Raw genomic sequence first — 52,029 nt, 5'->3', positions numbered from 1 at the left:
GCCATGTCATCCCCAAACACCTCCCAGACCCTGCTGGGCCATGTCATCCCCAGACACATCCCCAGACCGTGCTGGGCCATGTCATCCCCAAAAGCCTCCCCAATCCATGCTGGGCCATGTCATCTCCAAAAAAGTCCACAGACACAGACCCTGCTGGGCCATGTCATCTCCAGAGCCTCCCCAGACCTCGCTGGGCCATGTCATCTCCAGAAACCTCCCCAGACCCAGACCCTGCTGGGCCATGTCATCCATAAAAGCATCCCTAGACCCTGCTGGGCCATGTCAATCCCAGACACCTCCCCAGACCCTGCTGGGCAATGTCATCCCCAGAAGCCTCCCCAGACCATGCTGGGCCATGTCATCTCCAGAAGCCTCCCCAGCCCCTGATGGGCAATGTCATCCCCAGAAGCCTCCCCAGACCCTGCTGGGCCATGTCACCCCCAGAAGCCTCCCCAGTCCGGATGGGCCATGTAATCACCAGAAGCCTCCACACACCCAGACCCTGCTGGGCCATGTCATCTCCAGAAGCCTCCCCAGCACGTGCTGGACCATGTCATCTCGAGAAGCTACCCCAGACCCTGCTGGACCATGTCGATCCAGAAGCCTCCCCAGCCCCTGCTGGACCATGTCATCTCCAGAAGCCTCCCCAGCCCCTGCTGGACCATGTCATCTCCAGAAGCCTCCCCAGTCCCTGCAAGACCATGTCATCTCCAGAAGCCTCCCCAGACCCTACTGGGCCATGTCATCTCCAGAAGCCTCGCGAGACCCTGCTGGGCCATGTAATCTCCAGAAGCCTCCACAGACCCTGCTGGGTCATGTCATCCCCAGAAGCCTCCCCAAACCTGCTGGGCCATGTCTTCCCCAGAAGCCTCCCCAAACCTGCTGGGCCATGTCATTCCCAGAAGCCTCCCCATACCCAGACCCTGCAGGGCAATATCATCGCCAGAAGCCTTCCTAGACCCTGCTAGGGCATGTCATCTCCAGAAGCCTCCCCAGCCCCTGATGGGCCATGTAATCACCAGAAGCCTCCACAGACCCAGACCCTGCTGGGCCATGTCATCTCCAGAATCCTCCCCAGACACAGACCCTGCTGGGCCATGTCATCTCCAGAAGCCTCCCCAGACCCTGCTGGACCATGTCATCTCCACAAGCCTCCCCAGACCCTGCTGGGCCATGTCATCTCCAGAATCCTCCCCAGTCACTGCTGGACCATGTCTTCTCCAGAGCCTCACCACCCTGCTGGGCCATGTCATCTCCAGAAGCCTCCCCACTCCCTGCTGGACCATGTCATCTCCAGAAGCTTCCCCAGACTCTGCTAAACCATGTCATCCCCAGAATCCTCCCCATACCCTGCTGGGCCATGTCATCTCCAGAAGCCTCCCCATTCCCTGCTGGACCATGTCATCTCCAGAAGCCTCCCCAGACCCAGCTGGGCCATGTCATCCCCAGAAACCTCACCAGCCCCTGCTGGGCCATGTCATCTCCAGAAGCCTCCCCAGACCCTGCTGGACCATGTCATCTCCATAAGCCTCCCCAGACCTCGCTGTGCCATGTCACCCTCAGCAGCCTCCCCAGCCCCTGCTGGGCCATATCATATCCAGAAGCTTCCCCAGACCCTGCTGGGCCATGTCATCCCCAAAAGCCACCCCAGACCATGCTGGACCATGTCATCTCCAGAAGCATCCCCACTCGATGCTGGGCCATGTCATCCCCATAAGCCTACCCAAACCCAGACCCTGCTGGACCATGTCATCCCCATAAGCCTACCCAGACCCAGACCCTGCTGGACCATGTCATCTCCAGAAGCCGCCACAGAATCTGCTGGGCCATGTGATCCCCAGAAGCCTCACCAGACCCTGCTGAGCCATGTCATCTCCACAGCCTCCCTAGACCCATACACTGCTTGGACATGTCATCTCCAGAAGCATCCCCAGATCCAGACCCTGCTGGGCCATGTCACCTCCAGAAGCCTCCCCCAGACCCTGCTGGACCATCTCATCTCCACAAGCTTCCCCAAACATTGCTGGACCATGTCATCCCCAGAAGCCTCCCCAGACCCTGCTGGGCCATGTCATCTCCAGAATCTCCCCAGACCATGCTGGACCATGTCATCTCCAAAGACTCCCCAGACACTGCTGGGCCATGTCATCTCCAGAAGCCTCCCCAGCCCATGCTGGACCATGTCATCCTCAGAAGCCTCCCCGTCCCCTGCTGGGCCATGTCATCCCCAGAAGCCTCCCCATTCCATCCTGGGCCATGTCATCTCCAGAAGCCTCCACAGACCCAGACCCTGCTGGGACATGTCATCTCCAGAAGCCTCCGCAGTCCCTACAGGGCCATGTCATCCCCAGCAGCCTCCCTAGCCCTGCTGGGCCTGTCATCTCCAGAAGCCTCCCCAGACCCAGACCCTGCTGGGCCATGTCATCTCCAGAATCCTCCCAAGTCCTTGCTGGAGCATGTCATCTCCAGAGCCTCCAACACCCAGACCCTGCTGGGCCATGTCATCTCAAGAAGCCTCCAACACCCATACCCTGCTGGGCCATGTCATATTCAGAAGCCTCCCATAACTCTGCTGGGACATGTCATCTCCAGAAACCTCCCCAGTCCCTGCTGGGCCATGTAATCTCCAGAAGCCTCCACAGATCCTGCTGGACGATGTCATCTCCAGAAGCATCCCCACTCGCTGCTGGACCTTGTCATCTCCAGAAGCCTACCCAGACCCTGCTGTGCCATGTCATCCCCATAAGCCTCAGCAGACCCAGACCCTGCTGGACCATGTCATCTCCAGAAGCCTCCCCAGACCCTGACCCTGCTGGGACATGTCATCTCCAGAAACCTACCCAGTCCCTACTGGACCATGTCATCTCCAGAAGCCTCCCCAAACCCTGCTGAGCCGTGTCATCTCCAGAAGCCTCCCCAGACCCTGCTGGGCCATGTCATCCCCAGAAGCCTCCCCAGTCACTGATGGACCATGTCATCTCCAGAAGCCTCCCCAGACCATGCTGGGCCATGTCATCTCCAGAAGCCTCCCCAGACCCTGGTGGGCCGTGTCATCCCCAGAAGCCTCGCCAGACCCTGCAGGGTCATGTCATCCCCAGAAGCCTCCCTAGTCCCTGCTGGGCCATGTCACTCCAGGAGCCTCCCCAGACCCTGCTGGGCCATGTCATCTCCAGAAGCCTCCCACACCCAGAACCTGCTGGGCCATGTCATATTCAGAAGCCTCCCCAGACCCTGTGGGCCATGTCATCTCCAAAGACTCCCCAGACCCTGCTGGGCCATGTCATCCCCAGAAGCCTCCCCAGTCACTGCTGGACCATGTCATCTCCAGAAGCCTCACCAGACCCTGCTGGGCCATGTGATCCCCAGAAGCCTCCCCAGACCCTGCTGGGCCATGTCATCTCCTGAAGCCTCCACAGACCCTGCTGGGCCATGTGATCCCCAACAGCCTCCGCAGACCCTGCTGGGCCATGTCATCTCCAGAAGCCTCCCCTGACCCAGCTGGACCATGTCATCTCCAGAAGCCTCCCCAGACTCTGCTGTGCCATGTCATCTCCAGAAGCCTCCCCAGACCCAGACCCTGCTGGGCCATGTCATCTCCAGAAGCCTCCCCAGACCATGCTGGACCATGTCATCTCCAAAGACTCCCCAGACCATGCTGGGCCATGTCATCTCCAGAAGCCTCACCAGTCACTGCTGGACCATGTCGTCTCCAGAAGCCTCCCCAGTCCTCGCTGGAGCATGTCATCTCCAGAAGCCTCCCCAGACCCTTCTGGGCCATGTCATCCACAGAAGCCTTCCCAGACCCTGCTGGGCCATGTCATCTCCAGAATCTCCCCAGACCATGCTGGACCATGTCATCTCCAAAGACTCCCCAGACACTGCTGGGCCATGTCATCTCCAGAAGCCTCCCCAGCCCATGCTGGACCATGTCATCCTCAGAAGCCTCCCCGTCCCCTGCTGGGCCATGTCATCCCCAGAAGCCTCCCCATTCCCTCCTGGGCCATGTCATCTCCAGAAGCCTCCACAGACCCAGACCCTGCTGGGACATGTCATCTCCAGAAGCCTCCGCAGTCCCTACAGGGCCATGTCATCCCCAGCAGCCTCCCTAGCCCTGCTGGGCCTGTCATCTCCAGAAGCCTCCCCAGACCCAGACCCTGCTGGGCCATGTCATCTCCAGAATCCTCCCAAGTCCTTGCTGGAGCATGTCATCTCCAGAGCCTCCAACACCCAGACCCTGCTGGGCCATGTCATCTCAAGAAGCCTCCAACACCCATACCCTGCTGGGCCATGTCATATTCAGAAGCCTCCCATAACTCTGCTGGGACATGTCATCTCCAGAAACCTCCCCAGTCCCTGCTGGGCCATGTAATCTCCAGAAGCCTCCACAGATCCTGCTGGACGATGTCATCTCCAGAAGCATCCCCACTCGCTGCTGGACCTTGTCATCTCCAGAAGCCTACCCAGACCCTGCTGTGCCATGTCATCCCCATAAGCCTCAGCAGACCCAGACCCTGCTGGACCATGTCATCTCCAGAAGCCTCCCCAGACCCTGACCCTGCTGGGACATGTCATCTCCAGAAACCTACCCAGTCCCTACTGGACCATGTCATCTCCAGAAGCCTCCCCAAACCCTGCTGAGCCGTGTCATCTCCAGAAGCCTCCCCAGACCCTGCTGGGCCATTTCATCTCCAAAAGCCTCCACAGACCCTGCTGGGCCATGTTATCCACAGAAGCCTCCCCAGACCCTGCTGGGCCATGTCATCTCAGAAGCCTCACCAGACCAAGACCCTGCTGGGCCATGTCATCTCCAGAAGATTCCCCAGACCCTGCTGGGCCATGTCATCTCAAGAAGCCTCCCCAGACCCTGCTGGGCCATGTCATCTCCAGAAGCCCCCCCAGTCCCCGCTGGACCATGTCATCTCAGAAGCCTCCCCAGCCCCTGCTGGGCCATTTCATCTCCAAAAGCCTCCACAGACCCTGCTGGGCCATGTTATCCACAGAAGCCTCCCCAGACCCTGCTGGGCCATGTCATCTCCAGAAGCCTCCCCAGACCAAGACCCTGCTGGGCCATGTCATCTCCAGAAGATTCCCCAGACCCTGCTGGGCCATGTCATCTCAAGAAGCCTCCCCAGACCCTGCTGGGCCATGTCATCTCCAGAAGCCCCCCCAGTCCCCGCTGGACCATGTCATCTCAGAAGCCTCCCCAGCCCCTGCTGGGCCATGTCATCCCCAGAAGCCTCCCCAGACCCTGATTGGCCATGTCATCTCCAGAAGCCTCCCCAGACCCTGCTGGACCATGTCATCTCCAGGAGCCTCCCCAGACCCTGCTGGGCCATGTCATCTCCAGAAGCCTCCCCACACCCAGACCCTGCTGAGCCATGTCATATTCAGAAGCCTACCCAGACCCTGCTGGGCCATGTCATCTCCAGAAGCCTCGTGAGATCCTGCTGGGCCATGTCATCTCCATAAGCCTCGCCAGTCCCTGTAGGGCCATGTCATCCCCAGAACTCTCCCCAGACCCTGCAGGGCCATGTCATCTCCAGAAGCCTCCCCAGACCCGGACCCTCCTGGCCTATGTCATCTCCAGATATCTCCCCAGACCCTGATGGGCCATGTCATCTCCAGAAGCCTCCCAGACCATGCTGGACCATGTCGTCTCCAGAAGCCTCCCCAGACCCTGCTGGGCCATGTCATCTCCAGAAGCCTCCCCAGACCCGGACCCTCCTGGCCCATGTCATCTCCAGATATCTCCGCAGACCCTGCTGGGCCATGTCATCTCCAGAAGCCTCCCAGACCATGCTGGACCATGTCGTCTCCAGAAGCCTCCCCAGACCCTGCTGGGCCATGTCATCTCCAGAAGCCTCCCCAGACCATGCTGGACCATGTCATCTCCAGAACCCTCCGCAGATCCTGCTGGGCCATGTCATCTCCAGAAGCCTCCCCAGACCCTGCTGGGCCGTGTCATCCCCAGAAGCCTCCCCAGACCCTGCAGGGTCATGTCATCCCCAGAATCCTCCCCAGTCCTTGATGGACCATGTCATCTCCAGAGCCGCCCCAGACCCTACTGGGCCATGTCATCTCCAGAAGCCTCCCCAGACCCAGACCCTGCTGGACCATGTCATCCCCAGAATCCTCCCCAGAACCTGCTGGGCCATGTCATCTCCAGAAGCCTCCCCAGCCCCATACCCTGTTGGGCCATGCATCTCCAGAATCCTCCTCAGTTCCTGCTGGACCATGTCATCTCCAGAGCCTCCCCAGACCCTGATGGGCCATGTCATCTCCAGAAGCCTCCCCAGACCCTGCTGGGCCATCTCATCTCCAGAAGCCTCACCAGACCCAGACCTTGCTGGGCCATGTCATCACGAGAAGCCTCCCCAGACCCTGCTGGACCATGTCATCTCCAGAAGCATCCCCATACGCTGCTGGACCTTGTCATCCCCAGAAGCCTCACCAGACCCTGCTGTGCCATGTCATCCCCATAAGCCTCCCCAGACCCAGATCCTGCTGGGACATGTCATCTACAGAAGCCTACCCAGTCCCTGCTGGGACATGTCATCTCCAGAAGCCTCCCCAAACCCTGCTGGGCTGTGTCATCTCAGGAAGCCTCCCCAGACCCTTCTGGGCCATGTCATCTCCAGAAGCCTCCACAGACCCTGCTGGGCCATGTCATCTCCAAAGACTCCCCAGACCCTGCTGGGCCATGTCATCCCCAGAAGCCTCCCCAGTCACTGCTGGACCATGTCATCTCCAGAAGCCTCCCCAGACCATGCTGGGTCGTGTCATCTCCAGAAGCCTCCCCAGAACCTGGTGGGCCGTGTCATCCCCAGAAGCCTCCCAAGATCCTGCTGGGCCATGTCATCTCCAGAAGCCTCCCCAGACTCTGCTGGGCCATGTCATCTCCAGAAGCCTCCCACACCCAGAACCTGCTGGGCCATGTCATATTCAGAATCCTCCCCAGATCCTGCTGGGCCATGTCATCTCCAAAGACTCCCCAGACCCTGCTGGGCCATGTCATCCCCAGAAGCCTCCCCAGTCACTGCTGGACCATGTCATCTACAGAAGCCTCCCCAGACCCTGCTGGGCCATGTGATCCCCAGAAGCCTCCCCAGACCCTGCTGGGCCATGTCATCTCCAGAAGCCTCCACAGACCCTGCTGGGCCATGTCATCTCCAGAAGCCTCCCCAGACCTTGCTGGACCATGTCATCTCCAGAAGCCTCCCCAGGCCCTGCTGGGCCGTGTCATCTCCAGAAGCCTCCCCAGACCCTGCTGGGCCATGTCATCTCCAAAGACTCCCCAGACCCTGCTGGGCCATGTCATCCCCAGAATCCTCCCCAGTCACTGCTGGACCATGTCATCTCCAGAAGCCTCCCCAGACCATGCTGGGTCATGTCATCTCCAGAAGCCTCCCCAGACCCTGCTGGGCCATGTCATCTCCAGGAGCCTCCCCAGACTCTGCTGGGCCATGTCATCTCCAGAAGCCTCCCACACCCAGAACCTGCTGGGCCATGTCATATTCAGAATCCTCCCCAGACCCTGCTGGGCCATGTCATCTCCAAAGACTCCCCAGATCCTGCTGGGCCATGTCATCCCCAGAAGCCTCCCCAGTCACTGCTGGACCATGTCATCTCCAGAAGCCTCCCCAGGCCCTGCTGGGCCGTGTCATCTCCAGAAGCTTCCCCAGACCCTGCTGGGCCATGTCATCTCCAGAAGCCTCCCCAGGCCCTGCTGGGCCATGTCATCTCCAGAAGCTTCCCCAGACCCTGCTGTGCCATGTCATCTCCAGAAGCCTCCCCAGACCCTGGTGGGCCATGTCATCCCCAGAAGCCTCCCCAACCCTGCTGGGCCATGTCATCTCCAGAAACCTCCCCAGACCCTGCTGGACCATGTCATCTCCAGGAGCCTCCCCAGACCCTGCTGGGCCATGTCATCTCCAGAAGCCTCCCCAGACCCTGCTGGGCCATGTCATCTCCAGAAGCCTCCCCACACCCAGACCCTGCTGGGCCATGTCATATTCAGAAGCCTCCCCAGACCCTGCTGGGCCATGTCATCTCCAGAAGCCTCCCCAGTCCCTGCAGGGCCATGTCATCCCCAGAACTCTCCCCAGTCCCTGCTGGGCCATGTCATCTCCAGAAGCCTCCACAGAACTTGCTGGGCCATGTCATCTCCAGAAGCCTCCCCAGACCCTGCTAGACCATGTCATCTCCAGAAGCCTCCCCAGTCCCTGCTAGGCCATATCATCCCCAGAAGCCTCCCCGTATCCTTTGGGCCATGTCATCTCCAGAAGCCTCCCCAAACCCTGTTGGGCCATGTCATCTCCAGAAGCCTCCCCAGACCCTGCTGGAACATGTCTTCCCCAGAAGCCTCCCCAAACCCTGTTGGGCCATGTCATCTCCAGAAGCCTCCACAGACCCTGCTGGAACATGTCTTCCCCAGAAGCCTCCCCAGACCCTGCTGGGCCATGTCATCTCCAGAAACCTCCCCAGTCCCTGCTTGGCCATGTAATCTCCAGAAGCCTCCACAGCCCCTGCTGGACCATGCCATCCCCAGAAGCCTCCCCAGTCCCTGCTGGGCCATGTCATCTCCAGAAGCCTCCCCGGTTCCTGCTGGGCCATGTCATCTCCTGAAGCCTCCCCAGACCCAGACCCTGCTGGTCCATGTCATCTCAAAAGCCTCCCCAGACCCAGACCCTGCTGGGCCATGTCATTTCCAGAAGCCTCCTCTGACCCTGCTGAGCCATGTCATCTCCAGAAGCCTCCCCACTCCCAGACCCTTCTGGGCCATGTGATCCCCAGAAGCCTCCCCAGACCCTGCTGGGCCATGTCATCTCCAGAAGCCTCCACAGACCCTGCTGGGCCATGTGATCCCCAGAAGCCTCACCAGACCCTACTGGGCCATGTCATCTCCAGAAGCCTCCCCAGACCCTGCTGGGCCATGTCATCCCCAGAAGCCTCCCCAGACCCTGCTGGGCCATGTCATCTCCAGAAGCCTCCACAGACCCTTCTGGGCCATGTGATCCCCAGAAGCCTCCCCAGACCCTGCTGGGCCATGTCATCTCCAGAAGCCTCCCCAAACCCTGCTGGGCCGTGTCATCTCCAGAAGGCTCCCCAGACCCTGCTGGGCCATGTCATCTCCAGAATCCTCCCCAGACCCAGACCCTGCTGGGCCATGTCATCTCCAGAAATCTCCCCAGACAATGCTGGACCATGTCATCTCCAAAGACTCCCCAGACCATGCTGGGCCATGTCATCTCCAGAAGCCTCCCTAGTCACTGCTGGACCATGTCGTCTAACGCCTCCCCAGTCCTCGCTGGAGCATGTCATCTCCAGAAGCCTCCCCAGACCCTGCTGGGCCACGTCATCCCCAGAAGCCACCCCAGTCACTGCTGGACCATGTCATCTCCAGAAGCCTCCACAGACCCTGCTGGGCCATGTCATCTCCAGAAGCCTCTCCAGACCATGATGGGCCATGTCATCTTCAGAAGCCTCACCAGACCCTGGTGGGCCGTGTCATCTCCAGAAGCCTCCCCTGACCCAGACCCTGCTGGGCCATGTCAGAAGCCTCCCATACCCAGAACCTGTTGGGCCATGTCAAATTCAGAAGCCTACCCAGACCCTGCAGGGCCATGTCATCTCCTGAAGCCTCCCCAGACCCAGACCCTGCTGGGCCATGTCATCTCCAGAACCCTCCCCTGTCCCTGCTGGGCCATGTCATCTCCAGAAGCCTCCCCAGACCCTGCTGGACCATGTCATCTCCACAAGCTTCCCCAGACCCTTCTGGAACATGTCATCCCCAGAAGCCTCCACAGACCCTGCTGGGCCATGTCATCTCCAGAAGCCTCCCCAGCCCATGCTGGACCATGTCATCCCCAGAAGCCGCCCCGTCCCCTGCTGGGCCATGTCATCCCCAGAAGCCTCCCCATTCCCTCCTGGGCCATGCCATCTCCAGAAGCCTCCACAGACCCAGACCCTGCTGGGACATGTCATCTCCAGAAGCCTCCGCAGTCCCTACAGGGCCATGTCATCCCCAGCAGCCTCCCTAGCCCTGCTGGGCCTGTCATCTCCAGAAGCCTCCCCAGACCCAGACCCTGCTGGTTCATGTCATCTCCAGAATCCTCCAACACCCAGACCCTGCTGGGCCATGTCATCTCAAGAAGCCTCCAACACCCAGACCCTGCTGGGCCATGTCATATTCAGAAGCCTCCCATAACCCTGCTGGGACATGTCATCTCTAGAAACCTCCCCAGTCCCTGCTGGGCCATGTAATCTCCAGAAGCCTCCCCAGATCCTGTTGGACCATGTCATCTCCAGAAGCATCCCCACTCGCTGCTGGACCTTGTCATCTCCAGAAGCCTACCCAGACCCTGCTGTGCCATGTCATCCCCATAAGCCTTCGCAGACCCAGACCCTGCTGGACCATGTCATCTCCAGAAGCCTCCCCAGACCCTGACCCTGCTGGGACATGTCATCTCCAGAATCCTACCCAGTCCCTACTGGACCATGTCATCTCCAGAAGCCTCCCCAAACCCTGCTGAGCCGTGTCATCTCCAGAAGCCTCCCCAGACCCTGCTGGGCCATTTCATCTCCAAAAGCCTCCCCAGACCCTGCTGGGCCATGTCATCCACAGAAGCCTCCCCAGACCCTGCTGGGCCATGTCATCTCCAGAAGCCTCCCCAGACCAAGACCCTGCTGGGCCATGTCATCTCCAGAAGATTCCCCAGACCCTGCTGGGCCTTGTCATCCCCAGAAGTCTCCACAGACCCTGCTGGGCCATGTCATCTCCAGAAGCCTCCCCAGTCCCCGATGGACCATGTCATCTCAGAAGCCTCCCCAGCCCCTGCTGGGCCATGTCATCCCCAGAAGCCTCCCCAGACCCTGATTGGCCATGTCATCTCCAGAAGCCTCCCCATCCCCTGCTGGGCCATGTAATCTCCAGAAGCCTCCACAGAATCAGATCCTTCTGGGCCATGTCATCTCCTGAAGTCTCCCCAGTCCCTACAGGGCCATTTCATCCCCAGCAGCCTCCCCAGACCCTGCTGGACCATGTCATCTCCAGAAGACTCCCCAGTCCCTACATGGCCATGTCATCCCCAGACCCTGCTGGGACATGTCATCTCCAGAAGCCTCTCCAGACCCAGACCCTGCTGGGCCATGTCCTCTCCAAGCCTACCTAGTCCCCACTGGACCATGGCATCTTCAGAAGCCTCCCCAGACCCTACTGGGACATGTCATCTCCAGAAGCCTCCCCAGACTCTGCTGGGCCATGTCATCTCAAGAAGCCTCCCCAGACCCAGACCCTGCTGGGCCATGTCATCTCCAAAAGCCTCCCCAGACACAGACCCTGCTGGGCTATGTCATCTCCAGAAGCCTACCCAGACCAAGACCCTGCTGGGCCATGTCATCTCCAGAAGCCTCCTCAGACCCTGCTGGGCCATGTCATCTCCAGAAGCCTCCCCAGGCCCTGCTGGGCCATGTCATCTCCAGAATCCTCCCCAGGCCCTGCTGGGCCATGTCATCTCCAGAAGCTTCCCCAGACCCTGCTGGGCCATGTCATCCCCAGAAGCCTCCCCATACCCTGCTGGTCCATGTCATCTCCAGAAGCCTCCCCACTCCCTGCTGCACCTTGTCATATCCAGAAGCCTCCCCAGACCCTGCTGTGCCATGTCATCTCCAGAAGCCTCCCCAGATCCTGGTGGGCCATGTCATCCCCAGAAGCCTCCCCAGACCCTGCTGGGCCATGTCATCTCCAGAAACCTCCCCAGACCCTGCTGGACCATGTCATCTCCAGGAGCCTCCCCAGACCCTGCTGGGCCATGTCATCTCCAGAAGCCTCCCCAGACCCTGCTGGGCCATGTCATCTCCAGAAGCCTCCCCACACCCAGACCCTGCTGGGCCATGTCATATTCAGAAGCCTCCCCAGACCCTGCTGGGCCATGTCATCTCCAGAAGCCTCCCCAGTCCCTGCAGGGCCATGTCATCCCCAGAACTCTCCCCAGTCCCTGCTGGGCCATGTCATCTCCAGAAGCCTCCACAGAACTTGCTGGGCCATGTCATCTCCAGAAGCCTCCCCAGACCCTGCTAGACCATGTCATCTCCAGAAGCCTCCCCAGTCCCTGCTAGGCCATATCATCCCCAGAAGCCTCCCCGTATCCTTTGGGCCATGTCATCTCCAGAAGCCTCCCCAAACCCTGTTGGGCCATGTCATCTCCAGAAGCCTCCCCAGACCCTGCTGGAACATGTCTTCCCCAGAAGCCTCCCCAAACCCTATTGGGCCATGTCATCTCCAGAAGCCTCCCCAGACCCTGCTGGAACATGTCTTCCCCAGAAGCCTCCCCAGACCCTGCTGGGCCATGTCATCTCCAGAAACCTCCCCAGTCCCTGCTTGGCCATGTAATCTCCAGAAGCCTCCCCAGCCCCTGCTGGACCATGCCATCCCCAGAAGCCTCCCCAGTCCCTGCTGGGCCATGTCATCTCCAGAAGCCTCCCCGGTTCCTGCTGGGCCATGTCATCTCCTGAAGCCTCCCCAGACCCAGACCCTGCTGGTCCATGTCATCTCAAAAGCCTCCCCAGACCCAGACCCTGCTGGGCCATGTCATTTCCAGAAGCCTCCTCAGACCCTGCTGAGCCATGTCATCTCCAGAAGCCTCCCCACTCCCAGACCCTGCTGGGCCACGTCATCTCTAGAAGCCTCCCCAGACCCTGCTGGGCCACATCATCTCTAGAAGCCTCCCCAGACCCTTTTGGACCATGTCATTTCCAGAAGCCTCCCCAGTCCCTGCTGGGCCATGTCACCCCCAGAAGCCTCCCCAGCCCCTGCTGGGCCATGTCATCTCCAGAAGCTTCCCCAGGCCCTGCTGGGCCATGTCATCCCCAGAAGCCTCCCCTGACCCTGCTGGACCATGTCATCTCCAGAAGCCTCCCTAGCCCCTCCTGGGCCATGTCATCTCCAGAAGCTTCCCCAGCCCCTGCTGGACCATGTCATCTCCAAAAGCCTCCCCAGCCCTTGCTGGGCCATTTCATCTCTAGAAGCCTACCCAGACTCTCATGGGCGCAGCTGTCTTCTCGCCACTCCCCACATCTCTGCCCCATCTCTCACACCCACGCCCCCTTTGTGTTTGGCCGTGCTCAGGGGCCGCTCAGTCCTGTAGGCACAGCCTCGGGACCTGAGCCAAGCCTGGCTGGATGGGCAGCCGCCAGCCATGGAGGGGGTCCGGGTCCCAGCTTCCCAGCACAGGGGTCTCCGTGGCCTCTCTCCCAGCCTAGGGTTGTCTCACGCTGACAGCACACTGACCACTGCTTCCTCCCACCCCCCACGGTGGGCTGGCGGTTGAGGGCAGGAGAGCACCCCTGTGGGCAGGCTCCAGTTGTCCCCACTCCCAAGAAGCGCTGGTGAGGTGGCGGCTGGGGGAGCCCAGTCTGAGGCCACAGGGGGAAGAGCCATCCCACTCATGCCACATTTGGAGTGGTCATTGTCCTCTTCACCACTGTGACTCCCCCATTTCTCTTTTTAAATGTCTTTATTCTTCACTTACTGAGTAGACAGCCAGAAATCGAGAAGAAAGGGAGACACAGAGATACCCACAGCCCTGCTTCACCACTCACAAAGTTTTGCCCCTGCTTGTGAGGACCAGGGGCTCGAACCCAGGTGCTTATGCACAGTGAAGTGTGTTTGGCCAGGTGTGTCCCGGCTGGCACCAGTGACTCTCTCCAGGGCCATCTGGTCTGGCCAGGAGTGGAGGCATAGCGGCAATGGGTGCTGTCCCCTGGACGTCCATGACATGGCAGGTGGCCTCAGCCAGGAGCTGATCAGCTGTCCCGAGATGTCAAAAAGTGGGGGCCAGGGATGACGCATTCCAGAGGCAGGGTCAGCTGGGCTGGGCTGAGCCTATAGCGGGACTCAGCAGTGCAGGGTGGGCACTTCTGACACCAACCCCCCAGTTCAGGGTGATGGGTGCAGGCCCTGTGTGTGTACAGCACTGGTGCCCCTGCCTAGGTTCTCCTGCCTTTGACTTGTGGGGGGCTCCTGGGAACTGCTGAGGCCACATCCAAGTCCCAGCACCGGTGGGGCACAGGGTCCCACGCGGCATCAGAAACCAGGCCTGCTCATGCCCCAGAGAGGACAAGACAGGTGAGTCGCCCACAGGCACGCCACCCTGCCAGCCTCCAGCTGCCATGCTGGGGGCCGTGGGCATGGGACACCCAGCCCTGCCAGCCCACCACCTGCTGAGCCACCCGCTGGCTCCCAGCAGCCTCAGCTTCCCCAGTTCTGACAGGGAGCCAATCCTTCCAGAAGCTCCATAAACAGGAACATGGACCGGCCCCTCCACAGCCTCTGAGCCCAGCTCTACCCTCGGGTGGGGGTGCCCTGCAGAAGGGGGCTGGTCTCACCCCGCAAGGCAGTGGGGACAGTCCTGAGACCAGGGAATTGCTCATTCCTGGACAAACAGGACTGTCAGAGGGCCAGGCAGTGGGTGGCACTCCTGGTTAAGTATACGTAGCAGGAAGTGCAAGGATCCCAGGTTCGAGCCCCCGGCTCCCACCTGCAGGGGGGTCGCTTCACAGGCGGTGAAGCAGGACTGCGGGTGTCTCTCTCTCTCTCCCCCTCTCCATTTCTCTCTGTCCTGTCCAATCACATGGAAAGAATGGCCGCCAGGAGCAGAGGATTTGTAGAGCTGGCACTGAGCCTCACAGAGAACCCTGGAAGCACAGACAGACAAGACTGTGCATCACCTCCAGGGCTCTGCTGGGGGTTGCCAGGGCAACTGGACCCCAGCTCCCCACCCCTACCCCTGCACCTGGTGGCCACCATTCTGCCCTTCTGGAGAGAGGAGGGACCTTGTGGTGGTCTGTGGGTGGTCTGTGGCTCCTGGTGGGTGGTGGCAGGGCTCCCAGCATGTGACAGGCTGAACCCCCACCCCGGGGGTACTCTGTGCAGGGAGGCAGGGGGCTGGGGCTCAGCCTTGGGCAGCCATGCAGAGAGAGAGAGCCCACCTCTGGGGCCCTCCAGGAAGGGCACGGGCAAAGGGTGGCAGAGGCCCTCACAGCTGTGCCCCACATTCAGGTAGGTGGCCCAGCACCACCTCAAGGTCCCCAGGGCTCAAGCTCCAGGAACAGAGGCTGGGCGTCACCATTGCAACACAGGATCCCTGCACCCGGGCACCTGGTGGGTGCACCCAACGCAGGCTCAGGGCAGCTCTGGGGAGCACGGCAAGGGGGGCAGAGCAAGTGCCTGGCTACTTGGGCCGGGGGAGCCCTGCCCGGGGGCCCCAGGCGTCCCAAGGCCCCACCAGCCTCCCGAGCCCACAGAAGACGCACGTCATCTGCAATCTTAAATAGATTTATGGAAATGGTCTCCAGTCACAGCCTTTAAAAATAAAAATAATCTACACACACACCTCCCCTCCCTCTGCCCGCCCGCCAGCCCGCCGGGCCTCCGGGAAGCGGGACTCTCCAAAAATAAAGCTGCATGTGAAGCCTGAGATTTAAGCCTGAGGAGGCGTCCGTGCCGACCGTGGGTGCCCCAGGCCAGGGTGCGGGGGGGGGGGGGGGGGCAGCGCACATGCCCAGAGCCCAGAACCCAGGCACTGCGCCCAAGGGTGGAGGCAGGGGCAGGGCCCCCGGGACAGGTGCGCGCCGTGGGCTGGGGTCCAGGGGAGGCGCTGCCTGGTGGCCGGAGGACACTGACCCCCAGCGGGGAGGGCCCCCAGGTTGCGGCTGTCCCGGTGCTGAGAGGCCGGTGCTGGGGCATGAGGAGCGTGGGGCTGTGGCCCACCTGACGGAGGGTGAAGCTCAGCTCCTCTGGTCCCCAAAGGGCGGGGGAAGGGTGGGGTCCCCTCAGCAGGCGGCACGGTAGGCGCCTGAGAGGTGGGGTGCGCCCCCCGCCCTCAGAGGCCGGCGGACGGCTCAGATGGCAGACCTGTCGCTGCAGAAGGGCGTGACGTGGAGCATGTAGCAGTGCGTGCACACGCGGACCGGCTTCACCTGCCCATAGCGGGGCAGCGGCGCCGAGTGTGGGGAGCAGCGGGAGCAGAAGATCTGGGGATGTGGGGGGATGGGCTTGTGATGGGGGTGGGGGGACGGGACGTGGGGGGACGGACTTGTGATGGGGGGCAGGGGGGTGGGGATGTGGGGTGATGGGACATGAGGGAACGGGCTTGTGATGGGGGTGAGGGGGCGGGGTCGTGGGGTGACAGGGACGTGGGGTGATGGGGACGTGGGGTGACAGGGACGTGGGGTGACGGGCACATGATGGACGTGGGGTGATGGGTATGTGGGGTGATGGGCGCATGATGGAGGATGTGTGGTGATGGGTATGTGGGGTGACGGGGACGTGGGGTGAAGGGGATGTGGGGTGACGGGCGCATGATGGGGGACATGGGGTGATGGGGACATGGGGTGATGGGTATGTGGGGTGATGGGTGCATGATGGGGGACGTGGGGTGATGGGGACGTGGGGTGACAGGCACATGATGGGGGACGTGGGGTGACAGGACGTGGGGTGACGGGCGCATGATGGGGACGGGGATGGGGTTATGGGTGCGTGATGGGGAACGGGGACAGGGACGTGGGGTGATGGGGATGTGATGGGGGCACCATGGGGTGACGGGATGTAGGGAGATGGTGGGGGATGGGGTGTGGGGGTGATGGGAGACGTGGAGACGATGGGGGGATGGGGAGGTGACGGGTGATGGGGAGGTGACGGGGAACATGGGGAGGTGACAGGGAACACGGGAAGGCGGGAGGATGGAGATGATGGGGAACACGGGGACACGGGGAGGTGATGGGGGGATGGGGTGTGGGGAGGTGATGGGTGGGTGGGGATGATGGAGGTGCTGGGGGATATGGGAGAGACAGGGGACATGGGGGGATGGGGGATGAGGGAATGGGGAGACCATGGGGGTTGGGGGGGTTGGGGGTGGGGATGACGCAGAGGTGACGGGAGGCATGGGGATGGGGTGGGCAGTGACAGGAAGGGCTGCCCAGGCAACTCCCGGCCCCCACCCAGCAGGCCATATCAGAACCCCCTCCCCAGCCTCCTACTGGACCAGGCAGTGGGGCTCAGGGGACCCCTCCATGGGGCCAGACCACAGAGGTGGCAGGAAGCTGGTCCCCCAGCCAGGCTGCCCAGCAGCCCCCCGCCCGGCTGAGGTGAGTGCAGGGAGGCCCTGGGGGTGGCGCCCACCTTCCCACAGCTGCGGCAGTGGTGTTTCCTGCGGATGACGGTGAAGGGCGCTTTGCAGGCTGTGCAGAAGCCACAGGCCTCATCGGGGACCCACTCGGGCGGGTCTGTGACGAGGAGGTCAGGTGGGTGGCGGGCAGGTGCTGCAGGGGCCCCCAGGCCCGTCCTCTCCCTTCCCCAGGGCCAATGAGTGGCAGGCCTCCCTGGGGACCAGGGCAGGGCAGGGCAGGGCAGGGCAGGGGGTGGCACCAGGAGCAGCCTAGGCCACGGCCATAGGCCTGGCCCCTGTGTCCCCCAGCCTGGGGCTAAGGGACATTGGACGCCCGGGCTGAGGTCTCAAGGGAGCAGCCAGGATGCGAGTGAAGCCGCGTCCCAGGGGGCTGCCCACGCACCTTCTAGGTCCCCATCCCGGGTCTTGGCAGCCGGCTCGGAGGACGACAGGCTCTCCTGGCATAGGGCACAGTCGGCCAGGGTGGCACTGTGCAGGGTCTGCGTGACTGCGGGGAGAGGCCACTGCGGGTGCCACTCAGGCCAGCTGGAGTCGGCCCCCCTAGAGCCCCTGGCCCCGCCTGCACGGCCACAGGTGTGGGCAGTGTGGCTGGGTGGACACTGCCCAGGGACAGGGCCTTAGGCCTGGCCCAAGGAACAGCACCCTCTCCACTGTATGTGTGTGAGAGGCAGAATGTGTGTGCACAGGGCTGAGGGGAGGTGGACAGGGCTGAGGGGAGATGGACACGGTTGAGGGGAGGTGGACACGGTTGAGGGGAGGTGGACACGGTTGAGGGGAGGTGGACAGGGCTGAGGGGAGATGGACAGGGCTGAGGGGAGGTGGACAGGGCTGAGGGAGGTGGACAGGCTGAGGGAGGTGGACAGGGCTGAGGGGAGGTGGACAGGCTGAGGGGAGGTGGACAGGCTATGGGGAGGTGGACAGGCTGAGGGGAGGTGGACAGGCTGAGGGAGGTGGACAGGCTGAGGGGAGGTGGACAGGCTGAGGGAGGTGGACAGGACTGAGGGGAGGTGGACAGGGCTGAGGGGAGGTGGACAGGCTGAGGGAGGTGGACAGGACTGAGGGGAGGTGGACAGGGCTGAGGGGAGGTGGACAGGCTGAGGGAGGTGGACAGGACTGAGGGGAGGTGGACAGGGCTGAGGGGAGGTGGACAGGCTAAGGGAGGTGGACAGGCTGAGGGGAGGTGGACAGGCTGAGGGAGGTGGACAGGACTGAGGGGAGGTGGACAGGGCTGAGGGGAGGTGGACAGGCTGAGGGAGGTGAACAGGCTGAGGGGAGGTGGTCTGGCTGAGGGAGGTGGACAGGACTGAGGGGAGGTGGACAGGGCTGTGAGCCTCTCACCCTTCTTGAGCTTGTCCTTGTTGTCTGTCTCGGGCTTGCTGGCCATGACCTCAAAGAGCGTCTTGAGAATGCTGCGCAGGTCGCTGGCATAGTTGGTCTGCAGCTGGTCGGCCACCCCTGGGGACATCTGGGGTCAGGCCGAGCTCCCACGGGCCCTCAGCAGTTCACAGCGCCCGGCTCTGCAGGGGCCGTGTCATCCCAGCCGCCTCCCTGCCCTCAGCCCCGTGCAGATGGGGGCAGGGTGACCAGCTTGGGGGGCCTCCCTGTGGTGGGTAGGGGGCCAGCTTTGGGTCCTGAGGGCCGCCTGACACATCCCAGAAATAATGGGGAGCATCCCCTGAAAGTCCCCACAGGGCGCACCCCCCGCAGCCCACGAAGAACCGACCTGGGTGGAAAGCGGACGGCCCCAAGTGGGGACCGTGGTCAGGGCCTCAGCCCCCCACCTGCAAGCCTGGGGATAGGAAGAGGCCGGGAGCACCCCGCAGCCACACTGACACCAGGACAGCACGTCCACCTGGACTTCAGGGACCTCTCTGACGTGCGACCTGCAGCCCGGCTGCACCCTCACCCCACAGCTGCAGCGTGGCCCCTAGTCCCCACCCAGCCCAGCCCAGGCCGGGACCCCACCACGGGCAGTCGCCCTATCCTAAGCCCCTCATGACCCCACCACCCCATACCCCTTGTGACCCCCACCCTGGTCCCTGGTGACCCCTACCCGGGCCCCGGCTGTCCCCACCCTGGGACTCTTCCTGTCTCCCACCCACCCTGGTCCCTCCTGTCCCCCACCCACCCTGGTCCCTCCTGTCCCCCATCCTGTCCCCCATCCCAGGTCCCTCCTGTCCCCCCTCCTGTCCCCCATGTCCCCCCCAGGTCCCTCCTGTCTCCCCTTCTGTCCCCCACCCCAGGTCCCTCTTGTCCACCCTCCTGTCCCGTGTCCCCACCCGGGTCCCCTGTGTCCCCATCCTGGGTCCCTCCTGTCCCCCGTGTCCCCACCCAGAGTCCCTCCTGTCCCCCGGGTCCCCATCCCGGGTCCCCTGTGTCCCCATCCTGGGTCCCTCCTGTCCCGTGTCCCCACCCCAGGTCCCTCCTGTCCCCCCTCCTGTCCCCCATGTCCCCACCCAGGTCCCCTGTGTCCCCATCCTGGGTCCCTCCTGTCCTGTGTCCCCACCCCGGGTCTGAGGAGCACCTGAAATGCAGACAAACAGGCGGTGGATGAGGTCCTGGCTGCCGTGGAACCTGGAGCGGATCTTCTCTCTCGTGGCCTCGTGACGGGCGGCGTCCCCTGGGGAGCCACTGCAGAGGCCAAACAAGCAACTGTGCAGGGGTCCCACGGGAGCTCCCCGAGTGAGTGGGGACACCTCTGTCCCTCCACTGCCCCCACCGCCCCTGAGCTGACCAGACACCCAACTGCCCAGGACTTCGTGTGTTCCACGCCAGTAGCAGGCAGGGCCCGTCCAACCCCAGGCTCTCTGCTATCTTGGCGCTGGGGGAAGGATGCGGCCGCCCCGCCTGCACTGGCCCTTCCTGCACTGACGCCGGGGCCTACAGGGTGGGGAACAGCTTTGGGAAGGGGGCTCTGGGCTGCCTTCAAGAGAAGGTCCCAGATGGTCCAGGGCCCACCGTGGCCGGAGACGGGGAGAGGCAGGAGGGAGGTGTCCAGCCAGGGCCGCCAAGGCCGTCAACCACCCAGGTGGGACGTCTGCCCCATGGGGGTGGGGAGAGTCCCCTCTGCCAGTCTTCACGCTCTGTCATTCCTGCATGCCTCCAGGCAAAGCCTTCTCTCCTCGTTTTCCCCCTAGCATTTAGATTTCTGCAGCTGTGTTTTCACATTTACTCACTTATTGATCTTTACTAATAAGTTATTGCTGGGCTCAGTGCCTGCACCACAAATCCACCGCTCCTGGAGACTTTTTTTTCCTCTTTTTTGTTGCCCTTGTTTTTTCATTGTTGTGGTTATTATTATTGTTGTTGTTATAGCTGTCGTTGTTGTGGGATAGGACAGAGAGAAATGGAGAGAGGAGGGGAAGACAGAGAGGAGGAGAGAAAGACAGACACCTGCAGACCTGCTTCACCGCCTGTGAAGTGACTCCCCTGCAGGTGGGGAGCCGGGGGCTCGAACCAGGATCTCCACGCCAGTCGTTGTGCTTCACAGCACGTAAGCTTAACCTGATGCGCTACCGCCCAACTCACCCCCCCTTTAATTCTTCTATCTCTGTTTATTGGACAGAAACAGCCAGAAAGCAAGAGAAGGGGGGGATAGAAAGGGACAGAGACTGACTCCTGCAGCCCTGCTTCACCATTCAAAAAGCTATCCCCTGCAGGTGGGGACCAAGGGCTCAAACCCAGGTTTTTATGCACGGTAACGTGTGTTTTTTTCTTTTTTCTTTTATAGGGCTAAGAGAAACAGCAAGGAGGGAGAAACAGAGAGGCAGAGGACAGAGACACACCTGCAGCATTGCACCACCGTCACTTGTGAAGATTCTCCCTGCAAGTGGGGGTTGGGGGCCTGAACCCCCCAGGTCCTTGTGAGCTCACCCAATGTGCCTACCTCACAGCCTCTGCAACTGGGATTTTATTTTATTTTACTTATGAGAACAATAGGTGAGAGAGAAAGAAACAGACATCTCTCTGATACATATGCTGCCGGGGATTGAACTCAGGACCTCATGCTTGAGTCTAATGCTTTATCTACTGAGCCTCTTCCTGGACCACAGGCCACAGGAAGGAGTGAGGCACTCACACGTGGCCAGACAGACAGAAAACAGTCACGGAGCTCACATTTGCTGAAACATCTAGAATCCAGGCAAGGCCACACGGAGACACGCAGAAGAGCCACATCCTGAGGCTAAAGGTAGAGTGAGGCGATGTTTATGGTGGGGGTGTGCTTTAGGGGGGTGGGTGTTCAGGAACTAAGGCTGATAAGCTGCACAAATCCACAAGCAGCCTGAAAAAAGAAACATGGAAATGCGCCCTTCAAAAAGGAAAGTGCACGTGGTGCAAAGCGCAAGAACCGGCGTAAGGATCCCGGTTCAAGCCCCCGGCTCCCCCACCTGCAGGGGAGTCGCTTCACAGGCAGTGAAGCAGGTCTGCAGGTGTCTGTCTTTCTCTCCCCGTCTGTCTTCCCCTCCTCTCTCCACTTCTCTCTGCCCTACCCAACAACAACTACAACAATAAAATAATAAGGGCAACAAAAATGAATAAATAAATATAAAAATATTTTTTAAAAAAGGAATATGGGGGGCAGGTGGTGGTACACCTGGTTAAGTGCACACATCACAGTGCACAAGGACCCTGGTCCAAGCCCCCGGTCCCCACCTGCAGGGGGGAAGAAGCTTCACGAGTGGTGTAGCAAGGCTGCAGGTGTCTCTCTGTCTCTCCCCTCTCAATTTCTGTCTCCATCCAATAATAAATAGAAAGTAACGATTAAAAAAAGAAAGACAAAAAAGGACTATGGGTGGGGTGGGGGGAGATAGCATAATGGTTATGCAAAGAGACACTCAAGCCAGAGGCTCCATGGTTCAATCCCCCACACCACCATCACCCAGAGCTGAGCAGAGCTCTCTGGGACTAGTGGGACAGTTAAGATATGCTTGACTCACACTGTAACAAAAAAGAAAGGTGTGCAGGCTCAGCTGGGGAGTGCCAACCATACCAGGCACAAGGGCCGGGGTTCAAGTCTCTGGCCTCCACTTGCAGGGGGGAAGCTTTGTAACTGGTGATGCAGGAGTACAGGTGTGTGTGTGTGTGTGTGTGCATATGTGTGTATTGTGTGCGTGCATGTGTGTGCGTGTGTCTGAGCATATGAGCTTGTGTGTGTGCATGTGTGTGCGCACATGTGTGTGCGTGTGTGTCTGAGCATGTGCGTGTGTGCATGTGAGCTTGTGTGAGTATGTGTCTGTGCATGTGGGTGCGCGTGCATGCATATGTACACATGTGCATCCCCTCTCCTCTCAGTTTCTCTGTCTCCAGGACTCTCAAGCAAGATCACATTCACAAAGCCCCTGGTGAGGGGGGAACCTACAGGTGATGCCCCTTGTGGTCTCCTCTGTGGTCTCCTCTGGGGTCAGAACCTGCAGTCCCCCTTGTGGTCTCCTCTGGGGTCAGAACCTGCAGTCCCCCTTGTGGTCTCCTCTGGGTCAGCACCGAGGACCACAAGAGGGGGGCTGCAGGTGCTGACCCCAGAGAAGACCACAGAGGAGACCACAAGGGGGCTGCAGGTGCTGACCCACAGGAGGCCACAAGGGGGCTGCAGGTGCTGACCCACAGGAGGCCACAAGGGGGCTGCAGGTGCTGACCCACAGAGGAGGCCACAAGGGGGCTGCAGGTGCTGACCCACAGAGGAGACCACAAGGGGGCTGCAGGTGCTGACCCACAGGAGGCCACAAGGGGGCTGCAGATGCTGACCCACAGGAGGCCACATGGGGGCTGCAGTTGCTGACCCACAGGAGGCCACAAGGGGGCTGCAGGTGCTGACCCACAGAGGAGACCACAAGGGGGCTGCAGGTGCTGACCCACAGGAGACCACAAGGGGGCTGCAGGTGCTGACCCACAGGAGACCACAAGGGGGCTGCAGGTGCTGACCCACAGGAGGCCACAAGGGGGCTGCAGGTGCTGACCCCAGAGAAGACCACAGAGGAGACCACAAGGGGGCTGCAGGTGCTGACCCACAGGAGGCCACAAGGGGGCTGCAGGTGCTGACCCACAGGAGGCCACAAGGGGGCTGCAGGTGCTGACCCACAGAGGAGGCCACAAGGGGGCTGCAGGTGCTGACCCACAGAGGAGACCACAAGGGGGCTGCAGGTGCTGACCCACAGGAGGCCACAAGGGGGCTGCAGATGCTGACCCACAGGAGGCCACATGGGGGCTGCAGTTGCTGACCCACAGGAGGCCACAAGGGGGCTGCAGGTGCTGACCCACAGGAGGCCACAAGGGGGCTGCAGGTGCTGACCCACAGGAGGCCACAAGGGGGCTGCAGGTGCTGACCCACAGGAGGCCACATGGGGGCTGCAGGTGCTGACCCACAGGAGGCCACAAGGGGGCTGCAGGTGCTGACCCACAGGAGGCCACAAGGGGGCTGCAGGTGCTGACCCACAGGAGACCACTTTGCAGTGTCCGTTTCGATGGCAAGTAGCCTGGAGTCTTAGGTGGTGGTTCACACGCACACTTACCATGCACAAGGCCCTGGGTTCGAGCCACAGCACTATATGGGAGCTCTATGGGCTGCACCCATAACATCCATGGAATGTGAAGTGGTGCTACAGTGTTTTTTAAAAATTTATGTTGTTATTCTTTTTTAATAGAAAGATTTTGGGGTCAGGCGGTAGTGCAGCAGTTTAAGCACAGGTGGCGCAAAGTGCAAGGACTGGCGTAAGGATCCCGGTTTGAGCCCCCGGCTCCCCACCTGCAGGGGAGTCGCTTCAAAGGCGGTGAAGCAGGTCCGCAGGTGTCTGTCTTTCTCTCCCCCTCTCTGTCTTCCCCTCCTCTCTCCATTTCTCTGTCCTATCCAAGAACAATGACCTCACAACAACAACAAAACAACAAAAGAGAAAATAATTTAAAAAATAAAATAAAGATTTTACTGGGAGTCGGGTGGTAGCTCTGCGGGTTAAGCGCAGGTGGCACAAAACGCAAGGACCTGCATAAGGATTCTCGTTCGAGCCCCCGGCTCCCCACCTGCAGGGGAGTCGCTTCACAGGCGGTGAAGCAGGTCTGCAGGTGTCTGTCTTTCTCTCCCCCTCTCTGTCTTCCCTCCTCTCTCCATTTCTCTGTCTATTCATCAACAACGACAATAATAACTACAACAATAAAACAAGGGCAACAAAAGGGAATAAATAAATATTTTTTTAAAGTTTTTACTATTTATTAATGGTAAAGATAAGAGGAAAGGAAGAACCAGACATCACTCTGGTACATGCGCTGCCAGGGACTGAACTTGGGACCTCATGCCTGAGAGTCCAGGGCTCTGTAACTGTGCCATCTCCCAGACCACAGTATCCTTTCTTTCAAAACTATATATTTTTATTACCTTTATTTATTTATTGGAATGAAGCAGCCAGAAGTCCAGAGGGAAGAAGGAAATAGAAGAGGGAGACACCTGCAGCCCTGCTTCACCACTTGCGAAGCTTTCCCCCTGCAGGTGGGGATCAGGGGCTTGAACCTGGGTCCTTGTGCTCTGCAACATGTGTGCCCACCCATGTGCACCACCACCTGGCCCCACATTATTATTTCTTAATTAGGCAAAACAGAGAGAAACTGAGAGAGGAGACAGAGAAGGAGAAAGACAAAGCGAGACTTGCAGCCCTGCTTCACCACTCGTAAAGCTTTCCCCCTGCAGGTGGGCATTGGGGCTTGAACTGGGGTCCTTGTACACTGCAATGTGTGCTCAACCTGGGCGTGTGTGTGTGTGTGTGTCTGAGCGCACTGGCGTGTGTGTGTGTGTGTGTCTGAGCACACTGGCGTGTGTGTGTGTGTGTGTGTGAGCACACTGGCATGTGTGTGTGAGCGCACTGGTGTGTGTGTCTGAGCGCACTGGCGTGTGTGTGTGTGTGAGCACACTGGCGCGTGTGTCTGAGCACACTGGCGTGTGTCTGAGCGCACTGGCGTGTGTGTGTTTGAGTGCACTGGCGTGTGTGTGTGTGTGAGCGCACTGGCGTGTGTGTGTCTGAGCGCACTGACGTGTGTGTGTGTGTCTGAGCGCACTGGCACGTGTGTGTGTGTGAGCGCACTGGCGTGTGTGTGTCTGAGCGCACTGGCGTGTATGTCTGAGCACACTGGCGTGTGTGTGTGAGCACACTGGCGTGTGAGTGCACTGGTGTGTGTGTGTGAGCGCACTGGTGTGTGTGTGTGCATGTGTGTCTGAGCGCACTGGCTCGTGGGTGTGCGTGTGTGCGCGTGTGCATCTGAGCGCATTGGCTCGTGTGTGTGTGTGTGCGTGTGAGCGTACTGACTCATGTGTATGTGTGTGTGCGTGTGTGTGTGTCTGAGCGCACTGGCATGTGTGTGTGAGCGCACTGGTGTGTGTGTGTGTGTGAGCGCACTGGCGTGTGTCTGAGCACACTGGCATGTGTGTGTGTGTGAGTGCAATGGCGTGTGTGTCTGAGTGCACTGGCGTGTGTGTGTGTGTGTGTCTGAGCGCACTGGCGCGTGTATGTGTCTGAGCGCACTGGCGTGTGTGTGTGTGTGAGCGTACTGGCGAGTGTGTGTGAGCGCACTGGCGTGTGTGTGTGAGCGCACTGCTGTGCGTGTATGTGTCTGAGCACACTGGCGTGTGTGTCTGAGCGCACTGGCGTGTGTGTGTCTGAGCGCACTGGCGTGTGTGTGTCTGAGCACACTGGCGTGTGTGTGTCTGAGTGCACTGGCTTGTGTGTGTCTGAGCGCACTGGCGTGTGTGTGTCTGAGCGCACTGGCGTGTGTGTGTGTCTGAGCGCACTGGCGTGTGTGTCTGAGTGCACTGGCGTGTGTGTGTCTGAGCACACTGGCTTGTGTGTGTGTCTGAGCGCACTGGCGTGTGTGTCTGAGCGCACTGGCGTGTGTGTCTGAGCGCACTGGCGTGTGTGTGTGTGAGCACACTGGCGTGTGAGTGCACTGGTGTGTATGTGTGTGTGTGAGCACACTGGCGTGTGTGAGTGTGTGAGCACACTGGCTTGTGTGTGTGTCTGAGCGCACTGGCGTGTGTGTCTGAGCGCACTGGCGTGTGTGTCTGAGCGCACTGGCGTGTGTGTGTCTGAGCACACTGGCGTGTGAGTGCACTGGTGTGTATGTGTGTGTGAGCGCACTGGTGTGTGTGTGTGTGCATGTGTGTCTGAGCGCACTGGCTCGTGTGTGTGTGTGCGAGCGCACTGGCTCATGTGATTTGTGTGTGCATGTGTGTGTCTGAGCACACTGGCATGCATGTGTGTGTGTGTCTAAGCGCACTGGCTCATGTGTATGTGTGTGTGTGCGTGAGTGTGTGTGTCTGAGCACACTGGCATGCATGTGTGTCTGAGCGCACTGGCTCATGTGTATGTGTGTGTGTGTGTGTGTGTCTGAGCGCACTGGCATGCATGTGAGTGTGTGTGAGCACACTGGCATGCATGTGTCTGAGCGCACTGGCGTGTGTGTGTGTCTAAGCGCACTGGCTTATGTGTATGTGTGTGTGAGTGTCTGAGCACACTGGCATGCATATGTGTGTGTGTCTGAGCGCACTGGCTCATGTGTATATGTGTGTGCATGTGCGTGTGTGTGAGTGTGTGTCTGAGCGCACTGGTGTGTGTGTGTGTGCGTGTGCGTGTGCGTGTGAGTGTTTGTCTGAGCGCACTGGCTCGCTCCCGGGGGGAGGTGAGGAAAAACTGTGCTGGAGGCAGTAACTCAGAGGCAGCAGCACCAGGACTTGAGAAAAAGTCCCCGGATCCATGACAGTCAGAGCTGAGCAACACTCACAAAAACAGAACAACAGAGCAACTCCTTCATTTCAGGTCAGGAAGTAGCACGTGGGAGCCCAAGCTTTGAGCCCCAGCACCACATGGGAGCCCCACAGCAGCAGGGGGAGATCTAGAACTGTATTGTGGTGTTTCTCTCTAGCTCTCTGTCCTCTGACACAAAGAGAGAGAGAAAGTTGACCCAGAAAAGGTGGAATCACACATGTGACTCAGAAAGAAAAACAAACAGAAAACAAACTAGAAGGAACGCCAGGCCAGGGAGGCCTGCTTCGCGGTGTTTGGCCTGGGCCAGGTCTTAGCTCCTTCCCGAACGTCACACGGGAAGGAAGGAGGGGCTGGTGTTTACTTCCTCGTGGTCACAGCCCAGGTTCGAACCCGGCCCCCACACATTGAAGGTGAGTGTTGCCACGGTGCCTTTCTCCTTGTCTCTGTCTGGAAAAGTGGACCCGGACTGGCAGAGATGAGAGGCCAGGACAGGAGCTTCCGGCAGTGGACACTCGGCCCCAGGCGAGGGGCGGGCAGGCGGGTGACAGGATCCTAGGCCCAGACCAGCTCTGTGACTCAGGGGGGTCCCTCTGCAGGACGCCGCCCCAAGGCAGGGCGGGGGGGTCTCTGCACAGGTGGACACAACTCCGGCCAGACCCTGGTGGGGTGCTGCCTGGGGGGGTCCTCAGAGAGAAGAGCCCCACCCCGAGTCAGAGAGAGGGCCAACCTGCCCCTCCTGTGTGCCCGGGGTTAGGGAGGGGGCCCATCAGCTCCTGGTAGGGAGCTGGGGGGATGCCCGCGGAGGGTCCCAGAAGGCGGACCCGGGCTCCCCCGCACTCCATCAAGGACACTGGCAGCACAGCGCAAACCACAGGGCTGCCCCTCACAAGGGCAGTGACCCCCAGGGGCTACTTGCTGGGCAGACGGCGTGAGGCGTGGAGTGTGCAAGATCCTGTGGAGACCCCCACGCCCTGTCTCCTGGGGGTCTCAGGGCAGAGATGCAGCGTGGCCGGGTGTCCCGCTGCCTCTCCCGCCCCCCGGCCTGAGTCCGTCCCTCAGCTGCCATCACGCCAGGTGAGCACAGGCAGGGAGTGGGCGGCACACCCAGGCCCAGATCCCCCAAAGGAAGTGGCACTGACCCGGAGACCTCCAAGGGGCCTCAGGGGCGGCCTCTCCTGCAAACTGCCCCTCCTCCCGCCCGGGTAGCCCCCACGGCCCCCAGGTATTAAGGCTGACCCCCACCCAGGTGCCCAGAACCCCACAGGCCTCCCACCCCCACCTGGGTCCCAGGCCTCCACAGTCTCCCCACAGGGCTCCCCCGCCCGGGTCCAAGGTTCCCCTACCCGCCCCAGCCAGGGTCCCAGACCCCCACGGCCCGGTGGCTCAGCTGAGGGAAGGTGGAGCAGGACATCAGGGGGCCTGGAAAACAGCAGGGAAGTGCCCCTGGCACCACACTGTCTCCACACCCACACTGTCCCGGCACCACACTATCCCCGGCACCACACTGCCCCCGGCAACACACTGTCCCCGACACCACACTGTCCCCGGCACCACACTGCCCCCGGCACCACACTGCCCCCGGCACCACACTGCCCCCGGCACCACACTGCCCCCACACCCACACTGTCCCTGGCACCACACTGTCCCCAGCACCACACTGTCCCCGGCACCACACTGCCCCCACACCCACACTGTCCCCGGCACCACACTGTGCCCACACCCACACTGCCCTCACACTGCCCCCGCACCCACACTGCCCCCGGCACCACACTGTCCCCACACTGCCCCCGGCACCACACTGTCCCCGGCACCACACTGTCCCCAGTATCACACTGCCCTCACACTGCTCCCGGCACCACACTGCCCCCGGCACCACACTGTCCCCACACCCACACTGCCCTCACACTGCCCCCGCACCCACACTGCCCCCGGCACCACACTGTCCCCACACTGCCCCCGGCACCACACTGTCCCCGGCACCACACTGTCCCCAGCACCACACTACCCCCGGCAACACACTGTCCCCACACCCACACAGCCCTCACACTGCCCCCGGCACCACACTGTCCCCACACTGTTCCCAGCACCACACTGCCCCCGGCACCACACTGTCCCCACACCCATACTGCCCCCGCACCCACACTGTCCCCAGCACCACACTGTCCCCAGCACCCACACTGCTCCACACCCACACTGCCCTCACACTGTCCCCAGCACCACACTGTCCCTGGCACCACACTGTCCCCACACCCACACTGCCCCCACACCCACAGTCCCCAGCACCACACTGTCCCCAGCACCCACACTGCCCCACACCCACACTGTCCCCAGCACCCACACTGCCCCCACACCCACACTGTCCCCAGCACCACACTGTCCCCAGCACCCACACTGCCCCCACACCCACACTGTCCCCGGCACCACACTGCTCTCCACACGGCCCCCAGCACCCACACTGCCCCCCACAGGCCCCAGCACCCACACTGCCCCCAGCACCCACGCTGAGTCAGCCAGCACCCACAGGAGCCTTACCTACAGCCCAGGCCTGGCGGCTGCTCCCTGACCTCCACACCCAGCCGCTGCTCCTCCCCTCCGGCCAGTGGCTGCCCCGCATCCTGCCGTCCAGTCCCGGGCTCCGGGTGCCCACCCGGGTCGCCCCCTCCGGGACCGAGCGCCAGGCACTTGTGGGGGGTGTGGGGCTCGTCCCTGCTGGCAGGGGCATCAGGGGGGCCGGGCGGGGCCACAAGGGCGGCCTCCTCCCCGCCGGGCCCACAGCCTGCGCAGCACACGCAGGAGTGCAGGAGGCAGCGGGGAGCCTCCTCAGGCCCGGGGCCCTCGGGGGCGGCAGGCGACTTGGGGTTGAAGATGACAGTGGCCGAGAGCTTCATCCCGCCTGTGCGGTGGGCGATGAGCTCAGCCGTCTCGGCCGCATCCAGGGCCCCCTCCCAGCCGTCCGGCGCCAGCTGGGCATCCAGGCAGCTGCAGGAGTTGGGGTCCGCCAGGCCGGCCACCCGCAGCTTGTCCTTGGGAACGTTGTTGTTGCTCAAGTCCTCTGCCGTGGCCGCCACCTGGCCTCCGCCCCCCCGGCCGGGCCCCGGCTCCTGGGGTCCCGCACCCCCCTCCCAGCAGCCGGGTCGGCCCGAGGCCTCGGCCGGGCCCTCCACGTCATCCATGAAGAAGACGCGCTCGTCCTCCTCTCCCGGCTGCAGCCTGGCGCTGCCCGGGGACGGGGATGGGGACGGGGACGGGGAGGCCCTCACGCAGGGGCTGCCCTCGGGGCCCGGCCGGTGCGCGGGGGACGGACAGGCGCTGGGCGGGGACAGCAGTGAGGACATCTCGTCCCCAGCGCGGTGCACCATGCGGCTGAGCTGCTCCAGCTCCTGGTCGTCGTCCTGCATGGAGCAGGCCAGCTCCTCCGTGGGGGGCTTGTCCTCGGGGGGCAGCGTGGCAGGGAAGGTGGGTGCCAGGGCGGGGGGCCCAGGGGCGTCCGTGCGGGCAGGGAAGTCCCCGTCCTGAGAGACACAGAGGCTCCGCTCTAGCGTGTGAAGCTCCTCTTCCGTCAGCGTCTGCAACAGGTCCCTGCGGGGTAAGGACGGACGACAGGTAGACAGGTTAGAGGTCCCAAGACAGACAGACAGACAGACAGACAAGGTGAAGGGCTCCAAAACAGACAGACAGACAGAGTGAAGGGCCCCAAGACAGACAGACAAACTGATAGGGTAGAGGGCCCCAAGACAGACACACATACAGGCAGACAGACAGACAGACAAAGTGAAGGGCCCTGAGACAGACAGACAGACAGACAGTGAAGGGCCCCAAGACAGACAGATAGACCAGGGCCCTGAGAGAGATAGACAGATGGACCAGGGTTCCAAGACAGATAGACAGATGAGCAATGTGAAAGGTCCCAAGACAGAGTGAAGGACCCAAAGACAGACAGGTGGACAAGGTGAAAGGCCCTAAACTGACAGACAGATGGACATGGTGAAAGGCCAGGGCCCCAAGATAAGCAAACAGACAGGACACTCTGTGGACAGATGGATAGAGAGAGGAGCCCCGAGAAAGACAGACAGACAGGATGGACAGAGAGCTCCAAGGCCCCCACCTTATCTTCCTCAGCAGCGTGTGGAAGGGCCGGAACAGCTCGGACATGTCCTCCAGCTTCCGGTCCAGGTTCAGGGGTCCATCCGCGTACACCACGAGGCCGCTGAGCAGAGACACGAGGCCGCGTGAGGCCGCAGCCCCTCGCGACTTGGCTGCGCTCAGGAGGGTCCAGGCCTGCAGACGGCCAGCGGGTGGCCTGCACAGCTGGGTGTCAGCCCCCCTCACCCCCCACGGCTGGGCGCCCTGCCTGCCAGCAACTGCGGCCCAGTGTCCCTGCATGGGGACGGGCAGAGCGGCCTCCTTCACCTTCCGGGGACAGGAGTGGGGTGCTGGTGGGCAGGCTGAAGCCGGGACAGTGGCTAAGGGGTGGGCGCAGGGAGACCGGCCGGCCTCAGGGCTCTGGGTGCCGGAGGGACTAGGAATGTCCACGAGGGGCTGCGGCTCGGGACAGCTGCACTGCTCCCCAGACCCTGAGCGGGGGCTCCTGCAGACCAGCTGTCCCCTCTGCCCCTCGGGGCGCACCTGCGGTTCCCAGACTTCCCCTCAGCCTGCGCCCTGGCCTGGAGGACCCCAAGGGGCCAGCGGTGATAGCTGGCAGGAGGCACTGTAGCCAGGGCTCCCCCACAGCTGGCAGCTGCCACCCCAGGCCACCCAGAGTGCTCAACCCCTGGGCCCCCACCTGGGCCAGCGGTGTGGGAGCTAGGGTGAGGGTGCCCCCCGCTGCAGCTCCTAGCCGGTGACGACTCATGGCCTCCCAGCCTGAGGGTGAAGGACACTGACCACACCACGGCCAGCCTGGGCAGTGGACACTGGAAACACTGACCACGTGATGGCCAGTGTAGGTCAGTGTGGGGGCCACTGACCACTCCAGGGAGGCACTGACCACACCAGGGGGTACTGACCACACCAGGGGGCACTGACCACGCCAGGAGGCACTGACCACGCCAGGAGGGCACTGACCACGCCAGGGGGCACTGACCACACCAGGGGGGCACTGACCACACCAGGGGGGCACTGACCACACCAGGGGGCACTAACCACACCAGGGGGCACACTGACCACGCCAGGGGGCACTGACTACACCAGGGGTCACTGACCACACCAGGGGGGCACTGACCACACCAGGGGGGCACTGACCACACCAGGGGGCACTGACCACACCAGGGGGCACACTGACCACTCAGGGGGCACTACCACACCAGGGGGCACTGACCACGCCAGGGGGGCACTGACCACACCAGGGGGGCACTGACCACTCAGGGGGGCACTGACCACACCAGGGGGCACTGACCATGCCAGGGGGCACTGGCCATGCCAGGGGGCACACTGACCACTCAGGGGGGCACTGACCACACCAGGGGAGCACTGACCACACCAGGGGGCACACTGACCACACCAGGGGGCACTGACCACGCCAGGGGGCACTGACCATGCCAGGGGGCACTGGCCATGCCAGGGGGCACACTGACCACTCAGGGGGGCACTGACCACTCAGGGGGGCACTGACCACTCAGGGGGGCACTGACCACACCAGGGGGCACACTGACCACGCCAGGGGGCACACTGACCACGCCAGGGGGGCACTGACCACACCAGGGGGGCACTGACCTCGCCAGGGGGCACACTGACCACACCAGGGGGCACTAACCACACCAGGGGGCACACGGACCACGCCAGGGGGGCATTGACCACGCCAAGGGGCACTGACCACGCCAGGGGGGCACTGACCACACCAGGGGCCACACTGACCATGCCAGGGGGCACTGACCATGCCAGGGGGGCACTGGCCATGCCAGGGGGCACACTGACCACTCAGGGGGGCACTGACCACACCAGGGGGGCACTGACCATGTCAGGGGGGCACTGACCATGCCAGGGGGGCACTGACCACACTAGGGGGCACTGACCATGCCAGGGGGCACTGACCACACCAGGGGGCACACTGACCACTCAGGGGGCACTACCACACCAGGGGGCACTGACCACGCCAGGGGGGCACTGACCACACCAGGGGGGCACTGACCACTCAGGGGGGCACTGACCACACCAGGGGGCACTGACCATGCCAGGGGGCACTGGCCATGCCAGGGGGCACACTGACCACTCAGGGGGGCACTGACCACACCAGGGGAGCACTGACCACACCAGGGGGCACACTGACCACACCAGGGGGCACTGACCACGCCAGGGGGCACTGACCATGCCAGGGGGCACTGGCCATGCCAGGGGGCACACTGACCACTCAGGGGGGCACTGACCACTCAGGGGGGCACTGACCACGCCAGGGGGCACACTGACCACGCCAGGGGGGCACACTGACCACACCAGAGGGGCACTGACCACACCAGAGGGGCACTGACCACACCAGGGGGGCACTGACCACGCCAGGGGGCACACTGACCACACCAGGGGGCACTAACCACACCAGGGGGCACACTGACCACGCCAGGGGGGCATTGACCACGCCAAGGGGCACTGACCACGCCAGGGGGGCACTGACCACACCAGGGGCCACACTGACCATGCCAGGGGGCACTGACCATGCCAGGGGGGCACTGGCCATGCCAGGGGGCACACTGACCACTCAGGGGGGCACTGACCACACCAGGGGGGCACTGACCATGTCAGGGGGGCACTGACCATGCCAGGGGGGCACTGACCACACTAGGGGGCACTGACCATGCCAGGGGGCACTGACCACACCAGGGGGCACACTGACCACGCCAGGGGGCACTGACCACACCAGGGGGCACTGACCACAACAGGGGGCACACTGACCATGCCAGGGGGCACTGACCATGCCAGGGGGGCACTGACCACACCATGGGGCACTGACGCCAGGGGGGCACTGACCACTCCAGGGGGGCACTGACCACACCATGGGGGCACTGACCACACTAGGGGGCACTGACCACACCATGGGGGGCACTGACCACTCAGGGGCACTGACCACACCAGGGGGCACTGACCATGCCAGTGGGGCACTGACCACACTAGGGGGCACTGACCACACCAGGGGGGCACTGACCACACCAGGGGGCACACTGACCATGCCAGGGGGCACTGACCACACCAGGGGGGCACTGACCATGCCAGGGGAGCACACTGACCACACCAGGGGGCACTGACCACGCCAGGGGGGCACTGACCACACCAGGGGGCACTGACCACTTAGGGGGCACTGACCACACTAGGGGGCACTGACCACACCAGGGGAGCACTGACCACACTAGGGGGCACTGACCACGCCAGGGGGGCACACTGATGCCAGGGGGCACACTGACCATGCCAGGGGCACTGGCCATGCCAGGGGGCACACTGACCACTCAGGGGGCACTGACCACACCAGGGGGCACTGACTACACCAGGGGGCACTGACCACACCAGGGGGCACTGACCACACCAGGGGGCACTGACCACACCAGGAGGGCACTGACCACGCCAGGGGGCACTGACCACACCAGGGGGCACTCACCACACCAGGGGGGCACTGACCACACCAGGGGGCACTGACCACACCAGGGGGCACTGACCACACTAGGGGGCACTGACCACGCCAGGGGGACACACTGACACCAGGGGGGCACTGACCATGCCAGGGGGCACTGACCACGCCAGGGGCACTCACCACACTATGGCCAGCCTGGGGATGGTGAACATGAGGGCCGGCTCATAGTCGTCGATCATGTCCTGGGTCAAGTACCCGCAGTCCAGAGCCCTGGGGGACGTGGTGAAGCCAAGGGGTGTGGGGTGACCCCAGGTGCCCATGCCGCCCCCTCCTGACCCCCTGGGTACGGCGCGCGGGACCATGGCCCCAGCTGGCGCATCCCTCTTCCCGGCCTCCCTCAGGCCGTCCCTGCAGCCTCGACCCCGGCCCGCACCTCTCCACCGTCTCGCAGAACAACACGGTGACCTCTTGTTGCACGTAGTACTCACGGGGGGACTTCACGGGCACCATGGCCGACACATAGCTGCGGGCGGAGTTGCAGGGGCAGGTGAGTGCCGCCTGCCCAGGGTCCCGGAAAGTGGGGTGCATGGGAACGGGCTGTGCGAGGGGCCTTGTGCACGGAGGTGTGTGTTTACCCATCCGGCCCCGCCAGGCCCGTTCTTTACTCTTTTCAGGCTGGTGTCCCCTGGGCCATGCGTGGACCAGGGATCGCCCAGTCCCGACCTCGGGAGGGTGCCTCTGCCCACTGGGGCTCTGGGTGCCTGAGGAAGGCCAGACGGGGACACCAGGACCCGGTCACCTCTGCCCGTCTCCGGTCCCAGGGTCTCCACGCCCAGGTGGCTGGCGCTGCAAGGTTCCCTCTCGATGCCCAGGGCCCGGCACTCTCCTGTCCCCCGTCCCCAGCCCTGGCACCTGAGCTCAAACTCTGCAAAGAGCAGGTCGAACTGGCGCAAGGCGTCACGCATGCGCTCGGTGTAGGTGCTCAGGTCCCTCAGGGCTTGGTCCCGCAGGGCGCTCCGGACGGCCTCCAGGCTGCGCGTCAGCTCCTTGGCCAGTGGCCGCATGGCCATGCTCTCCAGCTCGCGGTTCATGATGATGGAGCCGGCCGCTAGGCACTGCGGGCACAGGGGCTCAGCTGACCCCTGCCGCCCTCCACGACCGCCGGCCACACCGGGAGGCCCCATCCCCAGGCCACCGTTGGCGTGTGTGAGGGGAGGGTGACAGCCCGCTCCCAGAGTTCCTGTCCCAGCCCACCCACCCACATGGGCCTCGGGTGGGGTCCCGGGAGCCGCCCGTCCAAGGCATCAGGTGTGGTACGGAGACCCCCCAGGAGCGGGGGACGGGTACCTCCGGCACTCAGAGTCGCCCGCTGCCCCCAGACTACAAGTCCCAAGCAGGCAACCAGGCTGGCCCGAGCAGGGAGCCGGGGCCCCAGGAGGACGGAGGGAGGGCCCTCAGCACCCACGTGTCCACCACACTTGGCTCCGGACGGCAGTCCCGGGGTGTCACAGGGAGCAGGTTACCCTGGCTCCTACCACTGGCTCTGAACTGGGGGTGGTCATTACACCAGCTGTGGGGCCCCAGTGGGTGCGGTCAGGGTCCCCTGCAGCCTCGGGCAGCGGCTGCCCAGAGTGGGACTAGCTGCACCCGCCCCCCAGTTATGCCAATGTGGAGACAGACAGCTGCTGGTCTGGAACACCCTGGGGTGCAGAGCTCTCCTGGGACCCCCGGAAGACACGCCCGGGCCTGTATCCTCCCGCAAGGCCTGGGGAACAGGGGCAGGGCAGCCTCAGGGGCGCAGGCCACTACCTCGGCGCCAAACCAGAGCTGGCCGGCCAGGTTGTCGTGACGGATCTCCTCGGGGAACTTGACGCAGAAGTCCCGTGGGGCACGCTCCCGGGGGATGCAGGCCTCCATAATCTGGTTGATAATGTTTAGCACGTTGTCCTGCAAGGGAGGGACATTGGGCAGGGCCCCAAGAGCCACAGCGACAGGGCACTGGGCAGGGCGTGGCGCCTGTAGCCACATGACAGGGACTGGGAGCCCCCCCACTCCCGGGGACTGTCCGCCTCACCTGGCAGGAGCGGAACTGGCTGACCAGCAAGGTGCAGCGCTGTGGGTCCTTCCTGCCGTCCAGGCTGTCCAGCTCGGCTGCCACCTGGTTCAGCTCCTCATCCGCGTAGTAGAACTGTGCCAGTAGCTGGGGGTCCGACCTCTGTGAGACAGCAGGTGTGAGGCGGGGCAGACAGGAGCCGGGGTCCTGGGTCGCCCCAGACCATTCACAGGACTCATGGACTCAGACCAGAGGCAGCCGCCTGTGAGACTCGGAGATGGAGGCCCCCACCCCAGCACTCCCTACCCCTCAGCACGGGCCTCCACACCGCCCCCCCCCCCCCCCGCAGAGGGATGGACAGACGCGCGGATCCAAGTGGCTAAGCCGCAAAATCTGCGCCTGTTGTGTTTGCTCCACGGCAGGATCCTAGCAGGAGCAGCAAGCCCTCTGCTCCCCAAGACACCACCCTCCCTTGTTGACAGAAAGAAAATGGGAGGAAGTGGACAGGGAGCTGGGTAGAGAGAGAAAGAGACAGAGACCCCTGCAGCCCTGCTCGTGAAGCTTCCCCCTGCAGGTGGGGGCAGAGGCTCGAACCCGGGTCCTGTGCGTGGCCGCGTGCACTCTACTGGGTGTGCTGCTGCCCAGCTCCTGATGCTTTTTTTTCGTTTTTAATTTTTTTATATTTATTTTCCCTTTTGTTACCCGTTGTTTAACATTGTTGTGGTTATTGATGTCATTGTTGTTGGATAGGACAGAGAGAAATGGAGAGAGGAGGGGAAGACAGAGAGGGGGAGAGAAAGACAGACACCTGCAGACCTGCTTCACCGCCTGGGAAGCGACTCCCCTGCAGGTGAGGAGCCGGGGCTCAAACTGGGATCCTTATGCCGGTCCTTGCGCTTTGCACCACGTGCGTTTAACCGCCCGACTTCCCTGATGCTACTTCAAATAGTTACTTTCTTCTTTATTTATTGGATAGACACAGAGAAAAACAGAGGAGGGGGACATAGAGAGACAGGGACCCCTGCAGCCCTGCTACACCACTCGTGAAGCTTCCCCCTGCAGGTGGGAGCAGGGGCTCGAACCCGGGTCCTTGTGCACTGTCATGTGTGCGCTCTACCGAGTGCTCCACCGCCTGGCCGCTTACATTATTTATGCATAGAGAGAGACAGGGGGTCTGCAGAGAGAATCAGGGCGTCACTCTGCATAGGGGAGGCCGGGAGTTGAACCCAGGACTCAGGCCTGAGAGTGAGCTGTGCCTCTCTCTCAGGGAGTCCACAGGGGGTGAGCGGGGCTGTGGGTCTCTCTCTCTCTCTCAGCACCCAGGGAGTCCACAGAGTGTGAGAAGGGCTGTGGGTCTCTCTCTCTCTCAGCACCCAGGGAGTCCACAGAGGGTGAGCGGGGCTGTGGGTCTCTCTCTCTCTCTCAGCACCCAGGGAGTCACAGAGGGTGAGCGGGGCTGTGGGTCTCTCTCTCAGCACCCAGGGAGTCCACAGAGGGTGAGCGAGGCTGTGGGTCTCTCTCTCTCTCTCTCTCTCTCTCAGCACCCAGGGAGTCCACAGAGGGTGAGCGGGGCTGTGGGTCTCTCTCTCTCTCTCAGCACCCAGGGAGTCCACAGAGGGTGAGTAGGGCTGTGGGTCTCTCTCTCTCTCTCTCTCAGCACCCAGGGAGTCCACAGAGGGTGAGCGAGGCTGTGGGTCTCTCTCTCTCTCTCTCTCTCTCTCAGCATGCAGGGAGTCCACAGAGGGTGAGCGGGGCTGTGGGTCTCTCTCTCTCTCTCTCTCAGCACCCAGGGAGTCCACAGAGGGTGAGCGAGGCTGTGGGTCTCTCTCTCTCTCTCTCTTTCAGCACCCAGGGAGTCCACAGAGAGTGAGCAGGGCTGTGGGGTCTCTCTCTCTCTCAGCACCCAGGGAGTCCACAGAGGGTGAGCGGGGCTGTGGGTCTCTCTCTCTCTCTCTCTCTCAGCACCCAGGGAGTCCACAGAGGGTGAGCGGGGCTGTGGGTCTCTCTCTCTCTCTCTCTCTCTCTCTCAGCACGCAGGGAGTCCACAGAGGGTGAGCGGGGCTGTGGGTCTCTCTCTCTCTCTCTCTCAGCACCCAGGGAGTCCACAGAGGGTGAGCGGGGCTGTGGGTCTCTCTCTCAGCACCCAGGGAGTCCACAGAGGGTGAGCGGGGCTGTGGGTCTCTCTCTCTCTCTCTCTCTCAGCACGCAGGGAGTCCACAGAGGGTGAGCGGGGCTGTGGGTCTCTCTCTCTCTCTCTCTCTCTCAGCACCCAGGGAGTTCACAGAGAGTGAGCAGGGCTGTGGGGTCTCTCTCTCTCTCTCTCTCTCTCTCTCAGCACCCAGGGAGTCCACAGAGGGTGAGCGGGGCTGTGGGTCTCTCTCTCAGCACCCAGGGAGTCCACAGAGGGTGAGCGAGGCTGTGGGTCTCTCTCTCTCTCTCTCTCTCAGCACCCAGGGAGTCCACAGAGGGTGAGAGCGGCTGTGGGTCTCTCTCTCTCTTTCTCTCTCTCAGCACCCAGGGAGTCCACAGAGGGTGAGCGGGGCTGTGGGTCTCTCTCTCTCTCTCTCTCTCAGCACCCAGGGAGTCCACAGAGGGTGAGCGGGGCTGTGGGGTCTCTCTCTCTCTCAGCACCCAGGGAGTCCACAGAGGGTGAGCGGGGCTGTGGGGTCTCTCTCTCTCTCTCTCAGCACCCAGGGAGTCCACAGAGGGTGAGCGAGGCTGTGGGTCTCTCTCTCTCTCTCTCTTTCAGCACCCAGGGAGTCCACAGAGAGTGAGCAGGGCTGTGGGGTCTCTCTCTCTCTCTCTCTCAGCACCCAGGGAGTCCACAGAGGGTGAGCGGGGCTGTGGGGTCTCTCTCTCTCTCAGCACCCAGGGAGTCCACAGAGAGTGAGCAGGGCTGTGGGGTCTCTCTCTCTCTCAGCACCCAGGGAGTCCACAGAGGGTGAGCGGGGCTGTGGGTCTCTCTCTCTCTCTCTCTCAGCACCCAGGGAGTCCACAGAGGGTGAGCGAGGCTGTGGGTCTCTCTCTCTCTCTCTCTTTCAGCACCCAGGGAGTCCACAGAGAGTGAGCAGGGCTGTGGGGTCTCTCTCTCTCTCTCTCTCAGCACCCAGGGAGTCCACAGAGGGTGAGCGGGGCTGTGGGGTCTCTCTCTCTCTCAGCACCCAGGGAGTCCACAGAGGGTGAACGGGGCTGTGGGGTCTCTCTCTCTCTCTCTCTCAGCACCCAGGGAGTCACAGAGGGTGAGCGGGGCTGTGGGTCTCTCTCTCAGCACCCAGGGAGTCCACAGAGGGTGAGTGGGGCTGTGGGGTCTCTCTCTCTCTCTCTCAGCACCCAGGGAGTCCACAGAGGGTGAGCGGGGCTGTGGGTCTCTCTCTCTCTCTCTCTCTCTCTCTCTCAGCACCCAGGGAGTCCACAGAGGGTGAGCGGGGCTGTGGGGTCTCTCTCTCTCTCAGCACCCAGGGAGTCCACAGAGGGTGAGCGGGGCTGTGGGTCTCCCCCCCCCCTCTCTCTCTCTCTCTCTCAGCACCCAGGGAGTCCACAGAGGGTGAGAGCGGCTGTGGGTCTCTCTCTCTTTCTCTCTCTCAGCACCCAGGGAGTCCACAGAGGGTGAGCGGGGCTGTGGGGTCTCTCTCTCAGCACCCAGGGAGTCCACAGAGGGTGAGCGAGGCTGTGGGTCTCTCTCTCTCTCTCTCTCTTTCAGCACCCAGGGAGTCCACAGAGAGTGAGCAGGGCTGTGGGGTCTCTCTCTCTCTCAGCACCCAGGGAGTCCACAGAGGGTGAGCGGGGCTGTGGGTCTCTCTCTCTCTCTCTCTCTCTCAGCACCCAGGGAGTCCACAGAGGGTGAGCGGGGCTGTGGGGTCTCTCTCTCAGCACCCAGGGAGTCCACAAAGGGTGAGCGGGGCTGTGGGTCTCTCTCTCTCTCTCTCTCTCTCTCTCTCTCAGCACCCAGGGAGTCCACAGAGGGTGAGAGCGGCTGTGGGTCTCTCTCTCTCTTTCTCTCTCTCAGCACCCAGGGAGTCCACAGAGGGTGACCGGTCTGTGGGTCTCTCTCTCTCTCTCTCTCTGCACCCAGGGAGTCCACAGAGGGTGAGCGGGGCTGTGGGTCTCTCTCTCTCTGTCTCTCTCTCAGCACCCAGAGAGTCCACAGAGGGTGAGAAGGGCTGTGGGTCTCTCTCTCTCTCTCAGCACCCGGGGAGTTCACAGAGGGTGAGCGGGGCTGTGGGGTCTCTCTCACCTCAAAGAAACAAAGGGCCAAAAACCAGGCCAATGCGGCATTGGCTGCTCAGTGGTGGTGTCAGTCAGCCTGGTTCACTCCCTGTGGGCTCAGGCAAGTGAGCAAACAGTCTAAATTTGGCCTGGGAGACTGCGGCATGGCTCTACAAGGCTCCCTGCCCGCAGCAACAAATGTTCCCAATACAGTCCCGGCACCACCATCGGCCGGAGCTGAGCAGGGCTGTGCTGGGACACAGACTGACATCATCTCTGCCGCTGTTGAGCTTGTGTGTGGAGGCCTGGCCCCGAGCAGGCCAGCTGCCGTCCTGAGAGATCCTGCGCGGGGGGGTCCCGGCGTCTGGGCGCGTCCTCGGGGCCGCCTTCAGGAAGTGGGTTGGCAGGCTGCGCCCCAGCTGCAGGCCTGGGCTGCCCCGGTGAACACGGGCGGGGCTGGGGGAGCTCTCGGGAGAGGCAGCGGGTGGGCAAAGGCCACTTCCGGTCACTCAGATCTCCCACGGTCGGCCAGCGCCGGCCACTGGCCCCTCGGCTTGCAGGAGCATCACCTGCCGTCCTCATGCGGCCCTCCCACCGCCTGTCTGTCCCCAGACGACCCCTTTCATGATCCCCAAGTAAAGGCTCACACAGACTTGGGACTTGCCCAAGGACCAGCTCCGGGTTCTTGCTGTTTGTCCCTTTGTTTTTTGCTCTTATTATTATTTTTATTGGTTTTTTTTTTATTTTTTATCAGGGGAGAGCGCGAACGCAGTCCCCCACTACCACAAATTATGCAGTCGAGTTTCCCACATTTGGGGAAATCGCAGGGGTCAGCACATCCGGAGTGCAATGGATAAGCCTCGCCCTGGGAAAACCACCTTCGTGATCATGGTATCTCCCCTGCCAGGTAAGTATTTTTTGCTGCCAGGGTTATTGCTGGGGCTCTGTGCCTGCACTACACACACTCTGCTCTGGAGGCCATTTGTTGCCCTTGTTGTAGTTATTGTTGTTGTTACTGATGTCGTCGTTGTTGGATAGGACAGAGAGAAATGGAGAGAGGAGGGGAAGACAGAGAGGGGGAGAGAAAGACAGACACCTGCAGACCTGCTTCACCGCCTGGGAAGCGACTTCCCTGCAGGTGGGGAGCCGGGGCTCGAACCGGGATCCTGACGCCGGTCCTTGTGCTTTGAGTCACCTGTGCTTAACCTGCTACTCCCAGCTTTGGGTTGTTTGTTTTTCCTTCTAATTGTTCTATTTTATTTGCTAAGAGAGAGAAAGTGGGAGGGGAGGGGAGGGGAGGGGAGGGGAGGGGAGGGGAGGGGAGGGGAGGGATGGAGGGAGGGAGACGCCTGCAGCCCTGAGTCGGGAGCAGAGGCTCACCCTGGTTCTCGTGCACAGTGGTGACACCCGCGCTTCAGCAGACGCACCAGTGCCCGGCCTCCTCGGCTCTCATTTTCTTGACCGTGGTGCCAGGGCCTCTGTGCGTGTGGCTACTCCCAGGCCCACTTTTTGACTCAGGGAGAGAGAGAAACCATGGCCCTGGAGCTTCCCCCAGTGTTGTGGCTCCTACCAGCTGGTTCTGGGGCTTGAGCCCAATGTGTGCACATAGCAAGGCACACGCCCTGCCCACTAAGCTGTCTCTCCAGCCCCAAGGACCCGGGTGAGAGGGAGCTCTGCCCCTGCCCACCGACTGTCTCCTGCAACCCTCTCACCCCCAGAGGTACAGGGTCAGAGCCAGCCCCGCGGTGTGGGGCGACCGCCAGCCCCCGGCCCCCCTTCTGTCCCTCACTCAGGAGACCAACACGTGGGGTCCCACAGGCCTCGGTGGCTGCCTCCCCCACGCTGCCCTCAGAATGGTGGGCTGAGGCCTGGGAGGTGGCGCGGGGTGAGGGACAGAAGCCAGGAGCACACAGTCCCGGTTTGGCCGACACACCGCATGTGCCAGACTGGTGCTCTGGCTTCCCTTTCTCCCCCTCTCCTAAATAAATGGCCTAAAAAAGGCAGGGGGTGAACAATGAGTCTGCAAACAGACTCTCCTGCCTGAGGCCCCCCAGTCCCAGGTTCAACCCCTGCACCAACAGCAGCTAGAGCTGAGCAGGGCTCTGGTTAAAAAAAAAAGAGGGGGAGGCCGGGCGGTGGCACAAACGGCTAAGTGCACGTTACCACATTCAAGGACCCGGGTTCAAGCCCCCAAGCCCACCTGCAGCAGGGAAGCTTCCTGAGTGGTGCAGCAGGGCTGCGGGTGTGTCTCTCTATCTCCCTTCCCCTTCTCAATGTCTCTCTGTCTTATAAGTAAATAGGTAAGTAAATAAATAAAAATATTTCTTTAAAGAAAGAGAGAGGGAGTCAGGCAGTAATGCAGCGGGTTAAGCGCAGGTGGCGCAAAGCGCAAGGACCGGCATAAGGATCCTGGTTCGAGCCCCCGGCTCCCCACCTGCAGGGGAGTCGCTTCACAGGTGGTGAAGCAGGTCTGCAGGTGTCTGTCTGTCTTTCTCTCCCCCTCTCTGTCTTCCCCTCCTCTCTCCATGTCTCTCTGTCCTATCCAACAACAGTGATGTCAATAATTATAACCACAGCAATGATAAAACAAAAGAGAAAAAAAAATCACCACCAGGAGCAGTGGACTCACAGTGCAGGCACAGAGCCCCAGTGATAACCCTGGAGGCAAAAGAGAGAGAGAGAGAAAGAGTGGAAAGGAGAGACCTTTAGCTTCTGAGGACTGGGTGCCCACGCACCTGGTAAGCGCACACATGACAGAGCACAAGGACCTGGGTTCGAGCCCCTGATCCCCACCTACAGGGGAAAAGCTTTGCGAGTGGCGAAGCAGGGCTGCAGGTGTGTCCCTCCCTCCTCCCCCCCCATTTCTCTCTGCCCTATCAAACAAAGGAAAAACAAAACAAAACAAACAACGCTCAGGGTGGCAGATCGTAGTACCAGCACCAAGCCCCGGCGGTAACCTGGGAGGAGAAAGAAGAGCCGGGTGGTGGTGCAGCTGGTTCAGTGCACACAGGGCCCTGTGCAGGGACCCGGGTTCAAGCCCCCACTCCCCACCTGCAGGGGGAGCTTCCAGAGCGGCGAAGCAGGGCTGCGGGTGTCTCTGTTGCTCTCCCTCCCCCCTCCATCTCAATTTCTGTTCTATTGAGTAAAATGGTTAAAAAAAAAAAAAAAAGGAAAAATGGTCACAGGGAGCAGTGAGCAATGACCTTGGAGGCAGAAAAAAAATAAAAATAAAAATAAAGGAAAGAAAAGATGGGTCCTTCCTGAGGAGCCTGTGGACTGGGGTTCAAGTCCCCTCTCAGCCCTCAGAGGGCCCTGAAGTCCCCAGCAAGCCGAGCTGTCCACTCTGAGGCCCCACAGGCCAGAGGGCCCCGGCCCAGACACGGCCACACAGGGGCTGCTGCCCACATGTACAGGCCAGGTGCCCCCACCGGACACCCCTGCTGGTCCTGAGCCGCTGGCCCGGGAGTGGGGGGTACAGGAGCGCAGCTTCTGAGGGCTGGGGGCCACCCTGGCAGGGCGGCTGCCCCTGCCCCTCCTGAATTCCAGCCCTGGATCCCAAGTGGGGAGTCTGTCTCCCGGCAAGACCCCACCTCCTAGCAGGACCAGCAAGAGACAGGGAGGGGTGAGGACCTAGGAGACACTGTGGTGAAATGGCCTGGTGGGGTGGGGGGACGGGACGGAGCCCTGCTGGCAGAAGGGGAAACCGAGCCCTTGGCTCTGAGCACACCACACAGGCCCCGTGGGTCACCAAGCACCAAGCACTCTCCTGCCAGCCTCGCCCCTGCTCAGAGCTTGGTTCCGGGCAGAGCACCGGCTCCTGGTCTGCTCAGGTCAGCGGGCGACCCCAAGGCTTCCCGCTCTGTGAGGCTGGCCATCACCACCCACCCATTAGCGCAGGCGCCCTTCCCTTCCCGTAAACAACCTCAGGAGGAGTGGAGGGGAGTGGAGGGGGGGGAGGAAGGGAGTGGAGGGGAGAGGCTGGCGAGCACCCACATCAGGGCTGGCGGGGCTGTTTGCCCCCACCCCCAGGCTCAGCCTCTGCCGGGGCCCATGGGGACCCGGTGGGGAGACAGCACGTGAGCCACCCCTGCAGACCCCGGACCCCCAGGCTGGAGGGGGGGGTGGGGACGCTGACTCAGCATGCCCCAGCCCTGCAGGGACTGTGGACACCGCTGCACCCAGGCCCGTGGACTCCAGAACAGTGCCCAGCGGGCACAGAGTCCGCGGGGGCGGCAGACAAGAGTGGGGAAACCAAGGCAGCTCCCTCCACATGGACAGCACCCCACCCACGAGGCAGCCCTCCCTCTGAGGTGGAGACACAGTCCCCAGAGCCACCCCCCACAGCACAGCTGGGCTCAGGAGGAGGAGGCAACGCAGCCTCAAGTTCTTGCCGCAAAGACACCAACCAGGGGCTGTGGGGACCGTGGAGACACAGCCCCAGCAGGAAAACAGGAGAGTGAGCGGGGAGATGGTGCACCAGGTAGAGTGCACGTGCTACCATGCACAAGGACACGGGTTCAAACCCCCGGTCCCACCTGCGGGGGGGGGGGGGGGGAAGCTTCACAAGCTTCACAAGCTTCACAAGCGGTGAATCGGGGCTGTCTCTCCACCTCCCCTTTCCTCTCCATTTCTCTAACCGTTCTTTTTTTTTTTTTGAATTTTTTTTTATATTTATTTTATTTATTTATTCCCTTTTGTTGCCCTTGTTGTTTTATTGTTGTAGTTATTATTCTTGTTGTCATTGTTGGATAGGACAGAGAGAAATGGAGAGAGGAGGGGAAGACAGAGAGGAGGAGAGAAAGACAGACACCTGCAGACCTGCTTCACCACCTGTGAAGCGACTCCCCTGCAGGTGGGGAGCCGGGGGCTCGAACCGGGATCCTTACGCTGGTCCTTGTGCTTTGCGCCACCTGCGCTTAACCCGCTGCGCTACAGCCCGACTCCCTTTTTTTTGAATTTTTACAGAGCCCTTTTTTAACTCCTGGATCTCCTTTCTGTTCCGCATGTCGTCTATTTCAAAGCCCTGCGGTCTTCCTCACGTCAGAGGGCCGAGTGGCCCCAGCGCTCTGCCTCCCTCCCCTGCAGCCACTGCAATGGCAGCATGGAAGCTAAAAAAAAGTTAAGAAAAGCAGAAGAGGAAAATATCGTGACCCACTGTTAGTCACAAAGAAAAAGGGAGGGGGAGACATAGAAAAGGGTGGGGAGTCAGCACAGTGGTTCTGCTAAAAACCCTCTTGCCTGAAGCTCTGAGGCCCCAGGTTCAATCCCCAGCACCACTTTCAGCCAGAGCTCAGCAGGGCCCTGGGCTCTCTGTGTATAGTTCCCATTAAAATAAAATAAATACAGGGGTCGGGCGGTGGTGCAGTGGGTTAAGCGCATGTGGCGCAAAGCGCAAGGACTGGCGTAAGGATCCCAGTTCGAGCCCCCAGTTCCCCACCTGCAGGGGAGTCGCTTCACAGGCGGTGAAGCAGGTCTGCAGGTGTCTGTCTTTCTCTCCCCCTCTCTGTCTTCCCCTCCTCTCTCCATGTCTCTCTGTCCTATCCAACAACAAACGACATCAACAATGGCAATAATGATAGCCACAGCGAGGCTACAACAACAGGGCAACAAAAGGGGGGGGGGGGAAATGGCCTCCAGGAGCGGTGGATTCATGGTGCAGGCGCCGAGCCCAGCAATAACCCTGGAGGAAAGAAAAAAATAAAATAAAAAATAAAATAAAATAAGATAAATACATTTAAAACAAGTGAATACATGAAATTAAAATATTAAAAATTACATCAGGATTTTCCCAACAACTCAATAGTTCCAAAGCTCCCCTTTTAAAATATATTTATTTTTACTTGTCTTCTCTTTTTAAAATTTTATTTACTTACTAATGAGAACATAGGAAGAAAGAACCAAACATCACCCCAGTACATGTGCTGCCGAGGACTGAACATGGGACCTCATGCTTGAGAATCCAGTGCTCTACCCACTGGACCACCTCCCAACCCACGTATTTTTTTTCTTACATTTGTGTGTGTGTGTGTGTGTGTGTATGTGTGTGTTTTCACCAGAGCGCTGCTGAGCTCTGGCTGAAGGTAGTGAGGAGGATTGAACCTGGGGCTTCAGAGCCACAGGTAGGAGAGTCTCTGCAGAACCACCATGCTACCCCACCCCCACAAAGCTCCCCTTTTAAAGCTGCAGAGAAGTGCAGAGGAGGTGATGCCCACTGGGAGCCGGCTCTCCACAGAAGCCCCAGTGCTGTGGCCTCTCTGTCTCTCACTCTCCGAAGGAGTCATCCCATCCCCAAGCAGTGGAGTCGCAGAGCCCACTCCCCACAGGTCCAAGAAGGGAAAGCCAAGAGGAACAGCAGCTGCAGGGGAGGGAGACGGAGAACCTCCCAGCACCCAGGGTACCACGCAGCCTGAAACAGCGACACTTGCAGAACAGAAAGCCCCGAGTGCCAGTGCGGGAAGACAGCGGGCTCCGTGCTGAGGCTTAGGTGGCACAGGGCACACTTGGCAGCACTTCCCGGAGCTCTGGAGTCGGGGAGCATTTCCGGTTCCAGCCCTCTGCTTCCAGCCAAAGCAGGAGATCAGATCCAGAAAGTGCTTTGAGTTGTGCTCCCTGAGTGAGCCCCCAGAGCCTGCTGCCTCCCCCACTGCTAGTCCAGAACCTTCCAGGATGCAGCAGGAAGGGGACCGCTCTCTCTCTCTCTCTCTCTCTCTCTCTCTGCCAGCAGAACTCTGAGAGCTGTCTGGCTGGAGAGATGGTCCCCAGGCTCCCCGCAAAGGGGCTCCCCAGGCCCTGCCCAGGTTGCCCGCGGCCTCAGCTCGGGGCACAGTGAGTGGCGGACAGAGCTGGGTCCCCACACCCCCAGGGCCGTGCACCCTGCCCACACGCAGGGGAGGGAAGCCCCATGCCCTTCCTCACTCCTGGGGTGTCCCCCAGGGCCGGCACCCTCCACCCAAAGGCTCTGCCCAGAAGGGAGCCGGTTAGCGGCTGGAGCCACTTGGCCACTGCAGCCCCCCCTGCAGCCCTGGACACAGAGCCTTTTCCACAGCCCGGGTCAGGGGAGAGAGAGCTGCTCCCACCCTAATGTGGCCTCTACCGGGGCGCGCGGGCTTCCCAGGGCTGCTGGCCAAAGCCCCCACAGCCCCTCCTGAGCAGTCAGTCACCGTCCCCAAACTGCCCAGGACACCGGGAGGGAGAAGCCAGGAGAGGCCAGAGGAGCCCGGGGAGGCTGCAGGGGTGGGGGGAGAGACGGGGGGGGGGGGGGCAGAGGCCTGCGGAGCGGGAAGGCTGCAGGGGAGGGGGGGAGGCCTGGGGAGGCTGGGGGGGGAGGCTGCATAGGGGGTGCGTTGGAGGCTGCGGGGGAGGCCGGGAGGGCCAGGTGGGTGGCCAAGGGCAGGGGGCTGCCAGACGCGACCCGGCCCCACCGCCGGGGGCTGCAGGAGCCGCAGAGGCCCCGCAGGCGGGTGGGGACAGGGCACCGAGGCCGCCGGGTCCAGGCTCGTCCCACAGGGCGCTCGTCCCGTCCCCGCGGCGCGACCCCACCCGACTCCGCCCTTACAGAGCACACAACGCAACGCTGCGCCCCGCGCCCTAGACTGGCAGGCGCCCCGCACCTGTGTGTGACCCGTGCCCCGAGCCCGCAATAGCAAGAACACTGCACGCCACGCACCCCGCGCCCTGTGTGCCCTGCACCCCGCACCCTGTGAGCCCTGCACCCCGCACCCTGTGCCCATCGCACCCTGTGAGCCCTGCACCCCGCACCATGTGAGCCCAGCACCCTGTGAGCCCTGCACCCCGCACCCTGTGAGCCCTGCACCCCGCACCCTGTGAGCCCTGCACCCCGCACCCTGTGAGCCCTGCACCCTGTGAGCCCTGCACCCAGCACCCTGTGAGCCCTGCACCCCGCACCCTGTGAGCCCTGCACCCTGTGAGCCCTGCACCCAGCACCCTGTGAGCCCTGCACCCCGCACCATGTGAGCCCAGCACCCTGTGAGCCCTGCACCCCGCACCATGTGAGCCCTGCACCCCGCACCATGTGAGCCCAGCACCCTGTGAGCCCTGCACCCCGCACCCTGTGAGCCCTGCACCCTGTGAGCCCTGCACCCCGCACCCTGTGTCCCCCGAACCCTGTGAGCCCTGCACCCCGCGCCCTGTGCCCCCCGCACCCTATAAGCCCTGCACCCCGCACCCTATAAGCCCTGCACCCCGCACCCTGTGCGCCCTGCACTCCGCGCCCCGCATTTGCAGGCGCCCCGCACGCCCCGCACCCCGCGCCAGCTCCGGCCGCAGCGACCGCGAGCCCGGGGCGGGGACTCAGCCCGCAGTGCAGTGCGACGGCAGGCCGGCCGGGACCCGGGGTGCGGGGGCTGCAGCAGCCGGGCCCGGGCGGGGGCGGGGGCGGGCGCGGGGGCGGGCGCGGGCGCTCACCTTGGGTTTGTACAGCCACTTTCGGAACCTGTGCATCATCGCCGCCCCCGGCCCGGCCCGGCGGCCTCGGCCCGCAGCTCAGCGCCCACCTGGCGGGCGGGGCGGGCGGGGGGCGCCGGGCGGGGGCGCGGGGGCGGAGGAGGGCGCCGGCCGCCGGGGTGACACCGCCCGCACCGACTCCGCGCCGCACATGCGCCGCCGCCCCCGCCCCGCCCCGCCCCGCCCCGCCCCGCCCCGCCCCGCCCCTGCCCCGCGGTTCGAGCCCAATCCCCGGGCCCCGGCCCCGCCCCCGCCCCGCGGCGCTCGCGGACTACAGCTCCCGGCGGGCCTTGCGCTCGGTGCCGCGTCCCGGGCCGCGCGGCGCGCGCGGTGCACGCTGGGGCCTGTAGTCTCCGCCGCCCGCGCCGCCGCTGGCCCCGGTTGCTAGGCGACGGCGCCCCAAGGACCCCGGCGCGGTCGCTGCAGCAGGAGCCGAGGGCGGGCGAGCCGCGCAGGTGCAGGTGCAGGTGCAGGTGCAGGTGCAGGTGCAGGTGCAGGGCGGCGGGCGGCGGGCGGCGGGCGGCGGGCGGCGGGCGGCGGGGGCCCTCTCCCGCCCTGGGGTGGGTCGCTCGCGTCGGGGGGTGGCGCACCCGGCCAAGCGCCTACAGCACCCGCACAAGGAGCCGGGTTCGAGCCCCACGAGCGGTGGGGCAGGTGAGCAGGTGTCCCTCTCCTCTCCTCCTCCTCCTCCCTCTCAACGTCTCTCGGTCCTGGCCGGGAAGACAAAAAGGGCCGGACTGGGCTACACAGCAACGGGGCTCTGCAAGGGGCTCCCTGCCGGAGGCACCAAAGGCCCCGGTTCGACCCCCGCACTCCCGGCACCGCCAGAGCCCAGCAGGGTCCGGTTTTAAAGCCCATCCTGAGAGTCGGCGGTGGCGCAGCGGGTTAAGCGCATGAAGGCGGCGCAAAGCGCAGGGACCGGCGGGAGGGTCCCGGTTCGAGCCCCCGGCTCCCCACCTGCAGGGGAGTCGCTTCCCAGGCGGTGAAGCAGGTCTGCAGGTGTCTGTCTTTCTCTCCCCCTCTGTCTTCCCCCCTCTCTCCATGTCTCTCTGTCCTGTCCAACGACGACGACAGCAAATATAACAATAACTACAACAATAAAAACAAGAGCAGCAAAAGGAAAAATAAATAAATAAATATCAAAAAACGACCATGATAAAATGACCACTGGGACAGTGGACTTGACTGAAGTCAGCGGTGCTGTGCGGCCGCCTCTGCTCTGCTGGACATAGGCGGGCAGCAAAGCCTAAGAGTGGGCGGTGTGCCAGCAGAGAACTGAAGGCTCCCTGCACAATAAGGAAACTGAGGCCGCACCCCTTGGGCTTCCCTGCCCCTGCCTCTGCCCCCGAGTCTGCTGGGTGTGGACACCTTGTGTGTTGCCCACTGGCCACATGCTTTTTTGAGAGCTCCATCCTGCTTGCCCCTTCTGGGTACCACCCATCACTGCTCCCTGAAGAGCAAGGCCACCCACGTGGTGGCTCCCTGGCCCTCTCTCCTGGGCCCACCCCAAACCAATTCTCGCCACCTCCACTGACTGGGAGCTGGTGCTGCCCACCCACAAGCCAGGGCTCGGCCCCTCTCTTCCTGCCCGTGGCCAGGTCACAGCTCAGCAACCCACCTGGGCACCGTCCTCCCCGGGCTGGGACAGTGGCCATCTGAGGCTCTTCTGCCCTGGGCCTCCTCCAGGGCTCACAGATTTCTCATTGTCTCAGAAGCTGGGGGTCTTTATTGAAGGGTGGACCCATGAGCCCTGCAAGGGAGTATTTATTACCTGAACATAAAGCAGTGTGGGACTAGGTGGCCATGGACGAGAACGGATTGCAACGACCTTTTCCTGCTTCTTTGAAGAAAAGAACTAGCCCCTCCTCCACTCCATATACATATATATACATATATAGTTTTTATCATCTTTATTTATTTACTGGGTAGAGATTGAAATCAGGAAAGAAGGGGGGGAAAAGAAAGAAGGGGGAGATAGAGAGGGAGAGAGAAAGAGAGACACCGGCTGCCCTGCTTCACCGCTCATGAAGATTTTCTCCTACCGGTGGGGGCTGGGGCCTTGAACTTGGGTCCTTGCACACTGTAACACATAAGCTCAACCAGGTGCACCACCTCCCAGCCCCATCTCTCCTGCAATCCTTTGCTAGTTTCCCCAGAGCCCTGCTTTGAGGATTGAACCTGGGGCCTCGGAGCCTCAGGCAGGACAGTCACTCTGCAGAGCTCCTGTGCTGTCTGCCAGCCTCCTTGCCCAGCTCACGCCCCTTGCACACGGCACCGCCTGGGCCCCAGCCCCCTGCACCTGCCGTCTGTCCTCACCTGCTGTCTCAGATCTCGTCACACAGCGTGTCCCAAACCGCATTCTCCGTCTTCCCCCATGGGAGCCTGGCTGCCACCACTTCCACCAGCTCTGAGGTGCACTGCACTTGTCTCTGCAGCCCGGAAGCCTCCGCCCCACACTCCCAGGCTGCACGCAGCAAAACACCCCAAGTGGAAAGAGGTCTGTGGGGCCTGGTCCTGGGAAGTGCAGCTGCTTCCCAGAGTCAGCAAGGAGTAGGGCTGTTCTCACTGGCTTCTTCCATTCATAACGTACATCCTCACAGCCCAGGAAGGCTTCCTAAAAGTGAGCCCCCACACCTATGGACATCTAATCTTTGACAAAGGGGCCCAGACTATTACATGGGGAAAACAGAGTCTCTTCAACAAATGGTGTTGGAAACAATGGGTTGAAACATGCAGAAGAATGAAACGGAACCACTGTATTTCACCAAATACAAAAGTAAATTCCAAGTGGATCAAGGACTTGGATGTTAGACCACAAACTATCAGATA

General features: G+C 62.0%; 1 protein-coding gene, 3 long non-coding RNA genes and 1 other non-coding gene across 6 annotated transcripts; all 5 read right to left on the bottom strand.

Annotated features, from left to right (window-relative positions):
• Positions 1 to 15,318: 15,318 nt before the first annotated feature.
• On the bottom strand, positions 15,319 to 49,359 carry ZFYVE28 (zinc finger FYVE-type containing 28). Of its 2 annotated transcripts, none has more exons than XM_060188510.1 (13): positions 49,162 to 49,359; positions 36,553 to 36,693; positions 36,288 to 36,425; positions 35,391 to 35,593; positions 34,912 to 35,001; positions 34,659 to 34,748; positions 31,032 to 31,133; positions 29,459 to 30,505; positions 19,711 to 19,817; positions 18,525 to 18,641; positions 17,569 to 17,673; positions 17,180 to 17,283; positions 15,319 to 15,769 (listed from the first exon to the last, which is right to left on the bottom strand). In XM_060188510.1, the coding sequence occupies exons 1-13, from the start codon at positions 49,198 to 49,200 to the stop codon at positions 15,326 to 15,328; spliced, it is 2,727 nt and encodes a 908-aa protein (XP_060044493.1). In that variant the 5' UTR covers positions 49,201 to 49,359; the 3' UTR covers positions 15,319 to 15,325. The 2 variants fall into 2 exon arrangements, with proteins under 2 accessions (XP_060044493.1, XP_060044494.1); XM_060188511.1 differs by having other exon boundaries at positions 15,626 to 16,032; positions 49,162 to 49,357.
• Positions 20,484 to 22,551, bottom strand: LOC132537615 (uncharacterized). The gene is made up of 2 exons (XR_009549071.1): positions 21,781 to 22,551; positions 20,484 to 21,468 (listed from the first exon to the last, which is right to left on the bottom strand). It is a non-coding gene; the product is annotated as an uncharacterized LOC132537615 (long non-coding RNA).
• Positions 24,365 to 25,744, bottom strand: LOC132537616 (uncharacterized). The gene is made up of 2 exons (XR_009549072.1): positions 25,100 to 25,744; positions 24,365 to 25,043 (listed from the first exon to the last, which is right to left on the bottom strand). It is a non-coding gene; the product is annotated as an uncharacterized LOC132537616 (long non-coding RNA).
• Positions 26,379 to 29,358, bottom strand: LOC132537613 (uncharacterized). Its single transcript, XR_009549069.1, has 3 exons — positions 29,301 to 29,358; positions 28,500 to 28,532; positions 26,379 to 28,380 (listed from the first exon to the last, which is right to left on the bottom strand). It is a non-coding gene; the product is annotated as an uncharacterized LOC132537613 (long non-coding RNA).
• Positions 41,489 to 41,652, bottom strand: LOC132537737 (U1 spliceosomal RNA). The gene has a single exon (XR_009549192.1). It is a non-coding gene; the product is annotated as a U1 spliceosomal RNA (small nuclear RNA).
• Positions 49,360 to 52,029: the final 2,670 nt, after the last annotated feature.

The sequence above is a fragment of the Erinaceus europaeus genome, chromosome 3, assembly GCF_950295315.1.
Source record: "Erinaceus europaeus chromosome 3, mEriEur2.1, whole genome shotgun sequence".
Lineage (NCBI taxonomy): Eukaryota > Metazoa > Chordata > Mammalia > Eulipotyphla > Erinaceidae > Erinaceus > Erinaceus europaeus.
Note: the sequence above shows the minus strand (reverse complement) of the source record. Positions and strands in the feature narration are given on the sequence as shown.

What these genes read in the sequence shown, in the direction of transcription:
- ZFYVE28 (XM_060188510.1), bottom strand. Translation starts at nt 49,200, where the DNA reads ATGATGCACAGGTTCCGAAAGTGGCTGTACAAACCCAAG. An exon ending in AGTGGCTGTACAAACCCAAG is followed by an intron (nt 36,694 to 49,161) that starts GTGAGCGCCCGC and finishes GCTGTCTCACAG; the next exon opens with AGGTCGGACCCCCAGCTACT. An exon ending in CCTGTTTGTCTGCATTTCAG is followed by an intron (nt 18,642 to 19,710) that starts GTGCTCCTCAGA and finishes AGATGTCCCCAG; the next exon opens with GGGTGGCCGACCAGCTGCAG.